Source organism: Trichosurus vulpecula, chromosome 3, assembly GCF_011100635.1.
Source record: "Trichosurus vulpecula isolate mTriVul1 chromosome 3, mTriVul1.pri, whole genome shotgun sequence".
NCBI lineage: Eukaryota > Metazoa > Chordata > Mammalia > Diprotodontia > Phalangeridae > Trichosurus > Trichosurus vulpecula.
The window spans coordinates 405597992-405669353 of NC_050575.1; the positions used below are offsets into that span (position 1 = coordinate 405597992).

At 44.0% G+C, this 71362-nt stretch overlaps 2 protein-coding genes across 3 annotated transcripts; one reads left to right on the forward strand and one right to left on the reverse strand.

Moving 5' to 3' along the window:
• Window positions 1–9386: 9386 nt before the first annotated feature.
• On the forward strand, window positions 9387–46238 carry SMYD1 (SET and MYND domain containing 1). 2 transcript variants are annotated; one of them, XM_036751141.1, is made up of 10 exons: window positions 9624–9830; window positions 24986–25162; window positions 29349–29562; window positions 31791–31921; window positions 33487–33525; window positions 36890–37079; window positions 37691–37783; window positions 42138–42301; window positions 42847–43015; window positions 45744–46238. In XM_036751141.1, exons 1-10 carry the CDS (start codon window positions 9694–9696, stop codon window positions 45900–45902), a joined length of 1473 nt encoding a protein of 490 aa, XP_036607036.1. In that variant the 5' UTR covers window positions 9624–9693; the 3' UTR covers window positions 45903–46238. The 2 variants fall into 2 exon arrangements, with proteins under 2 accessions (XP_036607037.1, XP_036607036.1); XM_036751142.1 differs by lacking the exon at window positions 33487–33525 and having other exon boundaries at window positions 9387–9830.
• A 10790-nt stretch (window positions 46239–57028) lies between these two features.
• On the reverse strand, window positions 57029–60040 carry LOC118844535 (fatty acid-binding protein, liver-like). The gene is made up of 4 exons (XM_036752444.1): window positions 59912–60040; window positions 59332–59504; window positions 58015–58107; window positions 57029–57168 (listed from the first exon to the last, which is right to left on the reverse strand). Exons 1-4 carry the CDS (start codon window positions 59976–59978, stop codon window positions 57118–57120), a joined length of 384 nt encoding a protein of 127 aa, XP_036608339.1. The 5' UTR covers window positions 59979–60040; the 3' UTR covers window positions 57029–57117.
• Between the last annotated feature and the right edge of the window lie 11322 nt (window positions 60041–71362).

Below are 71362 nucleotides of genomic sequence, written 5' to 3' on the forward strand. Positions count from 1 at the left end.
TAGATGGGAGAAGGCAGGGCAATTGGTTTAAGTGACTTGCCCAAGGTCACACAGCTATTATGAAGTATCTGAGGCCGAATTTGAACTCGGGTCCTCATGACTCCAGGGCTGGTGCTCTATTCACTGCGCCACCTAGTGGCCCTGGAACTGAGTTTTAAGGAAAGAAGTTGAAGCATTCTAAGAAGTGAAAGTGAGGAGCAAGTCATGGATGAGAGGCAGAGATGGCACAGTGGCTAAACTGTTAGGTGAGAGGTCAAGAAGGCCTGGGTTGGACTCTGTAGGCATTTACTAACCATATGACCCCGGGCAAGTTTTACCCTCTCTCAGACTCAGTTTTCTTATCTGTAAAGTGCAGGGTTGGACTCCATGACCCCCAAGTTTCCTTCTAGCTCTAAATCTACCAGACTAAGTGTGTCTTCTGGGCATGGGGGCAAGCTAGAGCAAAGCATGGAGATGATGGGAGCGTTGAGTATGAGGAATAGTAAGAAGGTCAGTCTGAACTGGATTGTAGAGTCCACATAGGGGAGAAGCAGGGAACAAACATTTATTGATCACCTACTATGTGACAGGTACTGCGCTAAGCCCTTTACGAAAATCTCATTTGATCTTTACAACAACCCTGAGAGGCAGGGGCTATGATTTTTCCCATTTTATCAATGTGAGAGGTCACAACTGCCAAAGCTCCCCCAGACTTCTTATGTAACAACCACGGAAAACGAGCCAAACCCAATTCTGCAAATATTGCAAAAAGAACAAGAGTGATACAAGAAAATTACGAAAAGAGAATTAACACCTTGGTAAAAGAGGCACAAAAACATTCTAAAGAAAATAACTCCTTAAAAATCAGAATTGGCTAAATAGTAAAAGGTACAAAGCCTCACTGGAGAAAATAACTCCCTAAAAATTAGAGCTGGTCAAAGGGAAGCTAATGACTCTACGAGATATCAAGAAACAATAAAAGTAAAAAAAACCTGGAACAATAGAAGAAAATGTGAAATGTAGAAAAAACAACTGACTTGGAAAATAGATTGAGGAGAGGTAAAAAAGAACTTAGACATCATATTTCAAGAAATAATAAAGGAAAACTGCTCAGATATCTCAGAACCAGAGGGCAAAGTAGAAATGGAATAAATCTACCTTTAACCTCCAGCAAGAAATCCCAAAATGAAAACTCCCAGGAATATTATAGCCAAAATCCAGAATTCCTAGGTTAGGAAGAAAATACTGAAAGTGACCAGAAAGAAATGATACTAATACTGGTGGAGTCACAGTTAGGATCACACAAGATTTAGCAGCTACTACATTAAAAGAGCAGAGGGCTTGGAATATGATATTTTGGAAGGCAAAGAACCTAGGGTTACAACTAAAACTAATCTACCCAGAAAAAGTAAGTATAATCCTTCTGGAAAAAATGGATATTTAATGAAATACAAGACTTTCAAGCATTCCTGTTGAAAAGATCAGAACAGAATAGAAAACTGGAAAGAGGTTTCATGGTAGGAAGAAGCATATAGGGAAGGCAGCAGAAGGAAACATGGAGTCTAAGCATCCCTAAGACAGGAAGTCTTTTCCAATCCTTCCTAATTCTAGTGCCTTCCTTCTGTTGATTATTTCCTATTTATCCTGTATATAGCTTGTTTGCATGCTGTCTCCTCCATTAAATTGTGAGCTCCTTGAGGACAGGGACCAAATTTTGCCTTTCTTTGTATCCTTAGAACTTAGCACAATACCCAGAAAATATATTAAATACATAGAGCAGCTAGGTGGCACCATAGTGCATAGAGCGTTGGGCCAAGCTAGTCAGAAAGACTCACCTTTCTGAGTTCAGAGACACTAGCTTAACCCTGTTTGCCTCAGTTTCCTCATCTGTAAAATGAGTTGGAGCAATTGCAAACCACTCTAGTACCTTTGCCAAGAAAATCCCCAGTGGGGTCATGAAGAGTCGGACAGGACTGAAAAACGACTAAACAAGAATAAATACTTATTGACTGACTGACCACTATGAGGTAGAGATGGCTCAATATGGGGTCTAATTGTGATAAACGATTCCTTTTGACCCCACAATATGCCAATCAGTATTTATCAGTTTGATGTGATGCCATAAGGGTAATGATGATAAGTTCTGTATATTAGGCCCCACAGCTTGAACTGTAGATTGTAAATTTGCTGGCTTCATCATAGGAACCTAACTAGAGGTCTCCCAGCCTTGCTTTTCCTTATTGTGGTGACCAAACCCATTATGGTGGAGATGACTCAGTTACATGGAAAGTCTCCCAACTTATTTTAGTGCCTCTGGACCACTCTTTCTTATCCAACACAAGTAGGTGAGCATCTTATGACCACTTAGTCAGTGGAGATGATGCCCCATGCTTCACCCAACCTGAGGACCCCCCCACACCCCACTTACATACCCAGTTTTTGGCTGCTGCATCATTTTTGGCCCACGAAGCAAGGTCTATGAACCAATAGGAGTCTGTATTTTGTGTAGCCCCTCTGGAGTGTTCAAGAGTCAAATCTGGTAGTAAGCCTTAAAAAAATAAGTCCCTGGAAGAAGGGAGCATCTCAGATCATGAGGAAGGTCTGGGGTCCTCTTCATTAAAGGGTATCATGGACCTTTAATAAAGTGCCATTGGCTCAGAGCTCTGCCTCAGTAGTTTTTCTTGCAGATTGGGCAATCATGATCCCCACACAATCCAATCCAACCTGACAAGCATTTTTTTCAGTGTTCACTACATGCAAGGTGTCATTCTGGGAACTAGGCAAAGAAAGAAAGGAACAAGCCCTGGACCTCAGGAAACTGGTAGTTTTCTGGGGGTAATTCAGAGGGAACAGAGCTTAACTGGTGTTCCCAGATGAAGTGTGAGACAAGTGAGTGATGGAAAACAGTGTAAAATGGTGGGTTTTTGGCATTAGCACCTGAGTCTACTTGGTCCAAAGAAGGAATCATAGATTCTCAGAGTGGGAAGGGACCTTAGAAGTCATGTGGTCCAACACCTGCCTGAAGGAGTGTGAACTTTCACTTCTGGAAGGCAGTATACAAACCATGAATCCTGAAATGAGACCTGGGCTCCATCATCTCCAAGGCGAGATGCCAGAATGCTTTAGTGGGCCAAGGCAAACAGGAGATCCATCAAACGTGCAATGCTTGGATGCTGACTTGCCTCAAAGTTTATAAATGGCCTGTGAGGGTCCTGAGGGTCTTATGGTCACGTATGAAGAGAAGAGATAGGGAGTGTCTCAGAGCTAGTTTCTCAGACAATTGATTTGACTCAGTCTGGGCTTGAGTTCTTAGATCAGAGCAACTCTCTGGTTCTCTCCTACTGCTCACAGATGAATTCAAGGGATCCTCTTCAAAGGGGTCCCTTTTATCCTGGGAACTCCTTCACTCAGACCTAAAGAGGAGGTCCATAAAGCCTCTGTTTTGCTCCTAGCATTTCACCTGGAGTTGTCGGGCAGCAGACACAGTGTTGACCAATCCTTGGCACTTTCTGAAGCTGTACTGGCTTTCAGGTAGATGACCATCTTCCAGGTGAGGGATCAGCCTATTCAGGAGAACTCTGGCAAGAATCTTGCCAACAATGACTAGGAGAGAGACATCCCCTCTGCAACCCCCCACCCCGGTCCCCCCTGCCATGATTGTCACAGGACAATCTATTTCCTTTTCCTTTATATAGATGGACAGTGGAGGCATCCTTGATCTCCTGGAAGATAACTTCTTCTTGCCATATAACCCAGAAGATTTCCATCAGTTTTTCTATGAGCAATGGACACCCCCTCCTTTTGTAAATCTCAGCTGGAATAGAACCAGCACCAGGTGCTTTGCTACGTGAGAGGATCTTAATGACATTCAAAACCTCTTCTTCAGCTGGAGTTTGGCTAGAGAGGGATAAGGCCAGTGGATTCAGCATTGATTGAAGCTGGTCTGTTGGGAAAACTCTGGAAGTGTTCAGCCCATCTCTGCAGGATCATGTCCTTAACACTGATCAGTGTGGCTCCATCAACACTGAGTAGTTGAGGTGTACCATATGGCTTTGGTCTGTAAATAGCTTTCTTGGAATCTTAAAAAAATAAATAAAAATAAAAAGACAAACAAAAGAAAAACCGCTTCTGGACAAAGAAGTGTGGTACTTTGGGTGAGCAAATCCTCAGTTCACAAAGTTTTGAGGGTCTCATCCATGGAACACAGCATCTTATTCACTAAGAGGGAAGCAGCCAGAATCAGATCATCAGATCAGTGGAGACAGGCCTTACTTGCTGCTGATTCTTTTGACCTACTGCTTTTATAGAGGTGAGGGTTGGGATGGTAGAAGAGGAAGCCCTGGCATAGATTTCTTACATTTGTAACCATTAGGTATTGCGATGATGGCTTATTGTCAGAGCTCCCCCTTGGGGAGTGAAGAGAGGAATCATAACCTCACAAATCATGCCTACTTCCACCTATTGGAGCTGGTTTGGAGCGGGAGGTTTGCTTCCACTGCCTTCTCCTCCCTTCCATTCCTCGAAGATGAGATCTTCACTCCTCCTCTTCCCCCTCCCCCCATTTCTCTGCATAAGGCTTACTGAGGAATATGACCCCAGAGGTTTGAGAACTGAAGTTTTAGACAACAGACTCTTGGGTTATTTATTTTTCTAGAGGCAAAAAATAAAAAATAAATGTTTAAAGTTCTTTGCTTATTACAAGATTTTACTGGATTAGTGCTAGTATTAAACACATCCGCATTGGCTTGGCCTGTCCCTGAGTGGTTTCTAAAGCACTGGACCAGAATGGGAGGATCCCAGCTTACAAATTCTGTGATATAAAACTACCCTTCGAGCTGGGCCTTCTCCCCTAGTGCACTTTGATCCTAGTTTAACATATATCTGCAAGAAAATGGAGAATAAACTTTTTATCTAAAGAAATTAAGTTTAAAATACTGCTGAAACCACAGAAAACAGTTGAAAGAGGAAACATGAAAGTTTGCGTTTAAATCTTCATCTGAAAGCACAGAGTAGGGTGAGAGGGAAGAGAGAGAGCAGGCTGCCTTCTCAGCTTCTCTGATGGGGGTAGTCTGTTTCCTCCAGAGGACTTGTTATGGACTTGTCCTGCTGCATCTATGACCTTGGACAAGTCATTTAACATCTTTCTCCCTGGGCCTCAGCTCCCTGGTCTGTAAAATGAAGGGGCTGAAATAGGTGGCCTCTAAGGTCCTTCCCAACTCTAAATTTTTGGATCCTACCCCCTCCCCTCATGCCTCTGGGGGCAGATCACCCTAGCTCTCTGACTTCTGCTTCCTTAGCTAAGGAATAAGGAGATTGGACCTAGGTGATTTTGAAGGTCTCTTCCAGCTGCAGCCCAGGAGGTCTATGAATTTAAACTTTTTCTGTATGACTGTTTCAATATATTTGGTTTCCTTCATCATCCTGTGTATTTTATTTTATGCATTTAAACTCGTATTGCCTAGAAGGGACCCGTGGGCATCACCAGATTGAGAACAGGGGCTGGTTTTTGCCTTTCTTTGTAACCCCAGTACTTATCACAGTGCCTGGCACATAGTAGGCACTGACTAAATTTTGGGTTGACTTGACATGACAAAAAAAGGTAGGAAACCTCCCTCATAGCTATGATCCCATGTTATTGTTCATTTAATCTTATTCTCAATTATAAAACCATTTAGATTGCTTTAAAGTCGGTGGTCCTCTCCCTAGCCATCTAATACGTTCATATTTCAGAGGCTGGTAGCCTCCCGTCCTCCTTCCGAACCCCATGCGCACACCTATATGTAGCCTAGCACTACCTTTAGTATTCTCTAAACGGCTAAAAATCTTTCAAAAGGCAAAAACCAGTTATTCCAAGATAGCTGTGTTCTGGGCCATCCAAACAAAGATGAAGACCAGGAGACCTAGCAAACAATCCCTGTATGTCTGTCTGGCACCAGGCAGACTGATGTGTTTATTTCAAGCAGAGGGCTCCAGCCTGGTGCCGAGGTGGTGTCTCCAGGCCCCTCCTGGCCCTCCTGGATTGGCATTATCAGGCATTATCAGTCATGGAGAGGGAAGCCTACTATAGAAGTACTATTTTTATCCTGAGGCCCACTTACTGGGAGGAAGAGTCTGGCCCTGCTTTGTGGGGGCCTCACTTGACCCCACTGTATTTTAAAGGCATACTCCCAGAGAGGCTGTCAGGGAAAGAAAGCAGAAGAGCTGGGCTTGAGGTCTGACCTGGCCATTGACCCACTGGGTGATGCTAACAAGTGCCTTAAACTCTCTGGTATTTCCCTGTCTCACAGGGCATTGGGAGGGCCGAATGAGATCTTGTATACAAGGCTCTTTGTAGCCATGGATATATGCTTATGAAGAACACTGCTTCACAATTGCATCAAAATGGCAGAGTGGATAGATAGAACCCCGAGTTCAAATCCTGCCTCAGACACTTACTAGCTATATAACCCCAGGCAAGTCATTTAATCTCTGTTTGCCTCAGTTTCCTAAATTTCAAAATGAAAGTCACAATAGCACCTTCCTCCCAAGGGGGTTATGAGGATAAAATGAGATAATATTTGTGAAACACTTTGTACAGTGCTTGGTGCATAGTAGGCGCTTAATAAATGTTTGTTAAAGCTAAGATCTAAGTCTAAATCATAAAAGGATGGAAGGTAGTACAGGGTGAAACAAACCTATAGAAAATTTGATATGAGACCTAACTCAATCAGATCGGCCCAAGAATCTTTGAGAGAAACAGATAGATAAGAAATGCAAGAGATTTGTCAGCATTTGATAGCTGTCCATTTAATGTTGCTGGCAGTGGAACTATCTTATTTGGACTTATTTGGAATGTCCCAGTACCCAAGTACCCTAGATGGTATAAGAAGGGGAGATGGCACCTAAGAAGATAAGAAAGGAAGAGGAGCTGTTTCTGACCAAAAGTACATAGAAGAATTCTATCCTTGGAATGTTACAATGGGAAAGGCACTCAACGATTGATTTTTTTGAAAAGGTCTCTCTAAGATGGGAAGAGTATTAAAAAAATACCCTAGATATCACTGTCCCCAAGATGTGGTTGTCAAGAAGAAGGCATCCATTGCTTTTGACGCCCATGCCTGTTTTTTCTGATCTTTATAAAATCGTTGTGAGAACAGTTCACACATGTACTAAGGATGTCTTTGATGAAAACAGGAGAAGGGATCAGACAAAACCCCTGGAGACATTGTTACAGCCACACAATTGTCTGAGAGGTGTAGAGAACACAGGGTCCTACTTCATCTATTGCTTCTTGATTTTTTTTAGATCAGATACATGGTTTCATCTGTGTAGAGGGGTCTCAGGGAGGAATTCCTTCTTACAATCAGGTCAGCACCCTTTCTTCTCATATCCACCCAAGACTTTATTCCTACATTCAGGCAAAACATTCCAAATAGTAAAATAAATAACCCATCACGTTGACAAGTATTGACAGACTTTAGAGTGCTTGTATTATAATAAATAGATGACCAGTTAGATGTTTATTTTCCTCTATTATCAAAGCCTAAAAGAGTTGGGTACAAGGCTTCACTGCCATCAGATCAATAACCTTCTGATTGGTTTTCCTGCCTTAAGTTTCTTTCCATTTGTTCTGGGCTGGGCCTGGTTTAGGCTAGTCTCCTGTTAGTTTAAGTCCCATATTGGAATGCAGTAAGACAGCTATTGATCATACAACAGTTAATAAAGAGATTTCCTTAGCCAAACAGAAGAAGGTTATCCAATAAAGACAGACATTCAGGATACTTCGAGTTTTATTTAGGTAAATGAAGTTCCCCTGCCTCTGAGTTGCCCATGGTGGTCCACTGGTCTTTAGTTTCCCCAAACCATCTGAGTCTAGAGGATGGTTTTAATACCTTTTAAGGCAAAAGTAGCCTAACTCTCATAAAAGTGGGAGGGGTGGGAGGGGTGGATTCTGCCACACCACTCCTATGCATCCTTCACTCAGCTGCCATGTCTATCCACATCACCTTCCTACTCACTAGACTCCTGTGGCTCCCTATTATCTCCAGAATCAAATATGACATCATCCTCTGTTGTCATTCACAGCCCTTTACAACCTATTCCCTTCCTCCCTTCCCAGTCTTCTTACATGTCCCCCATCCCAGCTCTCCTCCCTCCATTCTACAATCTGGCTATACTGGCTTCTTTGTTGTTTCTCAAACATGACTCTCCATTGATGTACTCCCAGCTATAATAGATGCTCCTATAATGCTATAAATCCCTTAAGTTACTCTTGCTCAAGGCAGGACAGTGAAGGCTTTGAGATGCCACAGTTAGGTACTAAAAATGTAAAATCAGGTAAATTTCTGATATGCAAGGGTGTTCTACTTCAATTTCAGAAAGAGCCCCTTTGCCTTCAGTAAGAGGGGAGATAATGGGAGGCAGCATGGGATGTCAGATGGAGGGTCAGCCATGGGATACTATGGAAAACTTTCCATATTTGGAGTCCCGGTCCTGCTACTTGCTGGTTGGATGACCTAAGGAATGCCTCTTAACCTCTCTGTGCCTCAGTTTCCTCATCTGTAAAATCAGGGGATTGGACTTGATATCCTCTAAAGACCCTTTTGATTTCTGATCCATGATCCTATAAAGTTGGGAGGACGTGGGTTCAACTTTGGCTTGGGCAATCATGTAAGTTTTCAGTGACCCAGGCAACTCTTCAAAGATTCTAAGTTACCAGTCTATATTGGCAGATGGAGTTTTCCATGCTGAAGAAATCACAGGCCAAGACCCCCAGTGCTACACACACATACAAAGTGGTCCCAGAGGATTTTGTGCATGGAGCTGAGAGTCTATCTTGTCCCGTCCCTTTCATTTTACCCGTGAGGAACCTGTGCCCAAGGGAAGAACACCAGAGCTGGAGTCTAGGGACCTGTGTTCAGATCCTGCCTCTGTGACCTCAGGCAGTCAGGCCCTCAGCTTCCTTATCTGTAGAATGAGAGGGCCCATTGGGAGACTGGAGATGCCCTTTGGGGCCCCCTCCTGCTCTAGAGCTGTGATGTTACAATCATTTATAGTCTCAGAAAAGTCAAATGAATTGACCAAGGTTGCACAAGTCATAGAGGACAAAGCTGGGATTTGGGTCTAGGTTCTTTGACTCAGGTTCCAGCACTACCTCCACTGTCTCCCACAGTTCCAGTGGGAGAGCGAGGCTGCTGCCCCCTTCCCCCAGCTCAGGTCCCTTGATCCCTCCTGATCATGGTACTAGAAAGGGTCCCAGCAAATACCACTTTTCCTCCAGCCACTGTTTCAGCTGTTGCCTCCTGATAGACAGAAGCATCTGGCTGCTAAAAATATCCCAGTGAACCAGCACTCTCCACTCCTTCACGAAGCAGGAGCATGAATTAAGGTCTGGGTTTTCTAAACATGTACACACAGCTTGGGAAAGCGTACACTAAATGTTTTCAGATCCAAGCAGCAAATAGAGCTGGTCCTTGGTCCTTGCTTTCTGCTTTGACTGGTCCTGACAGCTGGGCAGTGGGTCCCTTCCTCCCCTCTGCCCTGCCCACCCTACCCCATCCCCTGTGGACAGTGCTACAGCAGGCAGAGGGGGAGGAGGTGAGTGGGGGGTGGGAGGAGGGCTGTGTAGGGAAGGGGTGGTGGCGAGACCATTTATGGACTTGGTCTTTGGGATGCCGAAGGTGTTGAAATAGCAGCTGCTAAGGTCTGCTGTGCTGGGCCAGGGAGGTTTCTGCAATGACAATAGGAAGAATGGAGAAAGTTGAAGTGTTCACTTCAGAAGGCAAAGGCCGGGGCCTTAAGACCACCAAAGAGCTCTGGGCTGCCGATGTGGTCTTTGCCGAGCCGGCTTATTCTGCAGTAGTCTTTGACAGGTAGGTGGCCAGATTTGTGTGTGTGTGTGTATGTGTGTGTGTGTGTGTGTGTGTGTGTGTGTGTGTGTGTGTATGGTGGGGAGGGTGAGGGGGGTTCTTAGGCTTAATGGATGAGATGAATGAGGCCAGCCTCTGATACCCCACAAGGGACCACAAACTAGAATCATGAGAGGTCAAGGGATTCAGAGCTGGAACACTAGAGATCGTCATAATAAAAATAACAGGATTAATGATAACTATGGCATTTTAAGGTTTGCAAAGCACTTTGCAAACATCTCATTTACAATCCGTCCCTCACATGTTATGGGTGAGAGAATGGAGGGCCCAGAGAGGTTGTGATTTGCCCAAGGTTCCATGGTCGTTCCAGTGCTGAGATTTGAACCCAGGTCCTATGACTCGACTCCAAATCTAGCCCTTACCCCCTCTATACCAAATTCCAATAATTGATTATTCTCTGACATAGTCATAAATTGTCCGAGTTAGAAGGAACCTTAGGGACCATCTTGTCTATCCCCTTATTACCCGGGCATAAGTCAAGTGACTCACCCTGAGCCCTAGCGCTAGTCGGGGCGGTTTGGGGCCAGCACCAGGTGTCTTCGTTCCTGGCCTCATCCTTAGTGCACTCTGCCACACACCCTCCATCCTTCAGAGCTGTGTTGCGAGGGTCGCTTCTGAGATTCCTGTCCACGACCGCAATCCTGTAAGAAGAGCCTTTGGAAGAAGAACAAAAGTCCCAGGTGACTGTGTTCCTTCAAAGATCTGTGGCACAAAAAGACTGGGCAACAGACACCCCAGAGATTCTCCTTGGGGCCAGCGTTTTCTCTGTGTCTGCGGTGACTCTGAAGGGGAGGGGAGGGTAAAGTGGGTGTGACTGTAAAGAGGGCATGGAAGACTTTTCTTTTAACTTTCTAGCCTGAGAGAATATATAACAACATGCAGGGCTTTACATCAGTGAACTGTGATTTTGTCCACAAATTGCCTGAAGCCCAGAGAGGTCAGGCTACTTATCCAAGGTCACACAGCTAACAAATGTTGGATGTGGGATTTGAAATGAGGTCTCCCTGGTCTCATGTCCAGCTATGCCAGGGTTCTCCTAGATAGGGAGTGGTGTGGTTCAGTGGACAGGGAGCTGGCTTTGGAACCAGAAGACTTGGGTTCAGATCCCCCTCCTCACACAATCCACATGAAATTGGGGGCAAGTCGGTGAAACCCCTGATCCTTAGTTGTAGCATCTATAAAATGACAGTGTTGGGCAAGACAGTTTCTGAGTCGGAAGCATTTAGGCTATGCCTTTACTGTTAAACAAATTCTCAAACAGGTGCTAGAGACAATGGGATTTTATGATAATAATAATTGCTACCATTTATATAGAACTTTAGCGTTTTTAAAGAGCTTTATAAACACCGCCTTTGGTCCCCGCGACTCTCTCAGGGTATCGTTGTTCACTGATTTTTCAGTCACATCTGACTCTTTGTGACCCCATTTGGGGTCATTTTTTTTTGGCAGAGATACTGGAGTGGTTTGTGAGGCAAACAGGGTGAAGTGACTTGGCCAGGGTCACCCAGCTAGGAAGTATCTGAGGTCAGATTTGAACTCAGGAAGACTTCTTGACTCCAGGTCCAGAGCTCTATGTGCTATGGTGCCCCCAGCTGCCCTAGTCCTTCAGAGAGTAGATGCTGTTATTATCCCCATTTTACAGAGGAGGAAATTGTGACACAGAGATTAAATGACTTGCCCTGCATCCCAAGCAGCAATGGTCTGAAGCAGGGTCTGAACTCAGGCCCCCCTGACTCCCAGATCCAGTTCTCTATGCAGTGCACTACCTAGTTGCCTGAAGGAGAAGGTGCTGGACCCCTAGGTCTCAGTACCCATTTCCTACTCTCATAATTCAGTGACTGGGCAAATCTCTTAGGCTCTCTCTGCCTCAGTTTCCTCATCTCTAAAATGGGGCTGATAATATCGAAAGCAGTGGTTGTGAGGATCCAGGGAGACAGTGTAATGTGGATAAATCTCTGTGCAAACATTGAAGTGCTGCATCGATGCCAGTTAGAACCTCCAAGGATTACAATGTTCAATTATAACTGATTATAATCCTTCCTACTAATCGTAGGTCATGTTTAGAGTGTTGTGGATACAAAGATACATGATCTGATTTGATCCTGACAACAGGCATGTGTGGGTTGGTGAGTGGAAGAGAAAGTTGAGGCTCAGAGACATGGAATCCAAGCTCCAACAATCAATCAGTCAATAAGCATTTATTGGGGCAGTGAGGTGGCGCAGTGTGTAGAGCACCAGTCCTGGAGTCAGGAGGACCTGAGTTCAAATCCTGTATAAGATACTTGACACACTTACTAGCTGTGTGACCTTGGGCAAGACACTTAACCCCAATTGCCCTGCCTTCCCCCCCACTACAAAAAAACAAGCATTTATTATCCACGGGTGATAAGAAAACAAGTAAAAAGGAGGACAGCCCCTTCCTCCCTCAAGGAGCTTCTGCTGGAGGAAGTGAAACTGTTGTCATTAACATTATCATCTGGTTGCCTCATGAGCTTGAGAAAGGCTCCAGGACCGGCCGATGAAAGATGCTTCAGTGGAGTCTTAAGAGTGCTGGATTTATAGTCAAAGAACCTGGATGCTAGTTCTGACTCCTCTGAAACCTCACAATCTGGGTGACCTTGAGTGAGTGACTTAGCCCATCTGGGCTTTGGTCTCATCATCTGAAGAACGAAGGGAGTGGAACTAGAGGACATCTAGTGGCCTTGCTGTCCTTGATCTATGATCCCAGGACTGCAGGATCATCACCTTCACAAGCATAGCTGAAGGGAGAGAGGTGTTCCCCACCAAGACACACCCAAGTCTTCTGGTGCCTAACCAGTGCTCTCTCCATCACAGGAAAGTGGGATTAAGGATTAGATTAGCCTTTTTTTGTCCAGATTTGTTATTTCGTGAGTGCAGTATACTGGGGCAGGGGTGTGTGTGGAAGCTCCCTCCTGTCAATGCAAATGGGTAACTCAAGCCCATAGAGACTTTGGTGTAGGCACTGAGAGGTTAACTAACTTGGACGCTGTTTAAGCCTGCCCTTCATTCCTCAGATGAAGGCAGCAGCGGCGTCTGCTGGGCCCCAGGGACTTTTCAAAAAAGGAAGGTTTGAACCTAGGGGTCCTAGATCAGATTCCAAGCCTTTGATGATTCCCTAGCAGGTGACATCCGAAAGCCTAACTAATCCCTTGGAGGCTGAGGAAGCGAGGAACTCGTGAGAGATGAGTTAAACTACCCCATAAAAGTTTTATTTTCTTAGTCACCCTATAAATCAGCCCCATCCTAATCCACATTGCAGGCTTGTTTTAGAGCTAGTCGACAATGTTCTAGGCACTGTGCCGACTACTGGGGATATGTGAAGAAAGGCTAAAATGCTTCTCCTACCCTCAACAAGCTCACATTTGAATTGGGGAGACAACATGCAAACAACTGTGTTGTGTTTATACACACATCATATATGTGATATATATGTCATATATACACACATTTGCTATACATCTTCCCTCTGAGATCATCTTCCATCCATATTGTCTCTTTTTTGTCTTTTTATCACCAGGTCCCATTTTGAGGGTGGGCTGGACTACTCTGGTCCTGTGTAGGGGACTCTCAGTTTGGAAACTCCCTTTAAGTTATCCGTAAGTCTTAGAGAATTGCCTAGGGATCCTGGGAGCTTCACAAAAATGGTCTCATTTGATCCTCACAATAACCCTGAGGGGTAGTGCTATTGTTGTCTATGTTTTACAGTTGGGGAAACCGAGGCAGGCAAAGGTGAAGTGACTTGCCTCGGTGACACCAAGGACAACCTTCTGTATGCTGCTCCATGTCACTTCTCTACTTGCAAGGAATCATTCAACAAACATTTTGAAAGCACCTACTATGTGCTAGGCACTGTGTTAGGTGCTGGGGGTAGAGGTATGCAGAGTGAAACAGCCCCTGCTCATGAGGAGCTTATAGAAGAGGTGCTTCATAAATGCTTGTGCCAAGAGTGAGTGAATGAAGATGATGATGATGATGAAGGTTTTCATTTATTTATTTAATGCGTAATGTCACTCAAAACTGTGCTGGAGGATGTTCATTCATTCATCTGAAATGTTTATTGAGCGCCTCTCACCTTTAATCCTGACCGTGTGTTATCTTATTTTTAGAGGTCATAGAAATAGTTCTGGATTTGCAGTTAGAGCACCTGGGTTCGCGTTAGGTAGTTGGAGGCACAGTGGATCGAGCACTGGGGTTACAGTCAAGAAGACATTCTTCAGTTGTGTTTGACTCGTGTGATCTAATGTGGGGTGTTCTTGGCAAAGATACTGGAGTGGTTTGCCATTTCCTTCTCCAGCTCATTTGACAGATGAGGAAACTGAGGTAAACAGGGTAAAGTGACTTGTCCAGGTCACACAGCTAGGAAGTATCTGAGGCAGCATTTGAACTCAGGTCCTCCTGAATCCAGGTCCTGCGCGCTAGACAGTAGGCTGCCTCATGCCCAGAGTCCAGAAGACCTGAGTTCAAATGCTTGGTGTACGATTCCGGGCAAATTCCTTCACTGCCATCTGTGTCAATTTCCTCAACTGTAAAATGCAGATCCTAATAGCTTCTGCCCCCCACACTTGTGAAGGTCAAGTGAGCTTATGTTTGTAAAGCGTTTTGCAAAAACGCTTAGTGTTTTATACATTCTCTACATGTTATCCTGGTCCGTATCTTGCTACCTGGGAAACCTTGGTGTTAGCTCTCTGGTCTGTAAAATGAGGAAAGGGCGATCTGAATGGACGAGCATCCTGAGCTGCCCTGGAGCTTTTAGCCTAGGATGCTTTTTGGAAGGAATAGGATAGACCCAAGACATGGGGAGATTGCTTTTGGAAATCCACACAGAGACACACACAGAGATGTGAATGGTCTAGGAGATCACGAGCTGAGCCAGACACCCAAGCTAAGATGGAAGCACCACTACAGGGACTTCTAGATAGCAAAGGAAGCACGCTGCATGGTTCCCGGACACGGGAAGGCAGTGGCGTCCAAGGCAGGACAAGGCCGTATGCTGTTTCGAGACAGAAGGAGGTGATTTGGCGGTGCCGTGGCCAGAGCGGTGGAGTCAGGAAGACCAGAGTTCAAATCTGGACCCTAACACTTCCTAACTGTGTGACCTCGGACAGGTCACTTCTCTGTCTCGGTGTCTTAGTTTCTTCTCAGTCTCTGTCTCTTAGCCTGTTTCCTCAGCTGTAAAATGTGGGGAAAATCATAGCACTTACCTCCCAGGTAGGGGGATCAGATGAGATACTGTTTGTAAGGAGCTTAGTGCAGTGCCTGGCACATAGTAGGTGCCGTATCAATGCTAGTTATTATTACCCAGACAGAGTGAAGGGAACATACACTCTATGCCAGCCAAGTCCTGCCGTGAGAGCTGTAACAAGAAGATTTTTTTTAACCTAGAACAAATACCACAGTGTGAAAAAGGCTCTTTGTTAGTGGGGGATGGGGCCACCAGGTGGGAGGGTGACATATGGGGGTAATAGAATGGGGAGAAGCTCACCCCAGACACCATCCTATAGCTTCCCATTTTCACTAGTTAATTATTCTTGCCAGCTGATAGGTGGCACGGTATTTTGGGAAGGGCACCAATCTTTCAGAAAGACTTATGTTCGAATCCTTTCCCTGGACAAGTATCCTCCCTAAGACTATAGCTTGCAGCCAAATTTCTAGTCTGTATTGAGAGGAAGTTTCCATACCAGGAGTTCTCTTGTACTTAGTGAAAATATAGGTCTAGAACCCCATCCCTCTCAAAAAAAAATTCCTGCTCAGCTAAACTCTATTGTTCCTATGTTGTTAAATAAAAACTCAAGTGTGGTCCATGACCTCTGGATTTGGTACCCCCTAACTTTGGCAACCAGTGGCAAAGCTCTGTTGGCCCCTCCTTAGTTATAGCTCTGCTGGCTACTATCTTTTGATGCTTTTCTCTGGAGACACAGAGCACAGTTCTGAGCTCAAAGAAGTCCAAGCCTGCTGAATGGATCTGAATTTTAACTTGAACCAAAAACTGACTCCTAGAATTTCAAGACTTTCCAGGACCCTAAGGGCCACCTAGTTTGACTCTGTTGTTTTTACAGAAGAGGGAACAGGGGCTGGAAAGTCGTGAGCTGCCCAAGGCCACCCAGCAGTCTGCTGGCTCCTAGCTGGACATGCCACCAGCTGCTTCAGAGCCTTGCCCCTTGCCACTCTGCATCTTACCCTGAACTGTTTTGAAGTCTTAGGAGGTGGAGTTGGAAGAACCAGTCATATTTTCCAAGTGACTTTGTCTTTGCCAGCTTGAGCTCAGACCTAACCAGTAAGGCTGCGGGCTTAGATCCCAAACAAGTCGGTCCCTTTCTGAATGCATCAGTGGATTCTCCTTAGACCCTCAAGCATCCCCCCCCAAAGTTGAGAAAAGAGAATGGCCAAGGTTGTTGAAGAAGAAAAACATGTCAAGCTCATTTTCATCTGACCCAGCTGAGGCTGGCTGAAGTAACCAGGCATCTCCTGGGGAGGCTAAGGAGGGAGATAGACATTCCACGTGACCCCCACAGGCACTGGGCTCCTCCAAGCAGAAGCACGTAGGAGAAGGAGAGTCAGCACCATGGAGGGGGCCTGAGAAAAATCTTAGAGGGGACTGCACTCTGGGGGCTGGCATGAAGTGGCTGGGTGCATCTGCTTCCTTTTGTCCCTGAGCCTCTGAGGCAGCACTGGGGAGAGGGGAAGCGAATAAGAAGTGGAGAAAGGAAGCAGGAGTAATGGAGACAGTGGCTACAGCGAATGGGGGTTATCAGAGATTGGGAAAGCCATTAATTTCCCTTCTCCCTCTCTAGTCCTCCCCAAGCCAGCTCTGGATCCTGAGCATCTTGACCACTTAGGGTATAGCTGGACACACCTGGCATAACCCATACACATACCTATGATAAAAGAAAAGATAGAAGGCTTGGAGTTAAGAAGACCTGAGTTCAAATCCTGCCTCTGACACTTTCTAGCTGTGTGACCATGGGTGAGTCACATAGCCTGGCTGCAGTTCCCTCATCTATCAGCTAAACATAACTGTAATGCCTACCACATAGGATCACTATGAAGGCAACATATTACAATGGGAAGAGTGATGACCCTAGAGTTGGAGGATCTGAGTTCAAATCCCACCCCGATGATAACTCCTTGCGTGACCTTGGGCCATTCACTAAAATTTCTTGGGTCTCGGCTTCTTTAGAGATGGCTCGGTGGTATAGTGGATGGAGCACTAGATCTGGAGCCAAGAAGACCTGAGTTCAAATCCTGCCTTGGATGCTTATGGCTCTGTGACAAATAGTTGAGTCTGAGCTTCAGTTTCTGTAAATGAAAGGCAAGGAGGAATTGAATGACTTCTAGGGTTCCTTCTAGATTTAAATCTATGATCCTACAAAAGAAGACCTTAAAGTGCTTTAGGAATGTCAGCTGCAATGAGTGGGCCTTGGACACATACGTGGCTTGTGGCTTGTATTTCTTCTTTTGCTTCTGGCCAGTTCTCACACACACACATACACATACACACACATGCACGATTTATATATAATTATATTTACATGTATGTGTATATATTATGTACACATTTATATTATTTAAATATAAGTGATGTAAATATAGAGTATATTTATAGATAAATTTATTTTAAGATATAAGCAATTACTTAATATGATTAAATAAATCTGGATATTTACATTCATATGTGTATATGTGCATTGTGCATTATACATGTGTGTATATATGTATAATTTCTATATGACACTCCCTCTCCCATTTCTGACCTTTGCCCTACTTGGAATGCCCTCCCTCCTCATCTCTACCTCTTAGTTTCCCTGGCTTCTTCAAGACTCAGCTCCGATTTTACCATCTACAGGAAGCCTTTCTTGGCACCCTCAGGTGCTGTCACCTCTCCTTCTCAGATAACCATCCATCCACTCTGTATATCTCTTCTGTATACCTAGTTATTTACATGTTGTCTCCCCCATGAGAATAGAATGGGAGTTCCTTAAGGAGGGCAGGAACTATGTTTTTTGCCTTTCTTGGCATCCATACTGCTTAACACAGTGCCTGGCATGTAGTAAACACTTAATACTTGTTGGCTGACTGTAGTTATGATAGAGGGGAAATAGCTTTGGAACCAATCCCAGAAACAATAATAAATTAAGTTTCTTTGTGAGCTAAGATTGTTTCTTGTCAATGAGCAACCTGAGATAATATACAAATGCATGAATGCAAATGTGATTGGCAAAGAAAGCAAATGATGCTTATAACATAAGTGATAAAATAATTTTCTAGGTAAGCCAAACTCATCAGATATAAAGATAAGGAACAGTGAGGCCAATAAATCACCCATGTTGCTGTTCTTATTCTCCCTCCCCCCTTTTCTTCTAAATGGAAACTTGGCCAATTCCTAAGAGATTGATTGGGTCCAGGGAAACATACGCATGCTTGAGTTATTGGTGTAATGCATTTCATATTAGCAACACTAGGCTGGCTGACTGATTGTAGAGCTAAGGGTCTGCCAGGCCTACTGGAAATCAAGTGGGTCTTGAGCTCAACCAGGCATGATGGAGGCTGCCAGACTCTCAGACTGAAATATTTATGGCTGTGCATCTAATGTGGAGACCAGCCACTGGGTGTGTGCAGCCACCTAGACTGGAGGGTTTTATAGTCACAGTTGGCTCATGGACAAGAGGGGGAAAAGACCCATATGGGCTATAAATGACCCATCTGGATGCAAATATAAATAGGGTGAGAGAAAGTCCTAAGTGAAGTTCCATGATAAGATGCTAAAAGGAAATTAGTGATCTTTCACTTAAACCCCAAACTTCCAAGGTTGATGTCATGGTATCATGGTGTCACACCTATCGTTTCTCACAAATGAGACTTCACTAAAAAGTGGGGGAGGGAGAAGAGTCTATGTTGAATGGATCATCTGTTTGATCCAGGATGGGATCATAGGGTCAGACTGCATCTTTGTGCTTACCTGTTTAGAATGTAAGCTTCTTGAGGACAGGGGTGGTTTCCTATTTGTCTTTGTATCCCTAGAGCCTAGCCCAGTGTCTGCCATCTGGCCAATGCTTAATGAACAATTGCTGATTTGAATCAAAACTACAGGGTGCCGTAAAGTCTGGACACATAGGAAAATTGACGGCAATGTGGAGTTATTGCATCGAGTTCATGTGAATCTTGCATAGGGCATCAACCTTTGCATCACAAATGGTGGAAATCATATTGAAGATGTTATTTGTTAATATTCCAATTAAATAAAATGTGGTTGAAAATTTCATTCATTTCATTTCTTGAAAATATGCATTTTTGCCTATGTGTCCAGACTTTAGGAATGCCCTGTAGTCCAAATTTCCCCATTTTGAACACAAAGAAACTAAGCCAGAAAGAGGGGAAGGTCACACAGGTAGCAAGTGGCAAGGGCAAACTTCGAACCCGGCTCCTCGGATTCTAGGTCCAGGCTCTTTTTACTAAACCCCACTATGCTTGCCTAGTACAGAGATGTGCTTATAGTAGGAAACAAATTTAAACAAATTTGGGGGGCGGGAATCCAAACATGTATTTCATCTGGTTCACTCCTGGTGTGTGAGCTCCCTTGATTGATGAAGATTGGCATCTGCTCCAGGATATAGTCTTAGCCTGGGAGTACAGAGAGATGAAGTCAGTCAATAATCATTTATTAAGCAGGTATCTTGGTAGTGATGGCTGATCACTAACACTGTGCCAGGAGCTAGGGTCACCAATGCAAAAGTGAAGCAGGCTTGGCTGGCTTAACCAGGGCCACCTAATCAGAAGCAGGACTTAGGATCACACATGGAGTTAAAACTGGATGGGGCATTTTGCCTTGGCAGCACCCACCACTCTAGGCTGCACTGGACCTAGTTTTGTGGACCAGCACTGCCGAGCAAGGGGGAGACCTGAGCATGTGACCCAGCTTCCCAGCACCAGAAGGGGACCTGGAGAAAGACAATCTATTGCCAATGTCAGCTCTCGGGAGCCAATCCAGCAGTAATCCCAGTGCATCCACCCAGTCTTTGGTTTATGTGACAGTGGGGGAGTTGGGGGCAGCTGGCCTGGAGGCTTAGACTGTTTTCCATCAGCTGTCAGAGTTAAAAGGCCAGGAAGATGCCATTTGATGCTTCACTCCTTGTAAGGGAAGAAACATCCACCGGAGAGATAAAAACAAGAAAATGGAAAAAAGGCAACCTTCCATGGGGGCTGGGGAAGTGTGGTGGTGGGAGGGGGTCCCTTTACCAGAAAACAGCCACAGGGAGAAAAGCTGACAGCGTCGATGTCCTCTGATTCCTGTGTGTGGCCCCACCTTGAAGATGAAGGTATTTTTCAGAGGATATTTCGTTCCTGGTACACCTGGGAACCGTCACCAGGATTTAAATGGAGCAGCCCAGGGTGCATGCATAGAATGCAACATTAAGACTGTGTCCCAACAGGTTAGTTGATGAGGGAGAGAAGTACTGGCTGAAAAGCAGACTGAGTTCACTCCTGCCTCCCAGGGGGTCCTGGCTCTTCTTGTAGGTGCTTTGCCATTCCATGCAAACCCTGCCACAAATCCAAGCCACTTTTTAGAATAGAGAACACAGTAGGACTGAAATACTTGAGTGCCTTCCCTCCCTCCCATCACCACTAGCTAGCACTCTCCCCTAGAACCCTCCCCAAATTGCTTTGTGTCTGACTTGTATGTATTTTCTATTTATTTCTGTTCATATCATTCCTCTGTTCCATTGTCCATTCTCTATCTTCTCTTTAAAAGAACATAAGCTTCTTGAAGGCAGGGACTGTTTGGTTTTTGCCTTTGTATCCCAGGAATATAGATTTAGTGCATAAAGGTAATTTAGCCCAAGCCTCTCATTTTTACAGAAGAGGAAACTGAGACCCAGAGAAGTGAAAGGACCAGCCTGAGGTCCTCAGATATTATTATGGTAGTCTAGATTTGAATCCAGGACCTTGGACTCCAAAGCTAGTTCTCTTGCCACCGACCTATGGATGCTTCCTCCTGTTCCAGCACCTTGCTGAGTCTTTGGTACATAGTATGTCTTTAATAAAAGCTGTCCAATTCATTCTGTGCCTTTTGTTTATGGAGCGAAGGACCAGAGATTAAGAGTTGGTAGGAACCTCTGAGGTCATAGAGTCCAGTCCTTACAGATGAGGACACTGAGGCCAGAGAATTGACTTATCCCGGGTCACACAGGTAGGAAGGACCAGAACCAGGGTTTGAGATCTGAACCCGACTCTAAAACCCAACCTTCTTTCTGTTAGAGCATCATGTCTTTTCTTGGTCCTAAGAGATATGAGGACTGTTCTTGCCCAAGGGCTGAAAATGCTTGTTGAATGAATGAATGAAACATGTAGGACCAGAAATCTAGAATTGGAAAGGACTTAAGAGGCCATCTAGAGTGACTAGTCAACTTCTCCATTTGACAGATGAGGAAACAGGCTGAGAGAGGTTAAGTCACTCTCCCAAGGTCCTGCAAATAGTAAGAGATGTGAGATTGGAATTTACATCTTTGGTTCTAGGGTCAATCTACATTCTACTCAGCCATGAGAAAAGGTCTTGGCCCAGACAAAGCCATGGGTCATTGGATAAAAAAAAATCAATGGGTCATTGGATTTAGAGGGTCCAAGTCCTTCATTTCCCAGATGATGCAACTGAATTACGTAAAATCATTTGTCCATGGTCACCTAGGTGGTAAATAGCGGAGTCAGGATTTGGGCCCAGATCTTTGAGTTCTAAACTACCTTCTACCTAACCTGACATCCAGTGCCCATTTCACTCTGCCATATAAGCCACTGGTGTATTATCTTCCTTCTGGAAATCTATCCAGGCCAGGCACACCTACTAAAGAATGGTGGTTGCTCTCCCTGATTTTGTAAAGGCTAGAGAGAGAATCCTAATATGTGTATGTATATATGTATATATATATATATATATATATATATATATGTGTATATATATATATATATTAACCTATTATGAGGCAATCACTAAGGAATTTCTCTAAACCCATCTGAATCTATTTCTGTCTTTAGCTAGCTGGCTCATTTATCCTGCCACCTGCTGATTTTCCCTTGTGTGCAGGCACCAGCTGTTACCAGAAACATCCAACATGTGTAGCTACTTGAGCATGCTGGGCAGCCTCTACTTTATAGTTGGGAGACTGTGACAGTGGAAAGACTGCTAGGATGCCATTTACCAGCTGTGACCTTGGGCAGGTCACCACTCTGAGTCTCAGTTTCCTCATCTGTAAAATGGACTCTGTGACCTCTAAGTCCATTCCTGCTCTAGATATATGATTCTGTTTTAAAAAATCTTGAGTTCTTCAAAATCATTTCCAATTTGTCAACCCCCCAAATTTATTAAGCATTGACTATTTAGAACTGTGCTAGAATTGTATGTGTATGTGTGTGGGGAGGCATGTAGGGGCTAGAAAATAAGTGTGAGCCACAGTTCCTGTTCTCAAGGAGAAATGATCTTGTTGGGAAATAAGGTAGTTTAGTTCTAGATCTCAAGGAAAAGAAGCACAGCCCTATACTCTTTAATTCTACCTACAAGGGTCAGTCAAGTTAACAAGAGTTTATTAAGTCTTACTATGTTACTGATAAAATACAAACTACCTCCTGTTAGTCCCTGCATTCTCTATTTGCTGATCCTGTCCTTTCTTTCTGGGCATTATGTGTCTGCTGCTCCTTGCCTCTCTCTGTCTTTGCCTCTGTTAGTCTGTCTCTGTCATTTTCCCTTTCTCCCTCCTTCTCTCTCCCTCTCTCCTTTTCTCTCTTCTTTGTTTCTCTCTCTCTCTCTCTGCTTCTTTCTCCCTCAGTCTTCAACCCTCCCTTCCTCTCTTTCTCTTTCCTCTCTCTCTCCCTCTTTCCTTCCTTTTCTTTCCTCTCTCTTCCTCCCTCCTTCCTTCTTCCCTCTCCCTGTTTCTCTCTCTGTCACTTTATTCTCCCCCTCCTCCTTCTCTTCCTCCCTTTCTTCTTTCTCTCTCCCTCTCTCTTTCTTTCTCCCTCTTAAATCCTCCTTTCTCTCTCTCTCTCTCTCTCTCTCTCTCTCTCTCTCTCTCTCTTTCTCTCTCTCTCTCACTGTCTCTCTCTCTCTCCTCCCCTCTCCTCTCCTCTCTTCCTCCTCTCCTCCTCTCCACTCCCCTCCTATCCCCTTCTCTCTTTCTCTCTCCCTCCCTCTCTCTCTCTTTCTCTTCCCCCCCTCTCTCTTCCTCCCTCCCTCTCCTCCCCTCTCCCTGTCTCTGTCTCTCTTTCTTTCTCCTCCCCCCTTCCCTCCCACCTTCCCATCCCCAGTACCAGGCTATACTCACTGCTACCATCTATTTATGTCCCTACTGGGGTCCTTGTCTGAGGTGCTACCTTCTGGGAAGATGCCATCTTTCCTTTAGAATCTAGAGACTTTCATACACCCAGTCCTCTCAGTGGCTTTTCTCTCAATCAGGAGAGGGAAGTTTGTCAGCTCCCAGTGGCAGAACTCAGAACATCCAACCAGTTAAGAGACCTTGGGCTCTTCATCGGTCTCTGCATTTATTTGCTGCTTCTAACAAGGATCCACATCTTTGTTCCAAGCTGCTGGCTCAGGCTAGAAAGTCTCTGTAACTCCTGTTTGCTCCCCGATTGCCAACTTGCAACCCCTTCAGATCATTTCATGGACTGCTTTCTGAAAACCTGAAAGGGCTTCCTGGGTCTGAGGCACCATGTTCCAGTGGGGAGCCCAGACCTTAGCAGACCCAGGGCTCCTTCTGGCTTTTGGTTCTGTTTTGTATGGTGTGAAGCTGGGGTTATTTCATTTTGTTGTATTTCTTTACCCATCTGTAAAATGGGCCTTATATGTAACATAGGGATAGGTACTGAATCTGTGTTCCAGTATAGTAGAGGGAATTCCAAGGTAAGGAATCTCCCTCTGATGGTATAGACTGGAGCCCTCTTTGCAACTTACAATGATTTGCCTTTAGTACAAGTTAAGTGAGTTGCCCAGGATTACACAGAGCCTATCACTCAAGACTTGAACTCAGGTCTTCTTGGCTCTGAGGCCAGATCTCTGGCCATTACTCCATGCACCCCCCCCATATGTGTATGCAATATATAATACACACAGAGCATCGGAGGCAGAGAGGTCACTTGGTGGATAGAACACTGGACCTGGAGCCAGAAGACCTGGAGCCAGGAAGACCTGGGACCAAATACAGCCTCAGACATTTACTAGGGGCCCTGGGCAAGTCACATAACTCTGTTTGCCTCCATTTTCTCATCTGTAAAATGCTGATTATAATAGCACCTAAATGTGTCCACAGGCTTGTCGTGAAGATAAAATGATATAATATTTATAAAGTGCTTAGCATAGTGCCTGGCACATATATAAATGCTAGCAATTATTATTATGTAAATGGCATGTAACATAACATGTTATGGAATGTTATTTTATTTTTACCACATGTATAATAGGTATATATTATATATGTATTTTATATAATGCATAACTATATGCACATTTATATAATATGTAGCATAAATATGTATATAATACGGGGTGTCCCAAAAGTATTAGTGCAGTTTTAAAGTTTGTCAAACCTTATCAATGCTTAAAACTGCATAAAATCTTTCAGTCCCTCCTGTATAGTATATATGTCCCATTCACTCCCACACCCCCAGTCCGGGAGGTTTGATTTGTTTTGTCCGATCTAGACCTTGATGAGCATAGAAACTCTCTCTGCTGATGCACATTGTCGTACAGTCTTAGAGACTGCACTCTAGAGTTGCCACTAGATTGGTGCCAATTGGCTAAATGACTCATTCAGGTCACACGCTGCGCATCTCTCTGGGGTCACCTTAAATCTGACCATACTACTGAGTCACCATGCTACTGTGTCATCTTAAGTCTGACCATACTACTGACTATACTAAGGCACCAAGCTATTGCTCCCTGGGTTTATTTGTTCCCATGAATCAGATAGCATGGGTTAGGGAGTGAGAGGTCTTCCATCTCTCTACCCACCTTGTACCCATCTGGACATTGGCTATCCCCAGGGCTGGCATCTCCTGGCACAGGACTTTCCCCTGCTGATTCTTTTTTCTTTTTCCAGCTTCACCCAGGTCGTGTGCCACACTTGCTTTAAAAGGCAGGAGAAGCTCCAGCGATGTGGGCAGTGTAAGTTCGCCCACTATTGTGATCGGACCTGCCAAAAGGATGCCTGGCTGAACCACAAGAATGAGTGCGCAGCCATCAAAAAGCATGGGAAGCCACCCAGTGAAAACATCAGGTCAGAGCTGAGGCAGAGGTGACATGGGACCCAGGGGGTGGTGGTATTTGAGCCGTAATGAGTACTGCTGGGTGCCAGCAACCCTGGATTGGGAGATGGAAGCCTTGAAAATAAGTGTGGGCCCATGGGTCCCACAGTCTCAAAAAAATCAGGCATCTGGCCTATTGAAAGTGAGCAAATACCTACTAAGCCCCAGCTGTATGCCCAGCCCTGTGCCAGATGCTGGGGGTACTAAGACAGAGCTGACATTCTGTGGGGGTGTGGGGGTGGAGGATAGCACGTACACAGATAAATAATTACACAATGAATAATACAGATAAATACAAAGTAATTTCTGGTGGAAAGCACTAGGAATTGAGGGGATCAGGATAGGTTCCCTGTAGGAAGTGACATCACAGCTGACTTTTGAAAGAAGCCAAGAATTCCAGGAATAGGGCACATCGAGAAGCAGGAGATGGAATCTTGGAATGCCCGTGGTGACACATATGGAGAACAGCTAACAGGCCAATGTGGTTGGAATATAGGGAGCATGAAAGGGAGAAATGTGGAACCATTCTTGAGAGAGAGGCCAGATTCAGATTGAGGAGGGCTTTTAATGCCAGAGGAATTGTATTTTATCCTAAAGGCTATGCCAGCTGTGTGACCCTGGGCAAGTCACTTAATCCTGTTTGCCTCAGTTTCCTCATATGTAAAATGAGCTGAAGAAAGAAATGGCAAATGACTCTAGTTATCTTTGCCAAGAAAACCTCAAGTGGAGTCACAAAAAGTTGGACACGACTGAAAATGACTGAACAATATAATAAAAATAATATGATAATATCTTGATAGTATGAGCTAGAAATTAAAACATCTTAGTATTATTGTAAAAATAATTTTAACTTTGTCTGCTCCCCTGAAAGGGTCTCAGGCTTCTGACCAGACTTTGAGAGTTGTTGATACAGTGTATCCAGGATTAATATGGAAGGGATTATGGGAGGGGAGAAATGGTACAGAGCCTGTAGGTGCTGGATCCAGGCCCATACCTAGGTAGAAATACATCTCCCAACATGGGCATCTCACACCAAAGTCAAGGGCTGGCTGGGAGGCACACACTCATTTCCAGCCCCCCAGTCCATGCCAGCTCTACCCTCTGCCCCCAAACTGGTGGAGAGTTCTTACAATCTGCCCAGTGCACAAGAAGGGTTCTCCTTAGGAAGATGAAGGGTAGCGAGCTCTCCTGCACCTACTTCCCTAGCTTTCTGGCTCTTCTGGGTCTATAGTCCGTGGCTCCTTTTTGGTGTCACACCTCCCCCTCTCCCCTGGACTCCGTGTTCTTGTTGGTTTGGATCCAAGGTAACTGGAATCTTTAGGAATGGCTTCTTTCTATTCATAGCCCCTGACTGCTAATGAAACTAGAATATGACTGGTAGCTCTCTAGGGAAAATCTACCTTCCAGGGTGGGATTGATCTCAGGCTAGGAGCCACCCCCCACCCTAGGTATCATGTCAGCAGACAGGGTTAGTAGGTGAGGCTGGGAGGCCCACATGGTTCAGGAATCACATGGTTCTCTGCTCACAGCACAAGGTTCAAACTCCTGCAGGGTTATTCAAGAGATGCGGTTTGGAAAGAATGCCAAATACTTGGGTTCAAATCCTGCCTCTGACACTTAACCAACTGTGTCACTGTGTCATATCACTCCTCTTCGCCTCAGTTTCCTTACCTGTGAAATAGGGAAGTAGAACCTCCGTCTGTGGGTTATTGCAAGGCTCAAATGAGATAAGGCTCATGAAGGAATTACATAAACATCAGCTGGTGTCATTATTATATTATTTCTGCTGCCTATATTGTTTCTTCCCCCCACTCACTGTAGCCATAGTGGAAAGAATCTTAGCTTTGGAATCAGGGCTTGGGTTTGAATCCTGCCCCCCCATCCACTAGGCAACACTGCTTCTCTTTAGCAGAAACTCTGTGCAATGGCATTTCAGGAGGGAGAGAGTGCTAATGACTAGGAGGATCAGGAAAGCCCTCATGTGGGAGTCTGAATGGAGGAGGTAGCCACTGAGCTGTACTTCAAGTATCTTGGACTTCTATGAGCGAGAAGACTTCTATGAGGGGTGGCTACTTGTATAAAGGTGGGGAGGTGGGAAATTGCTATTGCTAGTACTGGGCTTTGCACATATAGGTACCTGATAAATGTCAAACTGAGTACAACTGTTGGGAAGTGAGGCACTAACTGCCTTCACAGGCAGACAGGATTGCAAAAGGGACTTGAAGTGAATGGTTGAGGTAGATAGAACTCAGGAGTTCTGGCTTCAGCCTGTCAAATCACGTTGTTCCTGATCACCTGAGAGCACAGCCCTTAGTTACAACATATGGACCCGCCTTTCCCCTATTCCCTCAACTCGCTTCCAGGAATTAACTGTAACTACTACCCATTCAATCAATGAACCTTGAACTTGGACTCAGCCTCTGGGAAACAAACAGTCAGACTTAACCTTTTAAAAGTGAGGAGAGAGGGTGAAACCGGTAGTGGGGAGAGAGCCCACCTGACAGAGGGAGGGGACCCCCCAAAAAAAACCCCTGGATCTCATACTCCCTCCCTGCCCATAAACAACCAAACCCTACCCCTATCAGTCACATCAGTTTCTTATCCCAGGATTCCAGGTCTTTTTTCATCAGCCAAGGACCAAGGTTTGGGACTAAAAAATACTCATTGGATTTCAGGGTGGAGGGAAAGATTGGGAAAAGCATGCCAGGTGCTGTTGTGGCCTCAAAGGTGCCAAAACTAGGATTAAAGACTTAAAAGTTGCCCAAGGGTATAAAGGAGGTCCCTGGAATTTCCTTGTTATGCCCTGATCTTGCCCACAGGTCCAAGATGGGTATGCACATTTGATAGATTCATTGATTTTCAAAGTCCCATCCCCATGTGACAGTGTGTGTGTGTACGAGAGAGAGTGTGTATTTATGTGTGTGTGAGAGAGTGTGTGTATGTGTGTGTGCGAGTGTGAGTTGTGTGTGTATATGTGTGTGTGTGTGAGTGTGAGTTGTGTGTGTTCAATCAATCAACAAGTATTTATTAAGCTCCTATTATGATCAGGCTCCATGCAAAGAGCTGAGCAAAGACAAAACTGAAACAGTCATTGTTACATTCTCTTGGGGAAAATCACATGTATCCATCATAAGTAACTCTAGGGAATGGTGTAGTCACTGGGGCAGGCACAAGTACCTGGGGGTGGCAGGGATCAGGAAACACCTCAGGTAAGAGAAGCCACATGGTTTCCCCCTTTTACACCTGAAGTCTTGTTGGCAGCAAGACAGCTCGAGATACCCAGGCTGTTTTCTTCTACTTTCTAGCTCTTAGCACATGTGTGGCACAAAGTAAACACTCAAATGTTTATTGAATTATATTGAATCTTAAGAGGTCTATTGGGTGCTGAAAATTGAAATCAATTTTTGTAAAGTCTAGATAAATGCCCAGAGGACAGATCCATGGTGAATTATGAAGTGAACCTTGGATGTTTGGGTTGTAACCTTGGTGGTGGATGTGCCAGGGGACAGCCCTACATCTTCCCACTCGGCCAGGCCTCCCAAGACCTGCCAGAGACAGAATCCCAAACTGAAGGGACCAGTAGGTGATTCTGGGTTGGTTTTTTTGTGGGTTCTTCCAACCTGTGATTTACCTAAATATCCCCCTAGGATCCTTGTGTTCCCTGGTGAAAGGCAGCCCAATATAGTGGGCTGTGTGCTGAACTTGGAGCCGAGAAGACTTAAATCTTTCTTCTCAGTTTCCTTAACTGTAAAATGAGGGAGCTGAACTTACTGGTCTTTAAGGTCCTTTCCAGCTCTACTTTTTTGATCCTAAAACTTGGGTTTGAATCCAGCCTTAGACACTTAGTAACTTTGAGCCCCAACCTCATTTTAGATTGTAAGCTACTCGAGGTCTGGAACTGTCCTTTGCCTCTCTTTGCGTCCCTGGTGCTTAGCACAGTGCCTGGCACAGAGACACTTGATAAATGTTTATTGATTGATTCATCTGTGAAATGGGACAATAATATTGGTGGCACTTGTCTCCCAGGGCTTCTGTGAGGATCAAATGAAATAATGTGTTTGAAGTGCTTCACAAACCTCATAGTACCACATCCACATCAGTTACCAGTCCCCTCATCACTGCCATCATCATCATTTTTATCATCATCATCCTCCATAGGCTGGCGGCCAGAATCATGTGGCGGATAGAGAGAGAGGGCACTGGACTCACGGAGGGTTGCTTGGTCTCCGTTGACGACCTGCAGAATCATGTGGACAATTTTGGGGAAGAGGAGCAGAAAGACCTTCGAATGGATGTGGACAGCTTTTTGAACTTCTGGCCCCCCCAGAGCCAGCAATTCAGCATGCAGTATATCTCACATATATTCGGAGTGGTATGGGAACCTGACCCCCCTTCCCATTTCCCTTGCTCCCCTTGGTTCCCTTCCCCCTCTCCCCCACCCTCTCTTCTCCCTCTCCTCTTACCCCTCCTTCCCCTTCCCTATCCCCTTTTCCCCATCTCCCTATCCCATTCTCCTACCCCCTCCTCCCCCTTCCCCTCCTCATCTCCTTCCCCTTCCTCCTCCTCCTCCTCCTCCTCTTCCCCCTAATGAAAGAAGCCATGAGATTCCTTGATGGTTTCTCTGCTTGTAACAAAGCCAGGGGATCATTCTGTGCTGCACCCGTAAAGATCCTTGCTCCCCGCCCCAGTCCCTGACAGCCTCCTCACTCCTCTCTCCTGCCAGCTGATTCTGGCTTCTTTTGAAGCACCTGTTGCTCACATCTCCCTCCCTCCCTCCTCCCCACTTTAGTTTCTGGGCACGAGGACACAAAATTAAAGGGCATGACAAATCCCAGGGGCCAAAATGCTGAGTTTCTCATAAAGGAAAAAAGGAAAATGAAATCCCCTGGCATCAGTTGTGATCGCCAAACTGAGAAGGTACACTGAGAACCCTGGGCCTCAGAGGCTCCCAGATCAGGTCTTGGAGAGGGGAGGGGGCATGTGGAGCTTGGGAAGGTTGGAGAAAGACAAAAGGCCATCATCGGTCAGCTGTGATGGGTGCTCGGTGGATTATTTCCCTCCTACTTTCTGGATTTGCCCCAGTCATGGTCATGGCCATCTTTTCCCTAGCATGATGATTAGGAAAATACATCTTGCCTTCACAGTTAGCTATAACCTGACCTAGGGCAGGAAGTCTTAGCCTGGGGTGTATAAACTTTAAACATAGACAGATAGATGGACAGATAGACAAGTAGATAAACAACTATTTTAGTATAATTCATTCCTTTGTAATCTTATATATTTTATTTTATTAACTTAAAAAAAACTACCGAGAAGGATCCACAGGCTCCACCAGCCTTCCAAAGGTCGACTTGACCACAGAAATGATTAAGAACCCCTGACCTGGGGGATGGAAGGTGCAACTCGGAAGTCATGAGAACCAAGGACACAGGATAGGACACAGCACAGGACAAACCAAAGGCTACTATTCAGTTTCCCATCACGACGGGGACAGGAACCAGCTAGACAAGGACGCTCGTACCAGCTGCTGGGCAGAGATTCCAGGGACAGTGGGTCTCAGTTCACTGAGAGGGCTTTGGACCCATGAGCCACCTCCCTTGTCTGTGCCTATTCTCCTAGCAATAAATGGGGATAATAGAAAAATTCTCTTCTTTTCCAAAGCAATTTTGGAAATTCATTGATTGTATTTGTATGGTGCTTTAAGGTTTACATTGATGATGCTAATAATAATAATTCATTTTTATTTATTCAATGTCTGTTAGGGTGTTTACTGAGAATGAATGGAGAAAGCGACACTTAATTCTGGAATATATACCTCTATCAGTATTTACAATGTCAAAGATATAATTCATTATTCAGTTGATTATATACTCATCTTTATTTTTGCTAATTTTGCAGATGCACAGGGCTGAGGAATGTTTTTCCAAGGCTAAATATGGGGAGGGGGGCGGGGAGGATAATGATCACATAAAGATGATTAAATTTGTTTTGGGGAGAAATTTACAATGCTCCATTCCTCTGCTTTAACGAAAGACATTATGGCCATGGAATATAAAATGCTATTCAATAATTACATCAAATGATAAAGCATGAACTTTAGTTCTGTAGGAAGGCGGAAGAAGAGAGAAAAAGAGAAAAACAAAGGACAGAATAAAAAGATGTATCTATTTACCTATCCACCTACCTACCTTCTGATCTATTACAGGCCAAACAGAAAGTATGAATACAAAACACAGAAACATTACAGCTAAAAATGTAGAATTGTGTTGCATTTTAGCATCTCTAGGCATCAATACAGTTTTCACTTCTTGGTTCTAGCCTTGCAATGAATTGTATTAGATTGTAAGCTCCTTGAGGGCAGGGACTATCTTTTTCCTCTTTTTGTATCCCTGGCACTTAACACAGTACATGGTACACAGTAGGGGCTTAATAAATGATTATAACTTGATTGCAAGCCACATGAAATTAAGCCAAGGACTAGAATTCCCTTGATTTGGCTTTAGAGGCTATACCTTCTTTAATGTCCACCATTCCCCTCTTGGTTCTCTATTGTACCCTGCCTTTGAGTGATATGCTATTTTCTTTCCTCCCACTGGGCAGATCAACTGCAATGCTTTCACTCTCAGTGACCAGAGGGGCCTTCAGGCCGTGGGGGTGGGCATCTTCCCCAACCTCTGCCTGGTGAACCATGACTGCTGGCCCAACTGTACCGTCATATTCAACAATGGCAAGTGAGTAGGTCTTTGCCTGGGGTGGGTGACAGGGGTGGGGTGCCATTTGCTATGATGTTTCCTGCAATTGATTTTCAACATCTAAGAGCAAATTCTTTAAGGTCAACCAGCAACTTCAAAAGAAGACTGAACATTATTATTTCTGTTGCCTTCAGGTAGTAGTAATGATGCCAACACAGCTTCTTCTAGTACAGAGAATCCTTTTCAGCAGTCACTGGGCAGGTTTCCCTTCTTCCCTTCTTCCTAAAAATGGCAAACACCTGGTAGGGATGATGTCTGTGACCCAATATCATGATGGATCTGATTATTAGAGTGATTGTTCCTTTACTATTTCATCTCTTTCTAAAAGGGATCCCTTCCATTCACAGATGGGATGCATATGTCTTTCTGCCTTTTTTTCCTTTTAAATTTATTTACTTTTCGTTTACAACATTCAGTTCCACAAGTTTTTGAGTTTCAAATTTTCTCCCCCTTCCTCTCCTCCCCCCTAACCTCTGGCTTTAAAAAAAACACATGAGGAACACACCCATGAGCATGAGATTAGAATTTGGAACCAAATAAAAATTCTCATCCATCATCTCCCATTTCCCCTTTTGTTGCCCCTTTGCCCAGAAGTCTACACTCTCAACCCCAAACCACTCACCACCAAGGCAAAGTACTTGTCACATGGAGTTCCCCTGAATGTCAATGACAGATTGAAATACAGCAACCAAGGAGGAGTCCTTCCAGGCTCTATAGCCCTTAGTGGTGATAACTTCCAGTTCAGGATACTCAAGAAATTTTTTTTTAAAAATTGAGTAAAGGTTCTTAACCTTCATTTGTGTCATGGACCCCTTTGGCAATCTAAGAAGCCTATGGATCAACCCCTGTTCAGAATAGTGTTTTTAAATGCACAAAATAAAATGTATAGAATGACAAAGGAAATCAATGATATTGAAATACAGTTAACAGAATATTCTTTAAAAAGTTAACAGAGCCCCTGAAATCTATCCACAGACACTTTACCTCCTTAAAGGCTGGCCTAGTTATTCCCACTTCCACCAGTGAAAACACTCCTTACCACAAATCAATTTCAGTACCTACCACTCATTGTTTCCAGGCTGTTTGCTTTGATCCTGGTTTCTCAGACATTAGTGGAGGGAAACTTTGTGTATGAGCTCAGGAAACTCTGTAGCCAGAAGAATGTCCTTCTCATGCCTAGGGGTGCCTCCGAGTTCCCCATTCCAAGTGTGAATGCTACCCAAAACTTGTTTCAAAGGAGGCTGAGTTTCTCTCTCTGAGATGCTACCCAATTTAAATCATGCTTGTAACCAGCCCCAAGGGGATAACATTTGGGCTCTCAGATTTCTATCCAGTTAGTGAACCTAAGCAGACAGAGGTTGTAAAATGACCATACAATGTGTGGGAAGGAGGGGTGATGGGAGATCTTTGTGACCATGGGAGCCTGACTGGAATTATTGATCCTATTCACTCATGCTAACCATGGTGTATCTGACCAATTTGAGCATCTTTGTTTCCGATGGGGTTGCTCTTAAGTCACCTGCGCTATCTGTTTTGTCTTTCAGTCATGAGGCTGTGAAATCTATGTTTCACACACAGATGAGGTGGGTCAGTCTTGTCGAAGCACATACCTGTCCTCTGACCCTCCCCTCACTTGCTTGGTTTGCTTGTGGACCAGTCCTTTTCCAAGACTCCCAGGCTGGCCGTGTGTTCAAATTCACCGTTCCTTTTTCCATTATCCCAAAGTCCTGCTCAACCCCAAATCCTCCCATTCTGTGGCTGCTGTATTTTGTATGCAATTTAAGAAGAAACAATACTGATCTCCATTCCACCAACCACCATAGGACCTTCCCTGCCTTTTCATCCTTTCCCCTCCATCTTTCCTATTGTACTTCTCTCTTTCCTTTGACTGACAAGCATGGAATCTACCCAGGTCTAAAAGATCTAGTTAGAAAGCCAAAATGACCACTTGAGTAAAGGTTTTTAACCTTCGTTTGTGTCATGGGTCCCTCTGGCAGTCTGTGAAGCCTATGGATCAACCCCTGCTCAGAATAATGTTTTCAAATGCACAAAATAAAATCTATAGGATGACAAAGGAAACCAATGATACCGTAATACAGTTATCAAAGTATGTTTTAAAAAGTTAACAGAGCCCTTAAAATCAATCCACAGACTGCTCGGGGGCCCATGGACACCAGGTTAAGAACCTCTTTCCTAAACCCTGCTTACCATAAAATGAAGACTGATTATCTTACTGACATACTAAAGGATGGTGTGCTCTCTGACATCTCCCATTTCCCACCCAGTAAAACAGCTCAGAGATGTGTTTTGATGATTGAGATGAAGTTTGATTTTCCCTAGTGTTCTCTTTGCTGATGTAGGACAATTGTGACCTGGTGTGTTTGAGTTGGTTTCAATTATTCAATTCCGTTAAGTTCCTACTATGCGCAAAGCACTGTATGAGGTGCTCGGGTTACGAAAGGGAAAAAAAGAGTCTCCACCTTTCAGGAGCTTGCCTTTTGTTTAATGCAGTAGAAACAACACTGATCCTGGACTCAGACGAATCTGAATTCATATCCATCCTCTGACTCTGCTTCTGTGACCTTGGCAGTGAGCAGAGATAAAGCAGTCGAAATCCTGATCCTAGCTAACCATTGGATTTTGGTTGAATCGAGACAAGTGATGAGAACAACTACAACAGCAGTAATAATAATAACTATGATCATGTAGGGCTTTAAGTTTTACAAAGCATTTCCAAATATTATCTCATTTTATCCTCAACAACAACCTTGGGAGGTAGTTGCTATGATTATCCTCATTTTATAGACTAAGGAACTGAGGCAAGTAGAAGTTAAATGACTTGCCCAGGGTCACACAGCTAGTGTGTCTGCAACAGGATTTGAACTCAGGTCTTCCTGATTCCAGGTCCAGTGCTCTAACCACTTTGACACCCAGCTGCGGAAGGTTTTTACTTCTGTTAGGTAAATTCTTATCTGATCCTACTACCCGCAGCCCCAATTTTTCAGCCACTGTTAATGGTTGGAGATCAACTCTTTCCCATATCCCCTCTCAGTTCTTTTTAACAGCAGGCTGGGAGGAAGCCCAGCAGTGGGGAAGGCACAGAAGCCTGGCATTTAACTGACCCCAGTTTGAGTGATTTTTTTACCCCTAATAACTGGTTTCTGTATGTACCACCAAGTGGCAGTTATCGTATATGAGCCACTGCCTGCTTTAGGCTAGGCGTTTCCCATCATGCTCCTGGGCTAGCTGTTCAATGGGAAACCTGGCCTCATGTTGCAGAGATGCCCTCTTTGGGGGTGTTATTCTTCTTTGCCTTTTGATAGGGTTCAATAACGGCAGGGATTGGTGATATTGGTGTAAGGAACTCCCAGATGAGGACACTTCTGCCAAAGAAGTCTGTATCTTCTCTTCAATACAGAGTCTCAGAGAGTTGCCTAGGGCACTAAGGTGTTAAATGACTTGCCCAAGGTCACAGAGCCTATTAGTGTCAGAGGTGGGATTTGAATGCAGGTCTTTCTAGAAGACCAGCTCTTTATTTTGTCATGCTGACTTTTTTTTAAAGCCCTCTTGCCCAATTTTTACCCTTCTTTCCCTCCCTTCTCAATATCCTGATTCATCCGTTGAGGCTTCTGGAGACCAAACAGGCACAGGACCAAGCCATTGTCCCCATCCTGATTCCTTTGAGGCTCCAGTTCTCTGGGCCACTGCCGATTTGCATGATTAAGTTCCATGGGCTGTTTCTCATGATGATTGGCTAAGCTGGATGTCAGTTATAGAACGGGCTTTGCTTTGACTACAGGCCATCTACTACGCTGCAAGATGGTGCCATGGTTAAATGGTGGGTAAAGGAATTAGTAGTGAGGTCCAGATAGGACAGGTCAGTTGAAGGGGGAATCTGTGTTCAGTTACCAATAAGGCATGTGTATTATAGCACATCATAAAAGCAAATAACATACTGTAATGGAATGAAGCCAACTCTTGATCATCCATGTTTGATTATCTGCAGGGATCTTTTGGCCATTCCAGGTGATTGAAACCAGATCTAAGTCAAGAGTGGAGGTTGAGGTTGGGGCTCGGCCAAGAATGGGCCAAAAGCATGTCAATCAGAGCTTCTCCAAAACAAAACGTAAATGATCTTTCTGCTTCTACTCTCCTTCATTGGCCTGAATAATCAAGAGTCGACTTACCCCCCAGAGCTGTCAGTAAAACCCCAGAGGAGGCCATTTCTGGCCTCATGACCACACCAACCATTTTCCATTCTGTCTGGGCCTGATCACAAAGTAATAAATTGAATAGTCTTCCAATGAACCTGATTAGGTTATTAATACAATGAAAAAAACCCCAAATTGCCATTGGTTCAGTTCACGGGCACAGACATGGCCTTTGTTTCTTGACTCATTTCCATTTCGAATCAGCACCTTTGCAAAGAGCCTGTATTAAGTTTTACCTGAATTGTGGAGTGTGTGTGTTGGGCGGGGTTGGGAGGGAATGGGGGGGGGGAGCGTCATCCTTGTTCTTGTGTGGAAAATCAGTTTCTCTGAGGTTGTAGGCAAGTGGGTCTAATACCTGAACCTTGGGATCACCAGGCATTCCTGAATTTAAAACCATAGGTTTGGAGCCATCACTAGTAATTTTGGTGTCCAGAGCAAGCAACACAATAAAGCACCCTTAAATCAACTTTATAGTTTGTGATGGGAAAATAATAAAATTGAGGCAAATTCAAGTGAGAATGAGGTGGAGTTACTTATTATAGTGGCTCCCAGATAGGTATCTTTTAAATTTCAATACCCTAGGACAAACCTCCAGTTGCACTGCCTTAGGTATACCCTTACAGAGTTAGTTAGCCAGCCAGCCAGTCTGATATAATTTAAATGCCTACTATGTGTCAGACATTGTTCAGAGGTCTCTAAATTTGGGTTTCTTGTCTTACCTTTTGTCCTAACCTAGAATTGAGCTTCGGGCCCTGGGCAAGATCTCAGAAGGGGAGGAGCTGACTGTATCCTACGTAGACTTTCTCAACATCAGCCAAGAACGGAAGAAGCAGCTGAAGAAACAGTATTACTTTGACTGCACATGTGAGCACTGTGTGAAGGGGATAAAAGATGACCTCTTCCAGGCAGTGAAAGAGGACCCCAAGGTATGGCCTTCACTTAGCCTGAATGACTCTTCCGTGTTCTCCATTGGAGTACAGGGGGTTGACTTGGGTTGGTAGAGAGAATACCCTCTGCTGGGGAAATCACACATCCTGTCCCTTTCCATAAGGTGACTCTTGACTCTAAATAGCCCTAGAACAAGCAATGAATCTCCCTGAGAAAGCCAAGGGTGACACTCTCAGCCTTCATTCTATACAGTTGCTTTTGGATGTTATCTGCCCATCCCTGATAACAGAATCTTCATTCTCTGGAATGCAGTGGATTAATTTCAGGTGCCCTGACTACCTGTGTCATTGAAGAAAGGTCATTCCTTTCTCTGGCCTCCATTTTTTGCTCCATAAAGTGATGAGTCAGGCTGGTCAGCAAGGAGAGGGGTGTGGCTCCCAGAGTTATAGGGCTCAAGTTATGAGGCAGTCGGGAGCATTGATAGAGAGGCTGGCAGCCTGGGAGCCCAGTCCTCTATTCCAGGTGCTCTGCCCCTGTGTTTAGGGATGAGGGATAGGTCTCTCTGGGGAGGGTGGTACACATTCTGTCTTACTGTGACTACTGCAGAAATGTGGTTACCTTTCCACTCATCTGTCTTCTCCCTTTCCAGCCTTCTCAGGATGTGGTGAAGGAGGTGACCCAGTTCTCCAAGGACACCTTAGAGAAGATTGACAAGGCTCGCTCTGAAGGCCTGTACCATGAAGTAAGAGCTTGACTCTCCCAATGGACAGGGTAGGGTGGGGTAAGGGGGGGTAGAGGATGGCAGCTCCCTCAGGAGCAGATGGGCACTAGGCATGATCCTCATCCCCTTAGGCCTCTATTCACTATGACCTTGACTTCTCCTTTGCCCACCTGGCCAACCTCTGAAATACCTTTTGGGACCAAGGAGACCTAAGTGCCACCAGGAGGTCCCTTTGGAGATGGCTGCTGTCCCAACTTGGCCACTGGGATAGAGGGGCCACCAGACCCTCTGTTTGTCCCAAAACTGGGTAACTAGCTTTGATCTTAAGTCCTAGGAATACAAAGACAAAAGCAAAAAGAAAGACAGGTCTTGCCTTCAAGGAGCTTACATTCTAATAGGAGAGAGGGCGTGATGAAGGCACCCATCATGGGGTCATCTCTATTAATCTAGAATCCCAAAGCTCACTTTCCTAGGTGCTAGATGGCAACAACATGGAGCCCTATAGTTAATGTCAATGGGAACTGGGAAAGTGGGTGGTGCAGTGGTTAGTTAAGTCAACAAGTATTTATTAAGCACCACCTGTGTGCTAGGCCTTGTGCTAAGCACTAGGTATATAAGAAAGGCAAAACCCATCTCTGTCCTTGAAGAGCTCACGATCCAATGGGAGAAAGAGCATGTACACAGCAAACAACTGTGTACAAGCCAACCATGCACTTGATTAAATGGAGATAACTGACACAGGGAAGGGGGTGGCATTAAGAGAGATGAGAAGGGCTTCCTGTGGAAGGTGTGATTTTTAGCTTAGGCTTGAAGGAAGCCAGGGAAGCGTGATAAAGAGGGAGAGTGTCCCAGGGATGGGCCTGAGTTAGAATCCTGCATCAGCCTCAGTTTCCTAATCTGTTATAGCTAACATTTATATAATGCTTTGAGATTGGCAAAGCAATGTGCATCTGTTATCTTGTTTGATCCTCACAACAACCCTGGGAGATAGGTGCTATCAGGATCCCTATTTTACAGATGGAGAAATCAAAGTTAAGAGAAATTAAGTGGCTTGTCCAGGGTCATACGGCTACTGTCTGAGATGAGATTTGAACTCAGGTCTTCCTGACTCCAAGGCCTGTGCTCTATCCACTGTACTATCCAGCTATCCCAAAAATTTACCTCATTATTGGCTTCCTGACTTCAAAACCAAGCCTCTGCCTCTGTTTCATCCTAGACTTCCCTCAGCACCTGGGGTCTCATCACCCTGGAATGTCCAGGCATCTCTGCAGTCTTCTCAACCTAGAATAACCCTCTGTAAGGCCTGCCTTCTTCTCTTGATGAGGAGCTCCTTCTGGAGCTTCTGCTTTGTGGACGAGCTGCTCATTCCTCTCCCAGGGAACCCCCACCCTTTACCCTCATTGGAGAGTAAGCTCCTTGAGGGAAGAGACTGCCTTTCTTTTGCTTATATTTGTATCCCCAGCACTTAGCACAGTGCCTGGCATATAATATGTGCTTAATATAGCAATCCATTCTTCTGTCCTTGTTTCCTTCCTTCCCTCCTTCCTTCCTCCCATTCTTCTTGCTCCCTCCCTCCCTCCCTTCCTTCCTCCCTCCCTCCTTCCTTCCTCCTTCCTCCCTCCCTCCCTTCCTCCCTTCCTCCCTCCCTTCCTTCTTTCCTTCCTCTTTCCCTCCCTCCTTCCCTCCCTCCCTCCCTTCCTTCCTTCCTCCCTCCCTCCCTCCTTCCCTCCCTCCCTCCCTTCCTTCCTTCTTCCCTTCTTCTCTTCCTTCCTTCTTTCCTTCCTCCTTCCGTCCCTTCTTTCCTCCCTCCCTCCCTCCCTTCCTTCCTTCTTTCCTTCCTTCTTTCTTTCCTTCCTTCCCTCCTTCCTTCCTCCCATTCTTCTTCCTCCCTCCCTTCCTCCCTTCCTTCTTCCCTCCCTCCCTCCCTTCCTTCCTTCTTTCCTTCCTTCTTTCTTTCCTTCCTTCCCTCCTTCCTTCCTCCCATTCTTCTTCCTCCCTCCCTTCCTCCCTCCTTCCCTCCCTCCCTTCCTTCCTTCCTTCTTCCCTTCTTCTTCCTTCTTTCCTTCCTCCTTCCGTCCCTTCTTTCCTCCCTCCCTCCCTTCCTTCCTTCCTTCCTTCCTTCCTTCCTCCCTCCCTCCCTTCCTCCCTTCCTTCTTTCCTTCCTCTTTCCCTCCCTCCTTCCCTCCCTCCCTCCCTTCCTTCCTTCCTTCCTTCTTCCCTTCTTCTCTTCCTTCCTTCTTTCCTTCCTCCTTACGTCCCTCCTTTCCTCCCTCCCTTCCTTCCTTCCTTCCTTCCTTCCTTCCTTCCTTCCTTCCTCAAAGGTCTAGGACTGGAAGGGACCCCAGAAATCAAGCAGTCCAACTTCTTCATTTTACAGATAAGGACACTGAGACTCAAAGAGGCCAGGTCTCTTGCCCATGTGGCCAGGCTGGGCTTCAGACCCAGATTCTTTAACTTCAAACCCAGGTTCTCTTTCCACTACCTAGAGCTGTGCTGGTTCTGGGGGCTACTTCTCCTGAATACCTCTAGTAGTTCCATCTGGGGAAACCAGAGAAGATCAGTTGTCAGCTCAGGTCTGAGGACCATGCCAGCAGTCACAGAATTTGTCAAAGAGAAATCCCAATAAGCCCAAGGTTAGGGACCAGTCACCAGGGAGGATCAAGCAGGATGCTGCTACTGACCTCCTTGGGTCTCTGCCTCCTAGTCTTAACTATCAACAAATATTGGTGGCACGACCAAGGCAGAAAGCTATGGGAGGGAATAATTCAGTTCAACAGCAATTTTAAAACTCCATTTCTTTAACATGAAAGGCACTGTGGTGGATGCTTGGGAGGACCACAACAGCGGGGAGATGATGCTACGACACACAAGTGAGGCAGGGCTGTGGAAGGTCACCAACCTCACTTTCTCCTCCAGAACCATCTGGGTCCAGTGGCCAGATATGGATCAGGATGACTAGAGATGGCCCCAGATACAGTGGAACACCTTGGGCTTTTTAAGCTAAGGTGCTCCCCAGGTCTCAGTTTGACTGAGGCAACTCCCATTCAGTGATTAAGGCTTAATGAAAAAATGAGGCAAAGAATGGCCTCTTTAAAAAAAAAGATCTGGGAGGCTCAGAATGCATGTAAATACTAGAGATACAGAGGCAAAAAAGGAAGGCTGTTGTTTTGTATCTGACTCTTTGTGACCCCATCTGGGGTTTTATTGGCAAAGGTACTGGAGAGTTTTGCCATCTTCTTCTCCAGCACATTTTCCAGATGAGGAAACTGAGGCAAACAGGGGTAAGTGACTTGCCCAGGGTCACACAGCTAGGAAGTGTCTGAGGCCTTATTTCATCTCAGGTCTTCCTGCCCAGAGCTCTATCCACTATGGTGTCACCTAGCTTCACCCCGCCCCCCCCCCCAAAGGAAGAACCTTCCCTCAAAGAGTTTACATTCAACTTGCTGGTTCATGGAAGAAGCCTTGAAGGTCAGGACAAGGATGTGAGCTGTACCTGACTCAGACAGTTGGGGTCTATATGGAGTCGTAGTGAAACCACTGCCTCTTGTAACAGACAGCCTGAGCCTGAGCCTGAGCTCCAGCCCAGCCACTCAGTAACTGTGCCTCCATGGACAAATCAGTAGTCTCTGAGCCTCCGAGTCTTTGTCCATCAAATATGGACAACAACAATCACGTTAGCTCCCTAATGTCAGAGTGAGGATCAGATGAGGAGGTGTAGGAGGCAGTGTGCTGTAGTGGATGACTGCCAGACTTGGAGTCTCCACGATCCAGGTTCAAATCCTGCCTCCTACACTTTCTAGCTGTGAGATGTTGGACAGGTCACTTCTGTCTCTCAGGGTATTTTTGGTCTGTAAAATGAGAAGGGGTGGGGTGGGGGTGGGGGGGGGTTGGACTAGATAGCCTCTAAGATTCCCTTCTAGCTCCAAAGCTACAAGCCTATGGACAAATAGTGCTTTTGTCAACTGTAAAGGATCAGGATGGGGACTGAGCCATGCCTTTATTGGTATCAGGAATTCCCAGATGAGGAAAGTCCCTCCACCAATGCAGGTGAGCACAAAGGAATAGCTAAAGATGAGCTGTAGAAATGTGACCCCTCCCCTTGGTAGCTGATCAGCTTCTAAAAGCCAGAAACCACTTCTGTTTGTTTGTTTGCATGCCCCTCAGTATCTAGCTCAGTCCTGTGCTCCCAAAGTGTTTGTTGAATTAAATTGTACCATAGTGAAAGAAATACAGGCCAAGAACCACGTGGAAGCCCCATCATTGTCTTTAGGGCACAGCAGCTTGGAAGGGGCCCTGCAGCGAGTTGCCAGGGGCACCATCCCCGGGGAGGTTTCCATTTGTATCTGTCAGTGAAGTGTCTGATGCCTTGTCCCAGGTGGTGAAGTTATGTCGAGAATGTTTGCAGAAGCAGGAGCCTGTCCTGGCGGACACCAACATCCATGTGCTTCGTATCCTGAGCATCGCCTCCGAAGTGCTCTCCTACCTTCAGAGCTTCCAGGAGGCTTCAGACTATGCCAAAAGGATGGTGGATGGTTACATGTAGGCAATTAGGGCTGGGTTTGGGTGTGCCTCCCTTCCCCTCCCCTCCCTTCCACTCCCTTCCCTTTGCCTCCCCTTCCCTCTTTCCCCTACTTTTTCTTCTCTCTCCATCCCTTCTTCCCTTCCCTCTTTCTTTTCTTCTCTCTCTCTCTCTCTCTCTCTCTCTCTCTCTCTCTCTCTCTCTCTCTCCCTCCCTCCCCCACCCCCAAAGCATCCTGATGCCTTTTAACACTGCAGACCTTTATGGATGAATTCCTCCCTTCCTCCCTTCCCCCTCCCATGACTCTCCCAGAGCCTCCCCTGTAGAGATAGGTCCTGGTCATGTGATTTCGTAGGGTATGATGAGGAATCTCCCTCCAGAGCAGAGGTATCAGACACACGACCTGTGGCCCACAACACATCTGAGTGCTGCCTGAACCAGATCAAAATGTAGTTCCTATGTGATTTTTAACGTGTTGATGTATTGATAAAAAAGAGGGGAGATTCAGGTTACTGCCAGGCAGACACTTCCTCTCTGACATGATGACTTCTCGGTGCCCTTTCAGGAAGCTCTACCACCCTAACAATGCCCAGCTGGGCATGGCCATGATGCGGGCAGGACTGACCCACTGGCACGCCGGGCTCATCGAGGCTGGGCATGGGATGATATGCAAAGCCTATGCCATCCTCCTGGTGACTCATGGACCCAGCCACCCAATCACTAAGGACCTGGAAGTAGGTGACCCCCTAACGTCTAATTGCCACACCTACCCAGTGCATGGCTTGTATTGAAATGCTGTAATAGGAGCACCATTTTCTTCTCTGTAAAATGACAGGGCTAGACTCAGTGACCTCTAAAATCCCTACCATCTACAAGTGATGCTAGGAGATGACTTTGTGTGCCCAGTGCTTTGCACAGTCTCCAGTATACAGTAAGTGCTCAATAAGTACTTGTTGATCATTCATACCTCAGCTAACATCTTTAATCAGCTTCAGGGAAACAGACGAGGCTCAATGGTGACATGACTGCAGTTGGCGCCATAGGAATCCATGAAAAAGACATGGTCTTATTGATGTAGGGAGCTGTTGGCATAATAATGCCTTTCCCCAGAGCAGATTGCAATGTTTCAGACTTAAGGTTTGTCTGAAGCACATAAAGGTTAATGGGATCATAGGTCATTTAGTTCAACCCATACATTTTGCAGATGAGGAAACTGAGTCACAGAGACTCTTTAAGTGACTTGCCCAGGGTCACAGAGAGGCAGGATTTGAACCCAGGACTCTAAATCCAGGACTATACCAAGCAGTCTCATACGTGGGACTGCTGCTGTTGTTGTTCAGTCGTCTTTCAGTCATGTCTGACTCTCTGTGACCCCATTTGGGGTTTTCTTGGCAGAGATACTGGAGTGGTTGGTTTGCTGTTTCCTTCTCCAGCTCATTTTGTGGATGAAGAAACTGAGGCAAACAGGGTTAAATGACTTGCCCAGGGTCACACAGCTAGTAAGTGTCTGAGGCCAGATTTGAACTCACAAAGATGAGTCTTCCTGCCTCCAGGCCCAGTACTCTATCCCCTGCACCAATTTTGATATTTTATCAGAGAGCTTCTGGACTTCTCAAACATTTATTAAGTGCCAACTGTGTGCAAAGTACATTGGTAAGTGGTAGGAAAGGCACACACTTTAGGTAGCTCAAGTCCCTCACCGATGGATGTCTGAGTTTACAGTCTTGCCTGGGCATCTGGGTCAGGACAGGGCATACTGAACCGATCATTGACCATTGTAGCAGAGAAGACCAGGGCAGAGCACCAAAAAGGGTGAAAGCTTTCAGGGGGATAGAGTCAACAATAATTCTGCAAGCATTTATTAAGTGCCTACTGGGTACCAAGTACTCTTCTAGGAATAGATGACTTTGGTGGCATCCGTAGTCTGCTCTATGATCCTGTACTTACCTCTCTATCTACAAATCTCCACTCCCATCACCAGATCTCCCTACTCCAAGAAGAAGAAATCCCACAAGACCAGTAAGGAGTGTGCTGAAGCCAGTGTGAGCATTTACACCTGGAAACTGGCAAATTCTATAAATAGAGGCTTGAGTTATTGTTTTGTTGATGGTGTAGACTTAAAAAAGCAATGGAGAAAAAGGTTAATAATTAAGATTGAATGTAATGTCCTGCATTTGGATGGGCATGGAGAAGGAGGGAGAAAAGCCAGTTGTTAAACATTCACCAGCCTACCCCTGCTTGGCCTATTCTCTTGGTTGAGCCTTCTGAGATACCATTTTGGGCCTGGTATTAATTAATTATTTTTTGGTGGAGAGAGGGGAGATGTTTCTCTCAGCCTGAAGCAGCAGCATTGGTCTAGCAACCATAGTTCAGTAAACCTATAGCTTAGGGGACTGGTGGTCCTTTCTACTCACTCCTGGGGCAGAGGAGGTGGGAGCCAAGCTTGGAGGGAAGCAAGTGTAGCCTGAGAAACCAGTCCAGTTTTGGACCTGTGTGTGTGTGCAGAGCCCTGCAAGGAACTGAGGTGAGCAGGAAGACCAGTTATTGTTGCAGGAATTTCAGGACTGAGGAGTCTGTGGACAGGACCAGGGAGTTGAGTATTTAACTCAATCCAATCTCCCCAAAGCTTTCTTTTATTTTAGTGCTATTGCTTATGTTCCCAACCCCCAGCTGCCTTTGGTGGATGGCCATGATCATGTGTGGCATCCACCATGGTCTTTTCTGATTCAGGTGCCGCCTGAAGATCATGGCGTGCACAGTCATCTGGGACACTTGGACAATTCCATTCTTTTGGTGTCTACATATCTGACTGGTTTACTAACCTATTGGGAGGCTAGTCTAGGGAACAAGTGGTCTATAGGTTCCTCTTTCTCCCCTCTCCCCCATCCCAAGCACTGTGTTGTCTGTTGCTCTTGCCACGTTGACACAGTAGGGGAGATTCTGAGATGATCTCCCTGGGATGGTTCAATAGAAGCTTCATATCTGATTCACTAGTCAAGATTCCACACCCTCCCTGCCTTTAGGAATAGGGTAGTGCTAGGGAGTGAAGGTGAAGTTAGAGTTGGTGCATTTTCCATGTATGAAAGGTGGAAAGAGAGGAAAATAGCCAGCTGCGTCAAGCAGTCCAGCAGACCGTGTTTGAGGATCCCTAAAGACATACATTCATTCTCTTTTGAGAGCAATCCCCTAAACTCAGGCAAAGCTCAGACTCACAAAGGAACTCACTGCTCAGGCAGCTAAGCAAACTCCCACAATGGTAGGCTATTGGTTGGGACTTACGATCAGTAGAATAGCATTGGAGCCTATAGTGGTCCAGTGCAGTGTGTGGATGGTGTTCATCTGCTGGAAAAGGAGAATCTGCTTCTAGGGCCATATGGTAGGTGCCCTTGGGTGAAATCCAGCTCTGGGACTTTCCTAAATCTTCTTCTTCCCCTACCCTTGGGGGTGTCTGCTTCCCCACAGGCCATGCGCATCCAGTCAGAGATGGAGCTGCGCATGTTCAGACAGAACGAGTTCATGTACTACAAGATGCGAGAGGCCACCCTGAGCAACCAGAAAATGCAGGTCATGGCAGAGCCAAGCTCGGAGACAGCCATGCCCACCTTTCTCAAGAAGCCATGAGAACATGCTCAAGGGGGACACTTGGTGCTGAAGGGATGGGGAAAAGGGGCAGATGCATCCTTCCAAACAGGGGGGTGGGGGAGCAAGGAATACAGTGGGCTAGGTGCCTATGGGAATCAAGGTTCCATGTGTCTTCCGGCAAGCATGCTTTGACACCTACTGTTTGTTAGTACAACATGTGATTCTGAGGAATGTCGGCTTGTCCAATGCTGACTTGGCCATATTTGTGATTCCTCATGTTCCAATGGAATTGTGAAGACTATGGGCATGTTTGGGCAACATCTTGTGCTCTGAGAACTGGAACCTTATAAAGAATGGTGGCTGCACTGAAACAGGCATGTGGAAGCCTCTTGAGGAGGAATTGTTTTAATTTTTAATAGTCAGTGCTTGAGAATGCTTGTGGAATGAATGCCTGAATGCCTCCCTTCTCCCCACCTTCTTCCACCAGCTCAATGAGAGAGTAAGGTACAGCAGAAAGTACTTTGGAATCAGAGGACCTGAGTTCAAATCTAGGCCCTGCGACTACCTGTGTTAACTTGGGCAAATCATGTCACACCTTTGGTCCTCAGTTTCCCCATCTATAAAATTTGAGCTGAACTAGATGACCTCTGAGATCCCTTCTAGCTAGAAACCTATGCTCCTATGAGATTAGAAGATTCTTTTCTGGATAATATCAATGAGATATTTAGGGCCCTTATAAAGCATGATAAGGCTTGCAAAATACTTTTTTTCCTTTTTTTACCCAATTGATTTATTTGTTTTCAGTCTTCAATGTTCACTTCCATAAGTTTCAAATTTTCTCCCCCTCCCTGCCCAAGATGGCCTGCAATCTGATATGGGCTCTATACATACATTCCTATTAAGCACACTTTCACATTACTCATGTTACACGGAAGAATTACAACAAATGGGAGAAACCATGAGAAAGAAAACAAAACAAAAGAGAAAAGAGTCTGCTTTACTCTGCATTCAGACTCCATAGTTTTTCTCTGGATGTGGATGGCATTTTCCATCATGAGTCCTTTGGAAAAGTTTTAGGTCCTTGCATTGCTGAGAAAGGCTAAGTCTATCAAAATCAGTCCTTGCACACTGTGGCTGTTACTGAGTATAGTGTTCTCCTGGTTCTGCTCACTTCACTCAGCATCAGTTCATTTAAGTCTTTCCAGGTTTTTCTGAAGTCTGTCTGCTCCTCATTTCTTATAGCACAATAATATTCCATTACATTCATATATCACAGCTTGTTCAGTCGTTCCCCAATTGATGGGTATTCCCTCGATTTCCAGCTCTTGGTCACCACAAAAAGGGCTGCTATAAATATTTTTTTACGTGTGAATCCTTTTCTCATTTTTGTGATCATTTTGGGATACAGCCCTAGAAGTGGTATTGCTGGGTTAAAGGGTATGTACATGCAAAATACTTTTTATACATGATTTCGGCTAAGTGTCACAACAGACTTTTATTATCTTTTTTGTCCTCCCCCCCATCCTACCCCCCCCCCCCATGAGGAGCTGAGGCTCAGAGGGTTAAATGACAAGCCCAGGGCGTCACAGCTAGCCAGTGTCTGAGGTAGGATCTGAACCCAGAGGCTTTATCCACTGTACCCTATCAGTCGCCCTTCTTCTCATCTAGATCTCAGGGCAGAACCAGACCTGGTTTTCTCTCTTTTTCCACCCCCCCAGGCAAATTTCTCAGATATTCTTCTAACAGGCTCACACTCTGCTCCCTTCCTTTTCTCCCCATCTCTCCTGGAGGGAGGGGCATATTGAAAACTAGGCACCTTTTGCAGGCATGGGGAAGAGCTGAGCAACTCCAGAGGGGGATCGGGATTTGATGTGAGTCGTTCACGGGAGGGATTCAACCAGGGAGAGGAGAGAAGGTCCCTGATCCTGAGAGAAGGGAGGTCTGCCTGGGTCAGGGACTGGGGACCCGCAACCATACCCTGGGAGATTTTGTCTGGATGACCAAGGCCAGGTAACAGTCAGGTATCACTCTCGGTGAAGTCTGTATCCCAGGCTTTACCAACCACTTCAGCCCTGAATATTATTAACATGGGAGCTTATAGAGTGCTTTAAAGTGTTCAAAGCACTTAGCATATCTTTCCTTCCTTAGTCCTCAGGATAAGCTTGCGAAACAGGTCCTGCTTTATTGTGCCCATTTCCCAGATAGGGAAACCGAGGATCAGGGAAGTTAATTAACTTGCCTGAGGTCACATAACTAAGGAGTGGCAGAGCCAGGATTCCAACCCCCGCCTCCAGACTCCAAGTCTGGTGTGTTCCCATTGTCTCCAAGCAGCCTCCCCAAGGCAGCTCCTCCAAAGTGGGGACTCCTGCCTTGCCTTTGCTTCACTTCCCCTTTGGTGCGTGCGTGTGTGTATGTGTGTGTGTGTGTGTCTGTGAACAACACACATGAAAGGTGCTACATTTAGTTGTGAGAGCACATACATATTCCTCCAGCAGGGTAACAACAGTTTGGCTGATCACCCAATTAGCAAAAATAACTAGTTCAAATAGAAAACTATCAGATGGCATGCATTATTGACAGCCAGTCATACTTGAAAGAAGGAACATTCTAAAGAGAGAGACAATGAATACGTATGGATGGATATGCACATATATGCACGTACACACACATGCATATATACATGCACACACGCATATAGCCTCATTAGAATTCATATATACCTACATCTACAATGCAGTATTGTATATATAAATGTGTATTTCTATACATATAGGTATAGAAATATATACATATATGAATGCAATATTACACATATGCATACATATATGTATATGTATAGACAAAATAAATACAAAGAAATACACATTTGATAAAACTCAAGTAATACAAGCCAGAAGGAGCTCTACCATCACCAACCTCAGTGCATAGACAGGAAATGCCTATGGACTGATTGTGTGGTAGAAATCAGGAAGGTTGCCTGCCCTAGGGTTTCCTTTCAAGGGCTTCTGTTGCTATTTTAACTTTCCAGGGATTTCAGTTCGATTTCAATTCAGTAAACTTTATTAAGTGCCTACTACATACCAGGCACTGCGCTAAGTGCTGGGGGTACAAAAAGAGGCAGAAGATAGTCCCTGCCCTCAAGGAGCATGCAATCCAATAGATGAGTTTGTGCCTTCACAGGACCACACAGGATTGCAACTTTAGAGGCAGATGGGGCCTTAGAGATCACGCAGTCCATGGATTCTTAATCTTTTTGTGTCAGAGACTCCTTTGGTAATAAGTCTGGTGAAGCTTATGAACCTTCTCAGGATAATGGTTTTAAATATTTGAAAGAAATGATAAATATCAATTAGATGTAGGTGAAAATATAGAATATTTTTTCCATCCAAGTTTATGGATCCTCCCCCTCCCCCCAAATCTAGTTATATCTTTGAGATTCCGGTGACCCTTGATATCTAGTTCAACCTGCTCATTTTATAGATGGGGAAACTGAGTTTCTGAGATGCAAAGGCACTTGCCTACCCAACCAAAGTCACATACAGGTATGACATGGTGGCAAAGCAGGGATTTGAATCCAGGTCCTCAGACTCAAAGGCCAGTGGTCTTGAGCTTCCTAAGTCCATATGGAGTCAAACTGTGCAAGATGGACCTACCTTAAAGATAGTTTTGTCCCAGGATACCGGAAAGGCCATTTAATTAATAATCTCCAGGGATTTCAGGTAAGCAAAATTCCCTGTAACTTACTTGCTCATAGAGCCCATCATCTCAATAGCCAAAGTGCAATACGACACGGTACCTAATTTTGGACAGGTAGGACGATAGCCAGGTTTGACTGAACAAACAAAAACATTCCTCTTTCCCTCCATAGCAGGACCTATCTGGGTTACTCAAATATGTCTTCAACATTCTCTTTTCCTTGTCTAGACCACACCTTAAACATGGTCTCCTTCCCTCTTTCCTTGTTTTCTGAAATACTTTGCCTCACTGGAGGTCTTCCGATAAGCACAGAGTGAAGGAGGATAAGTAGGGAATAGTGTCATGGTTTTAAATTCTGGGAAATCATCTTCCCGAAACACATCTGAACCTGTCACAGCTCTTCTTGAGAATTTGTGGCTCCCTATCACCTCTAGGATAACCTACAGACTCCTCAGTTGGACATTTAAGCCCTTCATAACCTGTCTCCACAGCTTACTTATTTACCATGATTCCCCTTCACATGATCAGCTTTCCAGTCAACCTGACCTTCTTATTCCCCACCTCCATGCCTTTGCTCAGGCTGTACCCTCCCTCACCTCTGTGTGTCTTCTAGAATCCCTAGTTTCCATCAAGGCTCAGCTCAAATATTGCAGGAAACCTTTCCCGATCCTCCTAGCTCTCCCCTCTCCCCCATCCTCTCTCTCATTGTCTTTCATCCTCTCTCTCTGTCTCTGTCTCTGTCTCTGTTTCTCTCTCTCTCTCTCTCTCTCTCTCTCTTTCTCTGTCTTTCTCTCCTACACTCCCCCCCACATAAACCAATCTCTTTCTGTGTTCTAGAATATAAGTACAATATAGGCTCTTTGAAGCCAGGGACTTGGTCATCTCCAGCACCTTTCACATAACAGACCTTGTTACAATATTGGTGGATTGAATGGGACCCAGGGCTGAGTTTTCCAGCGAATCACCTCCCACTGGCCCTTTGTAAATTGCAAGACAGGACACTCTCCAAGAGAGAAGGACTCCCTCCATCTGTGCACCCCTCCCCCATAAGAGTGGGCTACTCTGGCAGAAATGTGATACTTGTGAGTGGAGAGGGTGGAATAGAGTAGGCGAATGTAAAAATAGCTGATAAGATCTGCAGCTGGCCGGCTTTCTGTTTATTGGATTAATTTAAAATATGCCTCATTCCCTGGGATACCTGTACAAAATCCAAAAGTAACATTCAAACTGCATCTACAAGCTAAAATTCCTCCTTTAGGGTGCCACCCACCCCTGCCAGAGGACGGATTGCCCACTGGGAAAGGGCAGAGGCAGGGGATATGGATTCCATCAGAGCCTGGCTGGATTTGCCATGGAAAAAAAAACACACCCTGCTTCTCTCTCCAGCTCCCCTCCTTGTGAATGTCCTTTGAGAGCCTTCTAATTATAACCCTCCCATCCACTAAACATCATCCAGATGCCTCCCTGAGTGAGAGAAGGGTCACATGAGCAGGAAGTTTGGAGGTTTGTTAGGGGAGGGATTCCAAAGTATTCTACCAGGCACCATCCTAGGAGTTTGGGATACATCAAGACAAAGATGAAAATGGTTCCTGCCCTCAAGTGGTTTACATCTTACAGAAGAGTAGTCTGCACACTTTCCAAGTTCTTGGCCCTAGCTCCCTATTCATTGCTTGGCTGGGTTCTTTAAACCAATCCTTTGTGGAAGCTGCTTCAGGGCTGTGGTCACTAGGCATCCAGATCTGGGGGGGGGGGGGTATGAGGGCTTTGGAAGAGCACTCTAAGGCACCTTCTCCCCAGGGCTGGGTTTTCAGGACTTGGACTCCTCTAGATGGCAGTTGATCACTTGGCTGGTAGCCTGTGGGCAACCTGTTTTTTGGCAGCGATCCCATGGGAAGGGTGAGCTTTTTTTATTGCAACCCAGAGCTTGGGAGGATACCTTGTTTTCCACTTTAACCAGCTTGGTCATTCATTCTCCTGTGGGAAAAAATCTAGATAAGTTTCTTTTAAAAAAATCATGGGGTGGAGGGTGATTTAAGGGGTCAGGAAAATGATTCAATGATCTCACCATACTTGCTCAAACAGTGTTAAGGAAGGGTGGGCTGGGGTGATCTGCCTCACAACCTTGGGTGGCAGCTTCCTGAGGAGCAGTCTTGCTTAGGTGTTCCAAGGGATGTATTCCTCTGTAAGCCATTCATCTACTGGGTAATTTCCTTCTTTCCCTGTTTTCTCACCTTGTTCTGCCTGCTCAGGGCTCCCAGAGCTATAACTAGAATTTTTGTGCCTCAGGTATATAGCACAAAACCTTGTGTGGGGAGAATCGGTTGTTGTCCTTTGTTCTCGAAGAGGACCAAAACGACATCACTATGTTAGAGTGAGCTTACACTGTGTCCAGTTGTGGTTGATTAGACCAATACAAACTCAGAATGCTGTACCACAGATCAGACACAAATAGTCCCTGTGAACATTTAGGTGAATATTCCAAACTTGCACATTCTCCATTTACTTTGCACTGTTTCATAGAGCATAGCAACTTCTCTGATGTAGGCTTGTTGTGCTGAGTGGTCCTGTGCCAACGTCTCCTATGTCGCACAATTGATTCCAAAGTTCTTGAGAGAGACCTTGCGAGTGTCCTTGTATTGCTTCTTCTGACCACCATGTGAATGCTTGCCCTCTGCGAGTTCTCCATAAAACAGTTTTTTTGTCTTGCATACATTTGGCATTCAAACAACATGACCAGCCCAGAAGAGCTCTCTGAAGCAGACTCTGAATACTTGGCAGTTTAGTTCAAGAAAAGATCTCAGTGTCTGGTACCTTATCCTGCCAGGTGAACTACAGAATCTTCCTAAGACAATTAAATGGAAGTCACTCAGTTTCCTGCCATGGTGCTGGCAGACTGCCCAGGTTTCACAATCATACAACAATGAGGTCAGCACAAAGGCTCTGTAGAAGATGGTGGGGAGAGACAAAGATACTGAGACACCTAAGCAAAGTGGTGCAGTGTTTAGAATGCAGAACTTGGAGTCAGGAAGGCCTGAGTTCAAATCTAGCTTCAGACACTGCTTGTGTGTCCCTGGACAATTCACTTAACCTTTCAGGGCCTCAGTCTCCCCATCTGTAAAATGGGGATTATAATAGCATCTACCTCCTGGGACAGTTTTGCTAACCTCAAAGTGTAATGTAAATACCAGTTATTGTTATTATTGTTGTTGTGGTTGTTGTGAGGAAGCCGCCACATAGGATGGTGGGGATGAGAATGAGAACAGAGAAGGAGGTTATCCAAGCCAACCATATCATAGCTTCCTAATTTAACTGATTATTCTTGTTTATTCCTGAAGTAAGAAAAAAAATTCCTGTTAGAGCAATCCAAAAGTGGAAAGGAATAAACATTGATATGGTGCTAGACCCTTCCTAACCTTATAAATATGATCTCTTTGGATCCCTACAACAACTCTGGGAGGAAGGTGCTATTATTATCAAATTCATTTTATAGACAAGGAAACTAAGGCAGACAGAGGTTAAGTGACTTGCCCAGGGTCACATATCTAGGAATTATCTGAGGCAAGGTTTGAACTCAGGTCTTCCTAACTCTAGGCCCAGTACCCTAACCATTACACCACCAGCTGCCTCAAAGAGAAACATAGTTTCTTTGGGAGGCAACAGGTTCTTTCTCATTGGAGGTCTTCATGCAAAGTGTGGATGATCATTTAGAGAGAATTCTTTTTCAGCTATGGTTTGGACTAGATGGCCTCTGATGTTTCTTCCAACTCTGAAATTCTGTGATTCTCTTAACTCCGGTTATAGCTCTGTTGTTCTCATGCACCCAAAGGATTGCCAGAGCTAACTGCATGGCATCCTCTTGAATCCTGGGACCCAGCCAGGTCCATTTGCCCTCCTGTAGTTAAGGCTCTGCTCTTCAATTAGGCTTTCCTTCTCAGATCTGAACTTCATAACCCAAATCTTCCTCATCGTTTACTAGAGAAATGGGCCCTGCAGCTGGTGTTTTCACGATCATACTCTTTGTAGCTGGTTTGAAAAATGCCCCTCTCATTTAACAGACACAGACACAGACACACACACACACACACACACACACACACACACACACACACTTTAACCAAGAGCTTTTGGACTCAAAATACTTTGATTTAAAGGTGTGATTCTCACTTAGGCATTTTAGGTACAGTGTTAGGCAAACATAAATGATGGTGCTGGTAGGGAGGGTGAAGAATGTGGGGCCATAAGCTACAAGCCACCCCTAAAATCACAGGTAACAAATTATTGCATCAACCCCAAAGTAGGCACTATTACTTTCTAGGTGAATGGTAATTTGTTTTTTTTTTCACATTTTTTAAATTTAATATATTTAGTTTTCAGCATTGATTTTCACAAGAGTTTGAATTACAAATTCTCTCCCCATTTCTACCCTCCCCTCCATTTCAAGATGGTGTATATTCTGGTTGCCCTGCTCCCTAGTCAGCCCTCCCTTCTGTCACCCCACTCCTCTCCCATCCCCTTTTCCCTTTCTTTCTTGTAGGGCAAGATAAATTTCTACGCCCCATTGCCTGTGTATCTTATTTTCTAGTTGCATGCAAAAACTTTTTTTTTGTTTTTGAACATCTGTTTTTAAAACTCTGAGTTCCAAATTCTCTCCCCTCTTCCCTTCCCACCCGCCCTCCCTAAGAAGTCAAGCAATTCAACATAGGCCACATGTGTATCATTATGTATAACCCTTCCACAATACTCATGTTGTAAAAGGCTCAATGTATTTTGCTCCTTCCTAACCTATCCCCCTTTATTGAATTTTCTCCCTTTACCCTGTCCCCTTTTGAAAGTGTTTGTTTTTGATTACCTCTACCCCCATCTGCCCTCCCTTCTATCAACTCCCTCTTTTTTGTGTTCTTCTTCCTCCTTTTTTCCTGTGGGGTAAGTTACCCAATTGAGTATGTATGGTATTCCCTCCTCAGGTAAAATCTGATGAGAGCAAGATTCACTCATTCCCCCTCAGCTAACTTATCTTCCCTTCCTACAGAACTGATTTTTTCTTGCTACTTTTATGTGAGATAATTTACCCCATTCTATCTCTCCCTACCTCCCTCTCTCAATATATTCCTCTCTCATTCCTTAATTTGATTTTATTTCTTTTAGATATCTTCCCTTCATCTTCAACTCACCCTGTGCCCGCTCTCTCTCTCTCTCCATATACATATATATGTATATATGTATATATACACATACATATATACATACATACACACTCATATATACATACATATACATAAACATAAACATATATATATATATATATATATGAATATTCCCTTCAGCTACCCTAATACTGAGGTCTCATGAATCATACACATCATCTTTCCATGTGGGAATGTAAACAAAACAGTTCAACTTTAGTAAGTCCCTTGCAATTTCTTTTTCTTGATTACCTTTTCATGCTTCTCTTGATTGTTGTGTTTGAAAGTCAAATTTTCTATTCAGCTCTGAACTTTTCAATGAGAAAGCTTGAAAGTCCTCTATTTTATTGAAAATCCATATTTTGCCTTTGAGCATGATACTCAGTTTTACTGGGTAGATGATTCTTGGTTTTAATCCTAGCTCCATTGACCTCCGGAATATCATATTCCAAGCCCTTTGATCTCTTAATGTAGAAGCTGTTAGATCTTGGGTTATTCTTATTATATTTCCACAATACTCAAACTGTTTCTTTCTGGCTGCTTGCAATATTTTCTCCTTGGTCTGGGAGCTCTGGAATTTGGTGACAATATTCCTAGGAGATTATTTTTGGGATCTATTTGAGGAGGCGATTGATGGACTCTTTCAATTTCTATTTTGCCCTGTGACTCTAGAATATCAGGGCAGTTCTCCTTGATAATTTCTTGAAAGATGATACCTAGGCTCTTTTGTGGATCATGGCTTTCAGGTAGTCCAATAATTTTTAAATTATCTCTCCTGGATCTATTTTCCAGGTCAGTGGTTTTTCCAATGAGATATTTCACATTGTCTTCCATTTTTTCATTCCTTTGGTTCTGTTTTATAATATCTTGATTTCTCATAAAGTCACTAGCTTCCACTTGCTCCAATCTAATTTTTAAAGTAGTATTTTCTTCAGTGGTCTTTTGGACCTCCTTTTCCATTTGGCTAATTCTGCCTTTCAAGGCATTCTTCTCCTCATTGGCTTTTTGGAGCTCTTTTGCCATTTGAGTTAGTCTATTTTTTAAGGTGTTGTTTTCTTCAGTGTATTTTTCAGTATTTTTTGGGGTCTCCTTTAGCAAGTCATTGACTTGTTTTTCATGGTTTTCTTGCATCCTTCTCATTTCTCTTCCCAATTTTTGCTCTACTTCTCTAACTTGCTTTTCCAAATCCTTTTTGAGCTCTTCCATGGCCTGGGACCAGTTCATGTTTTTCTTGGAGGCTTTTGTTGTAGGCTCTTTGACTTTGTTGATTTCTTCTGGCTGTATGTTTTGGTCTTCTTTGTCACCAAAGTAAGATTCCAAAGTCTGAGACTGAATCTGGGTGCCTTTTTGCTGCCTGGCCACATTCCCAACCAACTAACTTGACCCTTGAGTTTTTCAGTGGGGTATGACTGCTTGTAGACTAAAGAGTTCTATGTTCCAAGCTTGGGGGGATGCACCAGCTCTGCCACACCAGCACTCCTCCTTCCCCAAGAACCCCCAACCCGGACTGGACTTAGATCTTCAGCAGGCTTTTCACTCCTGCTGTGATCCACCACTTCATTCTTCCCACTAGGTGGGCCTGGGGCCAATAGCAACTGCAGCTGTACTTCTGTAGCTGCCCCACCTCCACTGCCCCCGGGGAGGTAGCCAAACTGCAAACTCCTTCCACTCCCGCAGCTTTTCCCACTAACTTTCTCTGTTGTCTTTGGTGTTTGTGGGTTGAGAAGTCTGGTAACTGCTGCAGCTCACTGATTCAGGGCACTAGGGCACGCTCCACCTGGCTCCTGGTCTAGTTGGTCTGTGCCGCCAATCCTGGGCTCTGCTCCGCTCCACTCTGCTCCCAGCTTGGTGAGGGATAGACCTCACCCAGAGACCATACAGGTTGTCCTGGGCTGGAGCCCTGCTTCCCTCTGCTATTTTGTGGGTTCTGCTGTTCTAGAATTGGTTCAGAGCCATTTTTATAGGTTTTTGGAGGGACTCGGCGGGGAGCTCACGCTAGTCCCTGTTTTACAGCCGCCATCTTTGTGAATGGTAATTTGTAAAGATCTTTAAACTATTTACTTCTTTTGGCTCCCTCCATTCCTTGGAGAGGTGGACAACTATCGGTGCAGAATGGTGTATATACTAACAAATTGAGTGACTATGTTGGTTGGTTTTGCTTGATTGCTTTTCTTTGTTACAAGGTGAGGCTCACTGAGTGGGAGGTGGGTGGGCACAGTGAATTCAGAAATGGTTGTGATGTAAGAACAAAAGGCCTCAATAAAACCTTGAATAAAAATATGCTTGTAGAGTCATTCAAAGACAGATTTATTTTAACAGGCCACATTTTATTGTATCCATTTTATTCAGTAAAAATAAATGAAAAGCAGATATGTCTAAATTCTCTTACTGATTCTCTTGTAGACAATATCACCCAAGGTCATGGTCTGAAAGCCAAGAAGAAATCGAGTGTTAATCTTTCCTGGAATGTCTTCCAGTATATCAGCATGTCATACCAGTCAATGACCCCAGTATTTTAGATAGACTAGAAGATATGTTTGGCAACCTTTATGGGTTTTTATATGGACTGTCCTTGCTTCCTGAGGGAACCCTGGGTAGGATTGGCTTTGGGGTCTTCTAGGGCCCCATTAAAAATATAAATTTTTGCAGTAAGGTTCACAGAATAAGGATGACAGAGATGCCCCCAGAAAAAGGTTTAATGCCTATAGGGGGATTAGCTAGAATGAGATAAAGGATTAGGTGACTGGGGGTGGAGGTATGGTAGGATCATGGATGTTTGGGTGAAAGGAGCCTTAGGGATCACCCACCCAACTCCCTGGGAGTCTGCAATAAATGTTGCATGCTCTGCTTTACATGGGGTGTTAGGCAGTAACTCCTCCCCTCTTCCCTCCCTCCTCCGTGCTGTCCACCATGCCTTTCCTTCCTCCCCTCTTTCGCCCCTCCTCCCTACTGTTCTCCATCCCCTCACCTGTCTTTGCCTCATCCCTTCTTCCTTCCTTCCTCCCCACTGTCTCCCATCTCTTCACCTTTCTTTTCCTCCTCCCTTCTTTCCTCCCTCCTCCCTGCTTTCTCTCATCCTCTCTTCCCTCCCTCCTTCCTACAGTCCTCCATATCCTCACTTGTCTTTCCCTCCTCTCCTCTTCCTCCTTGAAGACACTATCTCCCTTGTCCTATTTGTATCCCCTGTACTTGATGCTTAGTAGGTGTTCACTAAATGCTTTTTGGATCCATTCCCCACACCCAAGGTAGAAGAGAAATACCCAGTCACTCACATTGGTGATTGTGTCTCCATTGAGTTCAGTGACTGACTTAATGCCTTTGAGAGTTGTCACTAGCTTATTGTCTCCTTCCATGTGTGCTATAGCCTGTAGGGAGACAGAAGAGTTAGCTCTGGGAAGCCCCAGGGACTGGGGGTATAGGAAGGGGTGAGAGTGAGCCAGATGCACTGGTACATGTTTAAAAACTGATTTTCTGGAATGAAAAAGTATACAGACAAATTTTCATTATAATCTGTATTATTCATATTTGAGTATAATCTGCATTGTGATATTTTCTCCATCACTTTAAACTAGGCAATCAATAAAACAATAAATCAGTCCTTAACTACAAGTGTTTGCTATTTTCTAAGGGGTAAATGCTCACACTTAAAATTTAACAATCGGCTCTCCTTCCTGTTTGAACTGACTCCGGCACACCTCTGCAGTAAGTGCCCAAGCCAGGTTCCCTGAAGAACTCCTTCCTTCTGTACCACACTGGCTGAATTGTTTTCCAGTTTTCTTAGCCCTTTCCTTTGTTTTCCTCCTCTCCCCTTCTCTCTTCCCTTCCTTTCAATGTCTTTGAGTCAGTCGATAAATATGTATTAAATGCCTAGGATGAGTCACATTGTGCTGAGTACTGAAGACAGTCCTGCCCTCAAGGACCTTACATTCTAAGGGGGAAATAATAAGCAAATATGTACAAAGAATAAGCGAATATGTACAAACAAGTCTTAGACGGGAGACGTTGGAAATAATTAACAGAGGGAAGGCCCTAGAACTAACGGGTTGGGGAAAGCATCTTGTAGAAGAGTGAGGGGAGAGTATAGCTGAGATTTGAAGGAAGCCAGTGGGGTCAGCAGTCTGAGTGGAGGAATGAGAGCATGCCAGGCATGGGGGACAGCCAGAGAGAATGCCAGAGCTGAGAGATGGAGGGTTTAGTTTGAGGAACGGGCAGGAAGCCAGGGTCACTGGACAGAAGAGTATGTGTCAGAGAGTAAGGTGGGAGAAGACTGAAAAGGTAGGAGGGGGCTGGGTTAGGAAGGAATCAAGTGAGTCACTGAACACAGCTGCCTTGGGTTAGAGGCACCACTTCAGGACTGGTCCTCCAGCCCCCATTCCACCAGAGAGCTTTTCATCTAATCTATGGATGTTGCAACATAGTGACTAACAGAGATATTTTGTGTCTTCTCTTCCTAGGAGATGGTAAGCTCCAGGGGTTAGGGACCACATCTTAGCTAATCTTTGCATCTCCTCCAAGGCTTAGCCCAGAGGCTAACAGGTGGCACCTTAGTTAATAACATGTCCCGAAACTGAATTAAGTTCTATTCTTACCTTGACCTTTTCTCCATTAAAATTCTCCATCTGAAACTCCTCCCCCAGTGTGAACTCGGTGACCAGGACTTTGGTACCAGCGGTCATTGTGAGCTTGAAGTGTTTTCCACTTTGTACAATTTCAGACACTCCCTTGATATTCTTTCCCTTCTGTATGATGTCATCAGGTACACCTGGTTCACACAACAGAGACTTACAGCTAGAAAGCATCTGAGTGCCAAGTGATCTAATTTGAGCCTTGTGACAGCCCTGGGAGGGAGGGTCTATTATTATCCCTGTTTTCCAGATGATGAACCCAGGGTTCAGAGCAAAGACGTGATGCAGTCGACGACACTGAATGAATTAGGAGCAGAGCCAGGGCTTGCATTCAGATCTAACTCCGCATTGTGTGATTCTTCACCCTGACCCCCAAGCCAGGCTCCCAAATGCCTGCCCAGAGCCTCCCTAGTTGGATTATTTCACTTATGCCGGTTCCCTTTGAGTATTTTAAATTCATCCCTTTCTGACAATAGCCAATCTAATGCTCCGGCCCCCTGATCCCAATATTCGATGTCCAAAGGCTGTTTTCTTAAGCACTTACCAGCAGCCTTCATGAAGGCTTCATAATTCTCTTGGGACTGGAGCTGGTACTTTCCTGAAAAGTTCATGGTGGAGGGATGTTGTCTCAAACCACTGGCTGGGAGAGAGGGTGCCTGGCCTGGCCCTGAGGGGCTGGCTTTATAGGGGGCTTGTTCCTTTCAAATTCTGGTCAGAGGTTATTGGTTGCAAGTTTTATGATTTTGCTCAATCATTAACTCCCTGGGAGCAAGGTCAGCGAAAAACGATAAGGTAGGTATAGTGGAGGTTAACTGGAGGGCCTGTTCTCTTGGTACAGGAACTGGGGGTGTGGAGTGGGGTGAGCTATCCCACTATCCAGAATGTCTGTGGCTGAGAGGGGAGGGGTGGGCCCATAGGCATAAGGATGGGGAGTTAGTGAGGTCCTTTCGCTTTTTGGAAACAAAAAGAAATATTACCAATATGACCCTTTTTTTTTATTACATTGTGCCTTCTCATGCATGAGCTCATTTGATTCTTACAAGTATCCTGTAGGGTAGGTGATCAAAGTATAGTTGCCCCAGATTTACAGATGAGGAAACTAAGGTTTGCCAAAGTCATGCAGCCTGTAAAACACTGAGCTGGGGTAGAGATCCAGGGATTTCTCAGGTTCGTCTTGTCATTTCTCACCTACAGCACTTTGCATAAAACAAGGTGCTGGATTTGAAGCCAGAGCTCACTACAAGAACCTTATGTTTTACCGTGTATGTGTGTGCATTCACATGTATGTGTGCATATGTGTCTAGGAGGGGGGAGTGTTCATTTTTATCTCTATCTCCTCACAATATGTCATACAGCAGACATTCAATAAATGTTTGCTGAATTGAATTCAACTCGAGTTGTTTTTTGCTAGTTGAGGATTATTTCACTTTCATTCTTTCAGAGCTTAGCATAGACCCCTGAATTGAACTTTTTGTGGTTCAGTCATTTTTGGTTGTGTCCGACTCTTTGTGACCCCAATTCAAGGTGTTCTTGGAATGTTTTCCATTTCCTTCTCCAGCTTATTTTACAGATGGGGAAACTCAGGCAAACAGGATTAAGTGAATTGCTCAGTGTCACACAGCTGGGAAGTGTCTGAGGTCTTGTTTGAACTCAGTTCTTCCTGACTGCTGACCCATGCACTATGGCGCCACCTACCTGCCCGATGACTATGATATACTGAACTCCACTACACTGCACCCTTCCCTACTTTTTACTGAAACAAAATTTCATTTTATACCAGAGGCATTACTGCAAAGCTAGTGACATTTGGGAATCTACAAATGGGACTTTGCCTTTTTAAGACCAATAAACCATAAAGGAAGATGGCATAGCAGTGTGACTGTGAACTCTAGTTATCAGAAGCACCAAGTACTGGATGTTCCCTTAGCTGCTAGGAAAAACTTTTTTTTTAATTAAAATAAATTTTTGTTTGTTTATTGAAGTTGGGTCTCCCTATATCTTTCAGGCTTGGAGCATAGCAAGCACTCATTCAGGACCGCAATCCTGATCAGTTAATCTGCTTTGTGTCTCTGACCTTGGCCAATTTGCCGTTCATTAGGCAACCTGGGGGCTGGCAGTGTTGGTGCCAGACTTGGGGCACTTGGTTCTGAATGTCTTCAGACCTACTACATCTCAGAACTCCTGAACACAAACCATCCACTAACCTCTACCTCCTCAACCTCCCCACCATCAGGGACTACAGACATTTTCCTCTGCCCAGAAAAAAATGAGGGAGGGAGAATTGTTGCCAAGCTGGACCAGGACCAGGGACAGCTGTAGAGGGATATAGAAGGGGCCACAACTCCACTAGCTTAGAGATGCTGGTGGGCACAGAAGGAATAAGGCAGAGAGGGGTCAGAGGCAGAAAACCCAGGGACCAGCATGAGAGTCAGTCCCCTGTTTGCTTGAGGTGTGTTTCATGACTGATGATGCTTTTTTGGTTGGGGATCAAAGGTTCCTCTTTATTCGTAAAGCTGCCCTTGCTTGTCTTTCTTTTCTTTCCTTTTTTGTAGTTTACAACACTCGGTTCTACATAATTTTGAGTTCCAGATTTTCTTCCCTCTGTTTCCCCCCTCCTAGCTAATACAGCAAGGGATCCGATGTGTCTTCTATGTATAACTTCGTGTTGAGCTTATTTACACACTGGCCAAGTTGTGAAGAATTATGGCCAATGAAATGAATCATGAGAAAGAAGAAACAGAACACAAAAAAACCCTAAAACAAAAACAAAAGAGAGAAAAAGAAGCGGAAAAAAAGGCAAGCATAAAGTGTGCCTCCATCTGTATTCATACTTCATAGTTCTTTCTCTGGTTGTAGATAGCATTCTCCATCCTGAGTCCTTTGGAGTTGTCTTTGCCCTTTGTGTTGCTGAGAAGAGCAAAGTCTATCAGCATTAGTACTCACAGAATCCATATATCTGTGGTTGTGTATAATGTTCTCCTGGTTCTGCTCCATTCACTCAGCATTATATTGTGTAGGTTTTTCCCAGTTGTTATGAAGTCCTAACATCCCCATTTTTATAGCACAATAGTATTCCATTACCTTCATATACCACAACTTGTTCAGCCATTCCCCAATTGATGGGCATCCCCTTGATTTCCAATTCTTAGCTACTACAGAAAGAGTTGCTATAAATATTTTTGTACATATGTACAAGATCACTTGTGTGATCTCTTTGGGATACAACCCCAGAAGTGGTATTTCTGGGTCAAAGGGTATGAATATTTTTATAGCCCTTTGGGCATAGTTCCAAATTGCTCTCCAGAATGGCTGGATCAGTTCACAAGTCCACCAGCAAAGTAACAATGTTCCAATTTTCCCACATCCTCTCCAGCATTTATCATTTTCTTGTTTTGTTGTTGTAGCCAATCTGACATGAGAGATGTCGTACCTAAGTGTTGTTTTGATTTGCATTTCTCTAATCAGTAGTTATTTTAAGCATTTTTTCATATGCCTATATATCTTTAATTTCTTCCTCTGAAAACTGACTGTTCATATCCTTTGACCATTTTTCAATTGGGGAATGACTTGTATTCCTACATATTTGGCTCAGTTCCCTGCATATTTTAGAAATGAGGCCTTTATCAGAGACATTGGTTGTAAAGATTTTCTCCCAATTTTCTGCTTCCCTCCTAATCTTTGTTGCATTGGCTTTTTTTATACAAAAGCTTTTCAATTTAACATAATCAAAATTATCCATTTTGCATTTTGTAATGCTCTCTATCTCTTGTTGTGTCATGAATTCTTTTCTTTTCCATAAATCTGATAGGTAAACGATTCCTTGCTCTCCCATATTGCTTACAGTATCAGCCTTTACTCCTAACTCATGAACCCATTTTGACTTTATTTTGGTATATGGTGTAAGATATTGGTCTATGCCCAGTTTCTGCCCTACCATTTTCCAATTTTCCCAGCAGTTTTTGTGAAATAGTGAATTCTTAGCCCAGAAGCTGGATCCTTTGGGTTTATCAAAGAGTAGATGTCTATAGTCATTGACTTCTCCATCTTGTGTACCTATCCTATTCCACTGATCCACAGCTCTGTTTCTTAGCCAGTACCAGGTAATTTTGATGACTGGTGCTTTATAGTACAATTTAATATCTGGTATGGCTAGGCCACTTCCCTAGCATTTCTTTTCATTAATACCCTAGACATCCTAGACCTCTTGTTCTTTCAGATGAATTTTGTTATTATTTTATCCAGCTCTGTAAAGTAATTTTTGGTAGTTTGATTGGTATAGCACTGAATAGATGGATTAATTTAGGTAAAATTGTCATTTTTATTATATTAGCTCTGCCTAACCATGAGCAACTGATATTTTTCCATTTATTTAGATCTGACTTTATTCGTGTAAAAAGTGTTTCATAATTATGTTCATATATTCCCTGGGTTTGTCTTGGCAGATAGACTCCCAAATATTTTATAGTGTCTACAGTAACTTTGCATGGAATTTCTCTTTCTATCTCTTGCTGTTGGGCTTTGTCAGTAATGTATAGGAATGGCTGAGGATTTATGTGGGTTTATTTTATATCCTGCAACTTTGCTAAAGTTGCTTATTATTTCAAATAGTTTTTTACTTGATTCTCTAGGATTCTCTAAGTAAATCATCATATCATCTGCAAAAAGTGATAATTTAGTTTCTTCTTTGCCTATTCTAATTCCTTTAATTTCTTTTTCTTCTCTTATTGCTACAGTACCAAATTGAATAGTAGGGGTGATAGTGGACATCCTTGTTTCACCTCTGATCTTATTGGGAATGCATCTAGCTTATCCCCATTACAAATAATGCTTGTTGCTAGTTTTAGGTAGATGCTATTTATAATTTTAAGGAAGGCTCCGTTTATTCCTATGCTTTCTAGTGTTTTTAATAGGAGTGGGTGTTGTATTTTGTCAAAGGCTTTTTTGCATCTATTGAGATATGGTTTCTGCTAGTTTTGTTGTTGATATGGTCAATTATGCTAATTGTTTTCCTAATATTGAACCAGCCTTGCATTCCTGGAATAAATCCTACCTGGTCATAGTGTATTATTCTCGTAATGAGTTGCTGCAATCTTTTTCCTAATATTTTATTTAAAATTTTTGCATCAATATGCATTAGGGAAATTAGTCTATAATTTTCTTTCTCTGTTTTGATTCTACCTGGTTTGGGGATTAGTACCATATTTGTGTCATAAAAAGAATTTGGTAGGACTCTTTCTTCACCTATTTTCCCAATTAGTCTACAAAGTATAGGAAATTAATTGTTCTTCAAATGTTTGATAGAATTCACATGTAAAACCATCTGACCCTGGAGATTTTTTCCTAGGGAGGTCATTGATGGCTTGCTCAATTTCTTTTTCTGAGATGGGTTATTTAGAAATTTTACTTCCTCTTCTGTTAACCTGGGCAATTTATGTTTTTGTAGATATTCATCCATATCCCTAAGGTTGTAAAATTTATGGGCATACAATTGGGCAAAGTAATTCCTGATTATTGTTTTGATTTCCTATTCATTAGAGGTGAATTCACCCTTTTCATTTTTGATACTGGTAATTTGATTTTCTTCTTTCTTTTTTTTTAAATCAAATTGACCAAAGATTTATGAATTGTATTTTTTTTTCATAAAATCAGCTCTTGGTTTTATTTATTAATTGAATAGTTTTCTTGGTTTCAGTTTTATTAATCTCTCCTTTGATTTTCAGTATTTCTAATTTGGTATTTAATTGGGGATTTTCAATTTGTTTTTTTTCTAGCTTTTTCAGTTGCATGCCCAATTCATTGATCTCCTTTTTCTCTGTTTTATTCATGTAAGCATTTAGAGATGTAAAACTTTCCCTAAGAACTGCTTTTCCAGCATCCCGTAAGTTTTGTTATGTTGTCTCATTATTGTCTTTCTCTTGAATGAAGTTTTTAGTTGTTTCTCTGATTTCTTCTTTGGCCCACTCATTCTTTAGAATTAGATTATTTAATTTCCAATTAATTTTAGCTTATTTTTCCATAGTACTTTATGACAAATAATTTTTATTGCATCGTGATCTGAAAAGTATGCTTTGACTTCTTCTGCCTTTCTGCACTGGTTGTGAGGTTTTTATGCCCTAGTACATGGTCAATTTTGAGTATGTGCCATGTACTGCTGAGAAGAAAGTATATTCCTTTTTATCCCCATTCAGTTTTCTCCAGAGGTCTATCATATTTGCTTTTTCTAAAATTCTGTTCACCTCCTTAACTTCTTTCTTATTTATTTTGAGGTTAGATTTATCAAATTCAGAGAGGGGGAGGTTGAGGTCTCCCATTATTATAGTTTTGCTGTCTTTTTTTTCCTGTAACTCCCTTAACCTCTCCTCTAAGAATATGCATGCCATACCACTTGGTGCATATATGCTAAACAATGATATTGCTTCATTGTTTATGGTGCCTTTTAGCAGGATGTAGTGTCCTTCCTTATCCCTTTAATTAAATCTATCTTTACCTTTGCTTTGTCTGAGATTAGGATTGCTACACCTGCTTTTTTTACTTTAGCTGAAGTGCAGTATATTTTACTCCAGCCTTTTACCTTTACCCTGTGTGTATCCCCCTGTTTCAAATGTGTTTCTTGCAAACAGCATATTGTAGGATTATGGTTTTTGATCCATTCTGCTATCTGCTTCCGTTTTATGGGAGGGCTCATCCCATTCACATTCACAGTTATAATTTCTATCTGTGTCTTTTTCTCCATCCTATTTCCCCTCTCCCGTTTATGCTTTTATTTCTCCCTTTCCCCTTCCTCTCCTCAACAAAGTTTTGCTTTTGACTGCCGCCTTCCTCAGTTTACCCTCCCTCTTTATTCCCCTCCCTTGTCTTACCATTTCCCACTTGCTACTTCTTCCCTCCCTTCTGACCACTCCCCTCCTTTTTATCCCCCTTTCCCCTCCTACTTCCTGTAGGACAAGTAAGATTTCTATACTTATCAGAATATGTTATTCCCTTCTTGAACCGGATCTGAAGACAGTAAAGATCAAATACTGCTCTTCTCCCTCCCTTCTTTCCCTCTACTATAATGTGTTTTTGTCCCTCTTCATCTGATGTAATTTACCTTTTTCTACTACCTCCTTACCTCTTCTCCCATAACCCTCCCTTTACATCTCTTAATTATGTTTTCTATCCTTATATCAGCTATTTTATACAGACATTAACAGTCTATGTGTATCCCTTTCAACTGTCATAATAGCTGTACTGTTCTCAAGATTGACATATATGTATATATAATCCTAGATGAAGATGTAAATAATTTGCCCTTATTGATTAATAAGGTTTGTGGAGGTTTTCCCCCCATTTACCTCTTTATGTCTCTCTTGAGTTTTGTATTTGAAGATCAAATTTTCCATTGAGTTCTGGCCTTTTCATCAGGAAGGTCTGGAATTCCCTTATTTCATTGAATGTCCATCTCCTTGCATGGAAAATTATGCTCAATTTTGCTGCATAGTTGATCCTTGGTTGTAGTCCCAGCTCCTTTGCCCTTCAGAACATCATATTCCAATTTCTTTTGTCATTTAATGTAGAAGCTGAGAGATCCTGCGTGATCCTGACTGTAGTTCCATGATATTTGAATTGTTTCTTTTTGGCTGCTTGCAACATTTTTTCCTTGACTTTGTAATTCTGAAACTTGGCTATAATATTTCTTGGTGTTTTCAATTTGGGATCTCTTTCAGGGGGTGATCGGTGGATTCTTTCAATGACTATTTTACCCTCTGGTTCTAGGACCTCTGGGCAGTTATCTTTGATAATTTCTTCAAAGATACTGTCAAGGTTCTTCTGGTAGACCAATAACTCTTAAATTGTCTCTCCTGGATCTATTTTCCAGGTCAGTTGTTTTTCCAATCAGATATTTCACATTTTTTCCTATTTTTTCATTCTTTACATTTTGTTTGACTGCTTCTTGATGCCTCATAGACTCATTAGCTTCCACTTGCTCAATTCCAATTCTTAATGAGTTGCTGTCTTGGGGCAGAGCCAAGATGGCAACTGGAAAGCAGAGACTAGCATGAGCTTCCTGCCAAGTCCCTCCAAAAACCTATAAAAAATGGCTCTGAACCAATTCTAGAACTGCAGAACCCACAAAATAGCAAAGGGAAGCAGGGTTCTAGCCCAGGACAGCCTGGAAGGTCTCTGGGTAAGGTCTATCCTGCACAGAGCTGGGAGCAGAGGGGAGCCGAGGGGAGCCGAGCCCAGCATGGGCAGTGTGGACCAACTAGACCAGGAGCCGGCGGAGTGTGCTCTAGCACCCTGAATCAGTGAGCTACAGCAGTTACCACACTTCTCAACCCACAAACACCAAAGACAACAGAGAAGGTTAGTGGGAAAAGCTGCTGGGGACAGGGGATAGAGTTCACAATTCAGCCACCACCCTGGGGGCAGCGGAGGTGGGGCAGCTACAGAAGTACAGCTGCAGTTGCTATTGGCCCCAGGCCCACCTGGTAGGAGGAATGAAGTGGCGGATCAGAACAGGAGTGAAAAGCCTGCTGAAGATCTAAGTCCAGTCCGGGTTGGGGGTTCATGGGGAAGGAAGGTGCTGGTGTGGCAGAGCTGGTGCATCCCCCCAAGCTTGGAACATAGAACTCATTAGTCTACAAGCAGTCATACCCTGCTGAAAAACTCAAGGGTCACATAAGTTGGCTGGGAACATGGCCAGGCAGCGAAAACGCACCCAGATTCAGTCCCAGACTTTGGAATCTTTCTTTGGTGATGAAGAAGACCAAAACATACAGCCAGAAGAAATCAACAAAGTTAAAGAGCCTACAACAAAAGCCTCCAAGGAAAACATGAACTGGTCTCAGGCCATGGAAGAGCACAAAAAGGATTTGGAAAAGCAAGTTAGAGAAGTAGGGGGAAAATTGGGAAGAGAAGTGAGAAGGATGCGAGAAAACTAAGAAAAACAAGTCAATGACTTGCTAAAGGAGACCCCAAAAAATACTGAAAAATACACTGAAGAAAACAACACCTTAAAAAATAGACTAACTCAAATGGCAAAAGAGCTCCAAAAAGCCAATGAGGAGAAGAATGCCTTGAAAGGCAGAATTAGCCAAATGGAAAAGGAGATCCAAAATACCACTGAAGAAAATACTACCTTAAAAATTAGATTGGAGCAAGTGGAAGCTAGTGACTTTATGAGAAAACAAGATATTATAAAACAGAACCAAAGGAATGAAAAAATGGAAGACAATGTGAAATATCTCATTGGAAAAACCACTGACCTGGAAAATAGATCCAGGAGAGATAATTTAAAAACTATTGGGCTACCTGAAAGCCATGATCCACAAAAGAGCCTAGGTATCATCTTTCAAGAAATTATCAAGGAGAACTGCCCTGATATTCTAGAGCCACAGGGCAAAATAGAAATTGAAAGAGTCCATCAATCACCTCCTCAAATAGATCCCAAGAAGAAATCTCCTAGGAATATTGTCGCCAAATTCCAGAGCTCCCAGGTCAAGGAGAAAATACTATAAGCAGCCAGAAAGAAACAATTTGAGTATTGTGGAAACATAATCAGAATAATCCAAGATCTAGCAGCTTCTACATTAAGAGATCAAAGGGCTTGGAATACGATATTCCGGAGGTCAATGGAGCTAGGATTAAAACCAAGAATCACCTACCCAGCAAAACTGAGTATCATACTCCAAGGCAAAATATGGATTTTCAATAAAATAGAGGACTTTCAAGCTTTCTCAGTGAAAAGTTCAGAGCTGAATAGAAAATTTGACTTTGAAACACAATAATCAAGAGAAGCATGAAAAGGTAATCAAGAAAAAGAAATTGCAAGGGACTTACTAAGGTTGAACTGTTTTGTTTACATTCCTACATGGAAAGATGATGTGTGTGATTCATGAGACCTCAGTATTAGGTAGCTGAGGGGAATATGCATATATATATGTGTGTATATATATATATATACATATATATATATGTTTATGTATATTTATGTATATGTGAGTGTGTATGTATGTATATATATATGTGTGTGTGTGTATATATATATATATATATATATAGAGAGAGAGAGAGAGAGAGAGAGAGAGACAGAGAGAGAGAGACAGAGAGAGAGAGACAGAGAGAGACACAGAGAGAGAGAGAGACAGAGAGAGAGTGGGCACAGATGAGTTGAAGATGAAGGGAAGATATCTAAAAGAAATAAAATCAAATTAATGGATGAGAGAGGAATATATTGAGAGAGGGAGACAGGGAGAGATAGAATGGGGTAAATTATCTCACATAAAAGTGGCAAGAAAAAGCAGTTCTGTAGGAAGAGAAGAGAAGGCAGGTAAGGGGGGGGATGAGTGAATCTTGTTCTCATCAGATTCGACCTGAAGAAGGAATACCATACATGCTCAATAGGGTATCTTACCCCACAGGAAAGAAGGACAAAGAAGATAAAAGGGGGGGGGGTGATAGAAGGGAGGGCAGATGGGGGAGGAGGTAATCAAAAACAAACACTTTCAAAAAGGGACAGGGTCAAGGGAGAAAATTCAATAAAGGGGGATAGGTTAGGAAGAAACAAAATATAGTTAATCTTTCACAACATGAGTATTGTGGAAGGGTTATACATAAATTGCTTGCCTTCTTAGGGAGGGTGGGCAGGGAGGGACAAGGGGAGATAATTTGGAACTAAAGTTTTAAAAACAGATGTTCAAAAACAACAACAAAAAAAAAGTTTTTGCATGCAACTAGGAAATAAGATACACAGGCAATGAGGTATAGAAATTTATCTTGCCCTACAAGAGAAGAAGGGAAAGGGGGATGGGAGGGGAGTGGGGTGACAGATGGGAGGGCTGTCAGGAGGACAAGGCAACCAGAATATATGCCATCTTGGAGTGGGGGGAGGGTAGAAATGGGGAGAAAATTTGTAATTCAAACTCTTGTGAAAATCAATGCTGAAAACTAAATATATTAAATAAAAAAAATGAGTTGCTGTCTTCCTTTTTCTTTTGAGTCTCCTTTTTCCAATTGGTTGATTTTACCTTTCAGGGTGTAATTTTCTCTGTTTAGATTCTGAATCTCCGTAGCCATTTCACTAATCTTATTTTTTAAGGACTTGATTTCATCAGCGTTTTTTTCATTTTTTCTTTTACCTCCCTAACTTGGTTTTTAAAATCTGCCTTTAGCTCTTCCAGTAATGCTTTTTGGGTTTGAGACCAGTTCACATTCTTTTTTGAGGTATCAGATGTGGGTATCGTGTCATTGCTATCCTCTTCCAAATTGGTATTTTGATCATGCCTGTCTCCATAAAAATAATCAATAGTCCTCGGTGTTTTTGTGTTCTTCTTCACATTGGTTAGCCTTTTCCTGGCTTTACAGTGAATTTCTGCTTTTTGGGCTCAAGGCTCTCTGTCCCAGGTTTCTTATTCTGGGGATTGTGAGTCTATTTACTGGCTTTGTGTATTATAGCCTTCAGTTTCCTGAGGTTTGGGGGAGAGATCTGGCAGCCTGAAGTCTCCTCTTCCCCTGGAGCTGCTCTCCAGCACTGTTGCTCTTCAGCAATGGTCTCAGCTGTTTGTGGTTTGTGCTGGTGTCTGCCACTTCCCCTGCAGGTGCAAGGGTATGTCTGGGCTCCTGGTGTTGAGCCCTTCTGGCTCTGCCCCTCTGGGACTCAGAAACTCGCACTGCTTGGTCACTGAATCCCCACTTCTGTCTCCTATATTTCAGCATTTTTTTCCTGAAGAATTCTCTGGGTTGGGACGGGAAGGGGGGGAGGGTGGGATTATAGCCATTTACCTGGCATTATGTCTCCCAGAAGTTCATGAATATGCGTTTCATACCTTTGGGCTGTAAGCCTCAGGAGTTGATGTCTCATGGCTGGTGGCATTGGGCTGCTGCATCTCATGACTTCCACAGACATCCGTCCTATGTTGAAGGCCTGGGTATCTCTGCCGGTTTTGGGCACCCAGCTTTCTCCCAGCCTGTCTCACAGGTTGGTTTCCGCAGCAGCTTCTGCTTTGGTGCTGTC

Coding starts and splice junctions, on each gene's coding strand:
- SMYD1 (XM_036751141.1), top strand. CDS start 9,694: ATGACAATAGGAAGAATGGAGAAAGTTGAAGTGTTCACTTCAGAAGGC. Junction 37,080..37,690: donor CAGTGAAAGAGGACCCCAAG/GTATGGCCTTCA, acceptor CTCCCTTTCCAG/CCTTCTCAGGATGTGGTGAA. Junction 37,784..42,137: donor CTGAAGGCCTGTACCATGAA/GTAAGAGCTTGA, acceptor GCCTTGTCCCAG/GTGGTGAAGTTATGTCGAGA.
- LOC118844535 (XM_036752444.1), bottom strand. CDS start 59,978: ATGAACTTTTCAGGAAAGTACCAGCTCCAGTCCCAAGAGAATTATGAA. Junction 58,108..59,331: donor TTAATGGAGAAAAGGTCAAG/GTAAGAATAGAA, acceptor GTCTCCCTACAG/GCTATAGCACACATGGAAGG. Junction 57,169..58,014: donor ATGGAGACACAATCACCAAT/GTGAGTGACTGG, acceptor CTTGGCTTTCAG/ACCATGACCTTGGGTGATAT.